The sequence below is a fragment of the Papio anubis genome, chromosome 15 (assembly GCF_008728515.1).
Source record: "Papio anubis isolate 15944 chromosome 15, Panubis1.0, whole genome shotgun sequence".
NCBI classification, from domain to species: domain Eukaryota; kingdom Metazoa; phylum Chordata; class Mammalia; order Primates; family Cercopithecidae; genus Papio; species Papio anubis.
This window is the reverse complement of record NC_044990.1, coordinates 81,133,719-81,197,692: the sequence shown is the minus strand read 5'-3', so window position 1 is coordinate 81,197,692 and position 63,974 is coordinate 81,133,719. Positions and strand designations below refer to the sequence as shown.

The window sequence follows — 63,974 nt, the reverse complement described above, 5'->3', positions numbered from 1 at the left end:
CCGCCAGTTGTGAAGACACTTAACACTAAATGTTGTTTTACACGTGAAGAGACAACCGAAAGGTGGATGCCTTCTTGGTTTTGTACTATTTACTTGTATGCTAGCACGTAGTAACCAAAGAGTAATAAAATTTAAAGCCTGTGAAAATGTTGGGGTCCCAACATTACTGAACAAAAGGAAAAAGTCAAGCTGGGAACTGCTTAGGGCAAAACCTGCCTCCCATTCTAGTCAGACATTCCTCTGCTAACTGAGATAGATGCATATTCTGATTACCTCCTTTGTCTCTCATCTACCTGTGACCTGGAAGCCCTTCGTGCTTCCGAGTTGTCCCCACCTTTCTGGAAGGAACCAGTGTACTTACATATATTGATTGATGTCTCCTGCCTCCCTAAAATGTATAAAACCAAGCTGTGCCCCAACCACCTTGGGCACATGTCATCTGGACTTCCTGAGGCTGTGTCACAGGTGTACTTCCTTAACATTGGCAAAATAAACTTTCTAAATTAATTGAGACCTGTCTCAAATTTTGGGGGTTCACAAGCCTTAATCCTTGACATATAGTTTAGTTTTCTTCGGCATCTAAAATTTATAATGCCACGGCTTGTAGATCAGAAATGACTAGAAATCAATTAACAGAGTAACCCCAGGAAAGGCCACAGCTCTGGAACCCTCAGGCCAAGATTCAAATCCCCCCATCATGCCTCCCTATGGTCTTACTAAAGTCACAATTTTCCAGAATTTGTGTCCCCATCAGCAATCAGGGCATAAAACCAACCTTGCAGACTTCAGGTAAGGATTCAAGGTGTTACATGCAATGCACTTAGCACTAGTAACTACTCAATAAATGACAGTGTTAGCATCCATATTTGTTCAAATTTGAACTAAATTTAAACTTAGTGAAAAGGCTGATTTAAGAGAGCGGGCAATTTTTTTAAAGACTTCTTTATAACAGAAGTATATGGGAAATTGATTATTTATTTATTTATTTATTTTAATTTTTTTGACAGGGTCTCACTCTGTCGCCCAGGATGGAGTGCAGTAGTGCGATCTCAGCTTACTGCAACTTCCACCTCTCCGGCTCAAGTGATGCTCCTGCCTCAGCCTCCCAAGTAGCTGAGATTACAGGCCCCCACCACCACGCCCTGATTTTTTTTTTTTTTTTTTTTGAGACAGGGTCTTGCTTTGTTGCCCAAACTGGTCTCAAACTCCTGGTCTCAAACAATCCTCCTGCCTCAGTCTCCCAAAGTGCTGGAGTTACAGACATGAGCCACCGTGCTCTGTGGAGAAATCCATTTTTAACAAAACTATTTCTATGCCCAACAAGATGGTTCCCAGTGGCCATGTTTGGTTGACCTAGTCACAACTAATTTTCTACAGGAATAATCCTGACAAAGTGTTTTTTGCATTTCCTCCATATGTAAAGTAATCCCCAGAAACCGTTCCCAGTTGTTATTTTACTGAGAGTAATATAATTGCCTATTCAGTATTTGTCTCTTCCCCATGGTAGACTGTAAACTTAGTGAAACGAAGAACGATTTTGTTGACTGTTACATCCCCCACTCCTGGCACTTAGCAGTTCTGTAAATATTGCCTAAATGACCTCTTAAGCCTCTAGTCTAAAGCTCTCCAGTGCACCTTGCAGTCTGTTGGAAGAATCTGCTTGGAGGTTAGGCTGATAATTCATTCAGATCTCATCTGAGACATACGTTGCATTGTGTTATGGTCTGAATTGTGTCCTCCAAAATTCATTTGTTGAAGCCTGAGTACCTCAGAATGTGACTGTCTGAACACATGGCATTTAAAAATGATTAAATTGAAATGAGGCCATTAGGATAGGCCCTAAATCCAATCTGACTGGTGTCGTTGTAGGAAGAGGAAATTGGTCCACATGGAGAGACTCCAGGGATGACAGGCACAGAGGAAAGGCCATGTGAGGACACAGTGAGAAGGCGGCCCTCTCCAGGTGAAGGAGACAGGCCTCAGAAGAAACCAAACCTGCCTGGTCCTGGACTTCTAGTTTCCAGAACCGTGAGAAAATAAATTTCTGTTGTTGAAGCCACCCTGTCTGTGGTGTTTTGTTATGGTAGCCCTGAGAAACTAAGACACTGTGAGCCTAGGCAAGTTTCTTCACCAATGAAAGCCTCAGTTTCTGCCAGCAAAACGGGAATGCCGCCAACATCTTTTTGTTATTGTTGTTGTTGTTGAGCTATTTAAGAATTGACCTGATAATGGTGTCTAATTTAGTTGAGTGAATCGCTGGTACAGGAGGGGTGGGAGTGTTATGGGTAAAGTTGAGATGCAGAATGTGATGGATCCTAGAGGAGCTGCCTGAGCCCCTCCAGTCTGGGAGAAGACAAGTTGGGAAGTATTGTAGCTGCTGCACCAACTTGGCCTAATGATACCACACAATTCTTTAACAATAATGGTAGGAGGGAAAGGAACTGCGCAGAATTTGATCTAAATAAACTTTTATTTTTTTTCTGCCCATGAGCTGGGTAAAAACAAATAGCCAACATAGGTATTTGAGTATTGTAAGTACTTTTAAAACCAAAGCAAAGGCTGGGCACGGTGGCTCATGCTTGTAATCCCAGCACTTTGTGAGGCCGAGGCAGGCGGATTACTTGAGGCCGGGAGCTCCAGACCAGCCTGGTCAACATGGTGAAACCCGGTCTCTACTAAAAATACAAAAATTAACCAGGCATGGTGGTGCATGCCTGTAATCCCAACTATTCAGGTGGCTAAGGCAGGAGAACCACTTGAACCCGGGAGGCAGAGGCTGCAGAGAGCACCACTGCACTCCAGCCTTGGCGACAAAGCGAGACTCCATCTTCTTTTGAAGAAACAGCAACTAAGGGGTACATATTAGATTTTAAAGGAATTAGCTCCTTAAGATGCTGTCTAAAGGGCTCTCTCTAAAGACTCTGAATAGTAAAATTCACATCTTTTGGAATGATAATAGCAAACTCTTAAATAGCACTTCCTGTCTACAAAGCACTGTTCTAAACACTACATGTATTAGCTTATTCTTCAAAATCATTTATAAAGTAGATACTATTACCCCCACTTTACTAATGAGGAAGTAGGCACAGAAAAATAATTAACCTTAACTTGCCTATATCACTACAGGTGATACAGCTTGTTAAGTGCAGAGCCAGTATTTGAATGTTCATTGTATCTATGGGGATTCCTCAGAGCTGACCAACAAATCAAATATGATGGGAATTTTACTAATCTTCTAAGACAAGTATGCAGTAACTCTTGCTTACAGCTTCTGCGGGAAAAATAATCTCACTAAACTCAAACCTCATTGTGCTCCTAATAACTGGAAAGCCAAACTTAGAACACATCAAGACTTTTATAAAAACTGATTATGGTCAATAGTTTGAATAACTCATCCTCTTTTTCTAGGTGTCACCCTATCCTTTAATTTCTTATTTTATTTTGCATTTTTCTCCTTTCCTCTTGGTTCTTCCTACCTACCTCTTCTCTGAAATATTCAGTTGAACTGTATGAAATTGCTGATATTCAACCATTTTTGATCTACAAAGATGACAACTTCATTTGGTTCAAACATAAGAATCAAATTGTCTATTTCCTATTAAATTAGAAATCTAAAATTATAGTCATAATGCATATTGTTTCATTAATAATAAAAGACACAAGATGGTTTCTTATGATGTACCAGTTGAGCAGAATTGACAAATTATCATGTACTTCAAAGACATAATGGTACTTTCTACCTAAAACAAAGGTTTAAAATCATTCATACAATTAAAAGTAGAAAACAAAACTTTATTTGATGAAAACTTTTTAAAAGTTCCAGTATGAAGTAACAAAATCAACAACCTACAAATCTCTTTCAGTTCTTTGCATTTCAAGCAAAATATTCTCTTCAGAAAAATGACCATTTCATAATATATATCCCCTTCTGTAGGCTAGGCATGTATGAGTGAACAAATGGATATAAAATTCAAGAAAAAATGAAAATATTTTAAAAATAAAAATCTGAACCTTTTCCTTGAGGTGTATTGCGATATGGTTACCAACATATTCAGCACCTTGTCATCACCAAGTTACTGATTTGAGTCCTGGAACAAGACCCTAAAATTAAAGAACAAGAGATCCTAGTCATTTGTGAGTCACAGATTGGCAGCAGAAGAAAAACTGACAGCAGCTAGAGGAGCTCAAATACATGAAATTCACACTTCTGAAATATTTAATACTCACTTCAAACAGCTAATTGTCTATACGGTTTTTAAAAAAGGAAACAGCTCAGAGTCTAGAATATGGGTAGTTGTCCTCTGAGTGACTTGGGCATTTCTTACGCATCTTCAGTACTGTTATCAACGTACGACTCCATATTGAGAGAGCAATCAAATATCAGGAGATCTCATGTCACAAATAACCCTGGGCATAGAAACTTAAGGTGCCAATTGTTCTTTTACTTTGTCCCTAAGGCAAACGTCATCTAGACTTACAAAAGTCTTTCAAGACCTAAGGTTCTTGTCAATATTTGATTATTACAAACCATTCAAGAAAGTCAAAAAATCGGAATCAATGCACTAAGTCATCCATTTGCACCAAAAGAAAGGATCAGTTTCTTGAGTCTTTTCTCTTTTGCCTCTTAGTCAGAATCCTAAGAACATAACCAGGAAACAAATGAGGCAAGCAAGATCCTGCTATAAATCAAAGAACTACTAGACTCATGAAATAATTTTAAACGCGTGTTAACCATGAGTGAAAACTAGAAATTGATGGCCCCAATTTCTTTAAGGGCAGATGGTACTTTACATCTTGGTCTTGAGAATAAAACTATCTGTAACAAATATCTAGAGATTCGAGTCATTAAAAAAGTCACTTCATGCTTAAGTATTTCAAATCTTGATGCTATTAAGTGAATTTGTGTTTGACTTATTTAGACAACAGTTGTAATTTTATTGAATTTTGTGAAATTTTCTGTCCAGATTATTTATATACTCTTAACTTGAAAGGACAATAATCTGTGCTTATCTGCTTATATATCTGAAATCACCCATCATAATCATGTACAAGCTTAGTATCTGGAGAACTACAAGGTTATTTTTTATACCACAAGATCTGCTCCTATTTAATGTAGGCTTCCTAAAATCTTCTACTGTCTTTATACAGTCCTCTATATAGCAGTTTCATATATAATGCCAGCTGTTCAGTACCAAGCACAGTCAATCATTCCCATCGTAATCACTGTAACCCTGGTAACCACTGTTCCTTCTCTCATGGATACTAGACATCTTTTTCCATGCCGACTCCTGATGGAAACTAGCACTGAAAGACCGGCCCAGACGCCCATGCTGCTTCTTGGAAATATTGTCTTCACTCTCAGATTTGGAAATTCCCTGGGCATGTGTTGGAGGTTGTGATTCTTGTCTAATAGTTCCAAATGGAAAGTTCCAAAGGCCAAATCTTTGCCAGTTAAGTCTCTGGAATGCTATGATGCAATGCAAATTTCCCCCAACCTGAGAAGAAAAAAAAGTTGGGTGAAGAAAATAAAGGGAAATTACTTGTACTAATTTGTCCCTATGAACTCCCTTGTTTCTTTTTTACTTCACCTGCCTCAAAATGGTACTTTCCTTCCAGGCATCATCAGAGCACCTTATCCTGCACCTTTTCTGACAGCTGCCTTTACAAAATATAACAATGCCCACTGGAGCCAAAACACCTTCCTCCTCGTACCTCTCTACTACTTACTCTCAACACATACTAGAGAACTTCCCCATCTGCCTAATTCAAACACCAAGATCATTCCTCTTCCTCTCTCTCCTATTCTTCATATAGTTTTATGAGTAAGATTGTATCAATGGGATATCATTTCCCGAGAGCCTCCCTCAAAGCCTTGTTTGTACACATGACTCTGCCACAAGGCCACAGTTAATCTGGCCCAAGCTGGGCTAAGACTATGGAACTGAACCCAAGACAGCTCAGTCTCAGTCTAGACTGTTCATCTAAAAAAGATACATAAGTTGAAAGATGATGATCATAAGAAGAAAGTAATCAGACAAAAGGAGAGCTAAGAACAATGTATAGCCCCCAAAAGAGTGAAGCAGACTACCAATTACTTGGCCCTTGCTATCATTCCAATACCTGCTACCACCTACCATTCCTTTATGACTCCAGGTCATACCCCTTGCCCTAGGGTTTTAAAGACAGCCCTGTGTCCTTAAAATAATTTTCACTCCTCTATAAAATGTAAGTTTCTGTTATTTACAACCTAAAGAGTGCTAAGTAAAACACTGCATTTTGGTCAGCTGGGAAATGCCTTCAAACACAATGGTGTTCTTCTTACCTTCTTTGTTTTTCTATACTGCAGTCCCCTCTCTAAGTGCCGGATATCCAGGTATTCTGGATTTTGAGTGTTTAGATCAGTAACAATATCTGCCCATCTATAGTTAAGAAGAAAGGATAAAGCACAATTTTCTTTAGGTCCAAAGTATCATTGCAATGGAATTTTTCATGAGCAAGTTGCTGCAATATTATCACAGCAATAACTGGCAGTAATTCTCTTATCTCAACATTGTTTCATCTACTAAACTGTAATAACTTCTAGTTTTATGACAATTCTGTTTATCCAACCATTGCCAAGGTTCTCAGTATACAATTGGTTACTCTTCCTACAGAATAAATAAATACCAACATATTAGATGACATCCTGCAGGCTAAAGCAGCAACATGCTATATTTCCTTTTCAATTACAGTCAAGTCCACTTTTAAAATAATGTAAAGTTAATATGTCTCTATTAGCAGACAACACAACTGTGCAGAAAATCCAAGGGAATTACAAAACAACTACTAGAACTAATAGGATTTGGTAAAGATGTTAAGATTCAAGGTCTACATAGGTAAATCAATTGTAATTTTGTATTCAACCAGCAAATAATGAGGAAATGAAATTTTTTAAAATCAATTTACAATAGCATCAAAAAGTATAACGCACTGAGGAAAAACTTTTTATTGCAATATCTTTTATTTTACTTCAGTTGTTTTGGCAGTACAGCTGGGTTTTGGTTACACGAATAAGTTTTTTGGTAGTGATTTCTGAGATTTTAGTGCACCCGTCACCCAGGCAGTGTACACTGTATCCAATATGTAGTCTTTTATCCCTCACCCCACTCCCAGACTTCCCTCAGGAGTCCCCAAAGTCCATTATATCATTCTTATGCCTTTGCATCCTCAGAGCTTAGCTCCCACTTAAAGTGAGAACATATGATATTTGGTTTTCCATTCCTGAGTTACTTCACTTAGAATTAATTGCCTCCAGCTCCATCCAAGTTGTTGCAAAAGACATCATTTCATTCCTTTTTATGGCTGAGTAGTAGTCCGTGGTATATTCATATCACATTTTCTTTATCCACTCATTGGTTGATGGGCACTTAGGTTGATTCTCCATCTTTGCAATTGAGAATTGTGTCACTATAAACATGTGTGTGCCTGTGTCTTTTTCATATGACTTATTTTCCTTTGGGCAGATACTCAGTAGTGGGATTGCTGGATCAAATGGTAGAGCTACTTTTAGTTCTTTAAGGAATCTCCATACTGTTTGCCATAGTGATTGTACTACTTTACATTCCCACCAGCAGTGTAAAAGAACACATTGAGAAAAAATGTTTAACAAAAGACATAAAACTCCATACTGAAAAATTTAAAAAAAAAGTTGAAATTAAAGTTCTAATTAAGTAAAGATAGAGTCCATGTTGTTACAATGTCAATTCTCCTAAAACTAAACTATTAATTCTTTCATTATTTATGAGACAGGGTCTCACCTTGTCACTGAGGGAGGAGTACAGTGATGCAATCTCAGCTCACTGCAGCCTCGACCTCCCAGGCTCAGTTCATCCTCCCGCCTCAGCCTCCCGAGTAGCTGAGACTACAGGCACATGCCACCATGCCTGGCTAATTTTTGTAGTTTTAGTAGAGATGGGATTTCACCATATTGCCAGGGCTGGTCTCGAAATCCTGAGCTGAAGTGATCCTCCCACCTAAGTATTGGGATTACAGGCGTGAGCCACCGCACCCAGCCGAAATTATGAATTCTATAGATTCTATCCTCATCAAAATCTTAACAGGCTTTTGAGCAAAAAGACAAATCCTAAAATTTTTATGGAAAAGCCAAGGTCCTAGAAGAGCCAAAACAATCTTTAAGAAAAAGAAAAATTCAGAAAATTCGTGCTAGCTAATTTCAGGATTTAGTATAAACAATTCAGAGTTTGACGTCAGTAAAAGGACAGACAGATTAGTAGGACAGAGTCCAGAAAGAGCCCACACATACAGTTTTCAGCAGAGGCACCAAAGAAATTAAATAAGGAAAGGAAAATCTTTGTAAACAAATGGTGCTAGAATAACTAGATAAACACTGGGGGAAAAATCAGAGTTGAGCTCTACCACATACCACACACAAAAGGTAATTAAGGCTAGGCATGGTGGCTCACATCTGTAATCCCGGCCCTTTGGGAGGCCAAGGAGGCAGGATCACTTGAGCCCAGGAGTTTTAAACCAGCCTAGGCAACACAGCAAGACTCCATCTCTACAAAAAAATTTTTTAAATTAGTAGGGCATGGGGGCACACATCTGTGGTCTCAGCTACTCAGGAGTCTGAGGTGGGAGGATCACTTGAACCCAGGAGGTTAAGGCTTTAGTGAGCCATGATCACACCACTGTACTCTGGCCTGGGTGATAGAGACCCTGTCTCAAAATAATAATAGAAATGGATCAGAAATCTAAACATAAAATCTATAAAGCTTCTAGAAAAAAACAGGAAAGCATCTTTGAGGTCGTGGTAGGCAAAAATTTCTTATTAGGCACAAAACACATAAAAGAACAAAACTGATAAAATAAATTTAATTAAAATTAATTAGAATTAGAACTTCTGTTCATCAGAAGGTTTACAACCACTTTGGAGAATTTTCTCACAGTTTCTTAAGTATACATCTATACTATGAATCAGCAATTCTAGTCCTAGGTATCTTCCAGGAGAACAAAACATATGTCCTCTAAAAGACTTGTACGACAAAAGTGACTTATCCATACAAAGGAAATGATTTGGCCATATAAAGGAATGAAGTTCTAATCCATGCTAAAACATGGATGACACTGAAAACACTGTATTAAGTGAAAGAAGCCCGGTACAAAATGCTACATATTGTATGTCACCATTTATACGAAATGTCAAGAACAGGCAAATCCCAGCCGGGTGCAGTGGCTCACGCCTGTAATCTCAACACTTTGGGAGGCTGAGGCGAGGGGATCACTTGAGGTCAGTAGTTTGAGACCAGCCTGGCCAACATGGCAAAACCCTGTCTCTACAAAAAATACAAAAATTAGCTGGGCATGATAGCGGGCGCCTGTAATCCCAGCTACTCAGGAGGCTAAGGTAGGAGAATCTCTTGAACCTGGGAGGTGAAGGTTTGGTGAGCTGACATCACACCGCTGCACTCCAACCTAAGCAAGAGAAAGAGACTCTGTCTCAAAAAAAACCAACCAAACAAAAAAGAATAGTCAAATCCCTAGAGACAGAAAGTAGATCAGTGGTTGCCAAGGCTCAGGGAATGCGGAGTGACTGCCAAGGGGCATGGGATTTCTTTCTGGAGTGACGAAGATTTTCTGCAATTAGATAGTGGTGACTGGTGCAGAACCCTGTAACTATAATAAAATCTGTGGAATTGTACATGTTTTCCCATTTCTTGAGGCAGTATCTCATTCTGTCACCCAGACGAGACTGCAGTGCAGTGGTATGATCACAGCTTACTGCAGCCTCAATCTCCTAGGCTCAAGCAATCTTCTTGCCTCTTTTTTTTTTTTTTTTTTTTTTTTGGTTGTGACATGGTCTCAGTATGTTGCTCAGGTTGGTCTCGAACTCCTGGGCTCAAGCGATCCTCCCACCTCAGTCTCCCAAAGTGCTGGGATTACAGGCATGAGCCACTGCGCATGGTAGGTGCGGTGAACTTTATGGTATGTGAATTATATTTCACTAAAATTTTTATATAATTTGTTTCAAGGCTTGTACATGAATGTTCCTAACAGCTTCGTTCACAAGAGATGAAACCTCAAAGCAATTCAAATGCCCATCAACAGGAAAATGGAAAACAAATTGCAGCATGCTTATGCAACAGAACACTACTCAGCAATAAAAAAAAATAAACTCCTGATACACGTGACACAATGGAGGAATCTCAAATATGTTACTTAAGATATTGATGCAAAAATAATATTGTATGATTCTGTTTACATGGAATTCAAGACGAGGCAAAGCAAATCTGTGGTGACAGAAATCAGAAGAGGGGCTTTCTATGGAAATTGATACGAGTAGAGAGTGAGGGTATTTTCCACGGCAATGAAAGTGTACCATATCCTATTTGGGTGGTGATTATACAGGTGCATTCATTTATCAAACTAATTATATACAACTAAGATCTGTGCATTTCATTGTCTCTAAATGTTACCCCAATTAAAGAAAATAAAGGGAAGTCAACATACTTTTTACAGTGAATGGCAGGATGTTTTCTACTTGATTCTCCAATTAAGATCCAATATTCAACTTCCTGTGGTGAGAGAGGTCCCCTGCTAAACATAAAATACATTCGCAGTAAGTTTAATAGTTACTCCCTTGAGTATATTGCTTCAACTATATATTAATAAAAGGCATACTAGAGTGTACTGAAACACGGCATTCATTCATCAAGAACAGACATTAGAGCTTAGGTGAGGGTAAATTTCTATAGGCCATTAAAGAGAACTCACAAATTAAATTTCAGCCTTAATCCTCTATTCAAAATCTAGGGCTATAAAATGTTTTAATAGACCACCTCTAAAATTCTAGGAGAAAAAAAAATCCTGGAATGCTACCTGCATTTTTCCACTACTCTTCTCCTTTCACTGTGAATTCAAGACATCTCAAAAGGCATCCTAAAAATAAAAGCCTAAAGCAATGGAGTCTCTAAACACACTGATTTCCTAATACCATCCCTGGACATTCTAATTCGAATAGGTCTGGAGTACAGCTGGGGATTTTTATAGTTTTTTAAAAAAATCTCACATGATTCTTAGGTAAAGACAGAAGTGAGGAACTCTCTTTTAAAGGGTACAAAGTCGGTTTAAAACCATGATTTATATTTGATAAATGTCTGAAATCAGGTGAAGATGCAGGATTAAATAATAAAAGAAACACACAGTATACCTCACTTACAAGAAATTCCACCTCCAGAAAGATGAATAAAGCATTTCAGCATTTGGAGAGAACAAGAGAGTTCCCTCTTGCTCCTCTTTCACAAAACACAACTTCCAGCTTCCTGGTTCTCCCAGGTCATTCCAACCTGTCTCAGCATCCCTCTCTTCCCTAAACCTGAGGAGCCTTTGAGTGGGACTCCAAGGTCACATGGCCTCCAACCCCAAATAACCCATCCTGGCTGGGTGTGGCAGCTCATGCCTATAATCCGAGCACTTTGGGAGACTGAGGTGGTCAGATCACTGGAGCCCAGGAGTTCAAGACCAGCCTGGGCAACATGGTGAAACGCTGAAACCCTGTCTCCAAAAAAAATAGAAAAATTGGCCAGGTGTGGTGGTGTGTACCTGTAGTTCCAGCTACTCAGGAGGCTGAGGTGGGAGGACCACTTAAGCCCAGGAGGTTGAGGCTGCAGTGAGCTATGATCTCACCACTGCACTCCAGTCTGGGCAACAGAGCAAAGCCTTGTCTCAAAAAAAAAAGGAAAAAAAAAAGAACTCATCCTTTTCCCATGACCAAGCCAATCCCTTTGCTCAAAGTATTCATGGCTCGTGTTTTCACCAAGTCTTTTTTTTTTTTTTTTTTTAACAGAAAGGGTCTCACTGTGTTGCCCAGGCTGGAGTACAGTGGCATGATCTCAGCTCAAGTGATCCTCCCACCTCAGCCTCCCAAGTAGCTGGGACTACAGGTGCACACCAACAAACTCGGCTAATTTTTGTATTTTTTGTAGAGACAGGGTCTCACACTATGTTGCCCAGGCTGGTCTTGAACTCCTGGGTGCAAGCAATCTGCCTGCCTCGGCCTCCCAGAATGCTGGGATTACACCAATGTACCTCACCCACCAATTCTTAACAAGACACTTCTCCCTTGGATTTGAACCATCCTGGTATTATCTCAACCCATCATAAGGAAAAGTGACTAAGCAGGAAAAAAACCATTAAAACTCGGTCACCTCTTTCTTAGGGATCATCTCTTCCAAAAAGATGGAAGTTTACCAGTAAAGTTATATAGTTAATAAAACAGAAACTCTGGATTAGGCAAAAAAGAAAGATAACCATGAAGGTCATGTAGTTTCTGACACTGGAAATAAAAATTGGCTCAGAGCTTCCTTGCAATCAGGACAAAGGGGGAACCCAGATAAATTCCATGTTCTTCACTTTAAGAAAAGAAGACGCTTTTTAATTTACTCAGTTGTGACAATCTTCTTGACACTAGATTCTGCAATACATTGTACATGTGGGACATTGGATGAGGCACTAAGACATAGTCTGTAAAATCCTTTGCAACTGTTTTATAATAAATGTAAAAATTGCTTTTCAGGAAGAGTGTGGTGGCTCACACCTGTAATCCCAGCACTTTGGGAGGCCCAGGCAGGAGGACCACTTGAGACCAGGAGTTTGAGACCAGCCTGCACAATACAGCAAGACCTTGTCTCTATAGAAAACACAAATTAATAAATTTAATGAGCTGGGCATGGTGGTGCATGCCTGTAGTCCCAGCTACTCAGGAGGCTGAGGCAGGAGGATCGCTTGAGGCCAGGAGTTTGAGGCTGCAGTGAGCTATGATTATACCACTGCACTGCAGCCTGGATGACAGAGTGAGACCCTGTCTCTAAGACAAAAACAAGTGATTTTTCAAATGACTTTTTCCTATAATGACTGAACAACAGTATCTAAATGGATATTTTCAACAGCACAATTAACTAAATGCAATTCTGCAGAAGAATAAGTCATAATGCTTAAAGAATAGTCTAACTTGATGTCAGGAAAGCAGATCACCAAGCCTTCCAATTTCAGAGACTTCTAATATTTTTTAATTTTTTTTTTTTTTTAAGACGGAGTCTCACTCTGTTGCCCAGGCTGGAGTACAGTGGCACGATCTCGGCTCACTGCAAGCTCTGCCTCCCGGGTTCATGCCATTCTCCTGCCTCAGCCTCTCAAGTAGCTGGGACTACAGGCACGTGCCACCACGCCTGGCTAAATTTTTTTTGTATTTCTAGTAGAGATGGGGTTTCACTCTCTTAGCCAGGATGGTCTCTATCTCCTGACCTCGTGATCCGCCCACCTCGGCCTCCCAAAGTGCTGGGATTACAGGCGACAGCCACAGTGCCCGGCTATTTTTTAATATTTCTTAAAATGTACTTTCTAAAACATGTCAATGCTTACCTGAATGCTTTATTAGCTTTAAGAGGGGTTGCTTCGAAGCCAATTGGACAAAAATAATGATTTTGGCAATGATAGATATAAGCCAGTGATTCATCTTTCAATCCACGGGTTAACTTCGACAGGGCCCCTGAAGCTATTAAAAACAAACAGACAAACAAACTGAAAGCCCATAAAGCAGTGTCCACGCTTTACGCAAAGGACTGGTTAAGGGCTTAAGGACAGAAAAGACATTACTTGGAACACACTGACACTGCTGGGGAAAAACAAGAGGCTATTGATAGGTACAAAAAATGTTAATAAATGTATTCTGTTTTACTCTTTAATAAGCTCATTAGCAAACTAAAGAACTAAAATATGTCCTTGCTTACCAAAACCACCTAATAACACACACAGTTGTCTATGAAATTTAATTTGTCTAAAACCTGATACCTAGTGTATTCAGCAATGGTTTCAACTTTTCTGGTTGTACACAGCTATCACTTAAAATTCTGAACAAGCATGCCCAATATTAGCACATGCATTTGTAAAGTATATACATATACCGCTGTACTAATGTCTTTATAAAAGATATACAAAAAGTTGGAATTTAAAATTAGGTTAAAATATAGAGGTTCTAATATATATGCAGTACGCCCATCCCAACTTAAAAGACTACTGATGTATATGAATAAAAATAAACTCCAGGTAATAAACAAGTTCTAAAAATGCAAACTTCTCCTACTAATGAGACAGCCAAGTAAAAAGGGCTTCCTGGAGAATCTCCAACTGGTCTGCATGCTGGGAGGATGGGGTTGGGCCTTGGGAAGTGCCCGCTGTTTGCAGTGGGGAGGAGCCTGGCCTCTCCTGTCCCTGTGTGGTAACCTGGGATTCAATCTGTGAGATGAGGGCCTGTTAGCAGGAACCCTTCTCGCTTTGCTGAGGTTTTTCCTTTTCACCCAATAAATTCTGTTCCCCCTCACTCTTCAACGTATTTGCAAGCCTAATCTTTCCTTGTTGTGTGATAAGAACCCCGTTTTTTCTACGACACTAACGCATACTTTAATCTTTACACAAAACTTATGGAGGCTAGAGGAGTAGCCTTCAAAAGCCAAGTGACAAAGATAACAGCTCTACAGAGACAGGCTGGTAGTACCACCACACCCTCTTATATCCACTCTTCCTTGGACATTTGCCATAACTATAATAGTGGTCAATTTCAAAAGTATTACCATAAGAAATGACTTTTTACCAGCACTTAGTACTCAAAGCCATTAACTGAGGTTTCATTAACTTGCATCTCCCAGAAGAAGCTAAATTATTTATTCATAAACAGCCCATTAAAACTAGAAATCCTAAAAATAGATGAAGCAGATGAAAGCTTCCAAGTCATAGTTTCAATGATTGACTTTCTGGCCACTGAAATAGCTGAAGACTACTAAGAACAGCAGGTCCACGGCTGTAGCAGAGAGCCAAGGAGTGATGCACAGTCCCTAAAGTCTATTAGTAGGGAAGTTGGAACAAGTAACTTTTATATAAAGTGGAATAAGATAGTGCCACAAAAGGGGTCTAGAATTCAAAAGAGAAACAGCACATCAGGTTTGAGGAGTCAATAAGAAGTAGCATTCAAGATGAAACTTAATGAAGTGTCAGGATTTCAACAATCTAGACAGAGGAAAGAGCATTAGGAGAAAACAAAACCACTGGGGAAGAAGGAATATACTCAGGGAACAGCCCATGATCTAGTTTATAGAATATGGGGTATAATGGTATAGAGAGGCCTACTGTGGGACAACCCAACAATTTCAGGCCAAAATCAGAAAAAGATCACCCTCTGAAATAAAAGATAGTAAATACAGCATTTTTAAAATTTTATTTTTTTATTTTTTTATTTTTATTTTTATTTTTTTTTTTGAGACAGGGTCTTGCTCTGTCGCCGAGGCTAGAGTGCAGTGGCGTGATCTCGGCTCACTGTAAACTCTACCTCCCGGGTTCAAACGATCCTCATGCTTCAGCCTCCCAAGTAATTGGGATTCCAGGCACTCACCACCATGCCCAGCTAATTTCTGTGTTTTTAGTAGAGACAGGGTTTCACTATGTTGACCAGGCTGGTCTGAAATTCCCAACATCAAATGTTCCACCTCTCTCAGCCTCCCAAAGTGTTGGGATTACAGGCGTGAGCCACCGTGCCAAGCCAGTAAATACAGCATTTAATACATTAAGGTAGTTGTCCAAGAAAGTAATTCTGTGTATGAGAAGACACAAATGTATTACTGAGGGAAGCTAAATTCAGAATGAAGTTGAGTCTGTACTTCAGTATATCTTTAAAATCTGAAACTTAAGCAACAAAGCAACCACCACCAATGCAGACCCATGATCTGCACGGCATAAGCAAAAGTTATGAACTGCAATACCCCCTAGAAAAAAACTAAATACATGAACATAAATACAATTTTCAAGCTAGCTGATTTAAAAAAAATGAATCTGGACTTGCCTGGCACAAATGTTGGTGGCTAAGTGAACCCATACTTTGAAGTTATCTGAACAGAGACTTAATGTTGGCAACTCCTAGAATAAATTTTCACTGTGGCTAGTGACATCTCTGAAAAAAATACTCATATTAACAGCTAAGTCTTATCAAAAGCCCCGGACTTCGCTTTTATTCCATTAGTGTGCTTAATTTACAGTTACTGAGAGCCCATTGGAAATAAGCACCGGGAAGTCCCTGAATCACAGCAGTGTGGTCCCCAGGAAAACGTAAAGCCCATTGTGAAAAACAGGGCTAGCGGTCCTTAAAAAACAATTTAAGCACAGAGAGAAGATCCATTTAAAAGTGTTTTTAAACAAACAGCGCTACTGACAACGGTTTTCACCAGTGAACATCCCAGAAAGAAAAGAGAAAGCCTATCTCTGCAACTCTTTCTTCCGCAATGGGAGAGAACAGAAGAGATGTCTGCTTTACACATCAACCACCCTACCCCCTGAATACCATCAGAATACATAGGGTAACATGTGATGTCGTGGGCATCATATCTAGAATGTAAGGGCTACTCAGAACAGTCCCTATGGTCAAGGAGCTGGACACTCACATTAAACAGGTGAAACATAATAAAACATAGCACATAGCAAATGGAAAATGATGGGTGTGAATAATCAGTACTACAAGAATTTAGAGGAATCCAGGGCTAAGGTGGGCAAGGAACATATCAGAGATGAAGCAGGGCTTAATTGGCTCCCCCAATTAGCAAAGGTAAAGACAAAAATATTTCAGGAGGAGTAGGCAGATTAATTATGCTTCCAGAAATGCACACAGAAAAGCAGTAAGAAGTCGAATATTCTGGGAAAAAAAAATGAAAGTAGGAATAAAATTTGAAAAATGTATTAAAACTTACTCAAAGAAATTACAGTAACCACCTCAACCTCCTAACAAAATAAAAGAAAAAAAGTTAAGGAAAATAGGTAGTTTATCCCATTCCTCAATGAAAAAGTGTGAATATATGCTGAAGGAAATTTAAACACATAGATTTAAAAAAAAAAAAAAAGTCACTGGGACCCAATGCTACACATCCTGATTATTAAGGGAACTGGTTAACACATGCACCAAATCATTACATTTAAATAAGTCACAAAGAACTTGGGAGGTACCAGACTATTGGAAAATAAAATACATAAAGTACAGATATTCAAAAGATCTACAAATGAGAATTTCTAGCAAGATCATAGTATAAAATCTTAAAGTTGGACAAGACAGTTGATCAAAAATCTTTTAAAATTCCAGAATAGTGGTTCCTAAGTCAACTCTCTCCATGGCCCTTTTAGTGTTTTACTCCATTCCATTAATTTAAAAATTATATGTTCTTACTTTGGGAATTTGATTAAATTTATATAGCTGATGTATCCTCGATACCCAGAGTTTCTTTGATAGATTTTGTCTCTTATTCTAATTTCTCTTGGTCTTCCTGCTTCCCCTCATTTCCTTTACTTTCACTGACCCATCTCTTCATCTATCTTCTCACTTTATCTAGATACTGCTGATATTAATAGAAAAAGCCACGAACTGCTCTAATGAAGTCTTCTTCTAATCAGCAGACAAAAAGAAAACAAGTAAAAGGAATTATGAGTCTTGTTCTGGTGTCTCCCAGGGCCCTACTCATAATGCAGTCTTGAGACACAAGACTGAGAACTGCATTGTAATAGCTTTCCATTATGTCTGACACATAAGTATGACATTCGCTCCAGTAATCATTTCTATACTCCCAGACATGCATTTTGGTCCACACCCCATTAAAAGAGATATAAAGCCACCCTATGAATCAATTAAGAAGTGATTCTGAGACAGTCTTAATCTTTTACTGTTTATAATGTAAAAGGCAATGTTCAAGGCACTGCTAAGATGTCAAGTTGAAAACATCAGATTCAATGAGTTGGCTCATTTCCGTCCTTAGGAACACTTGAAAAACTGTCAACTGAAAGACTCCAGAAGACAGAAGGAGGGTGCACTGGGTTCTGATGGAAAGAAGGGCCGACCTAGCACACAGGTGCAGGTGAGTGTGTGTCTGGGAGTGTGGGGAGGGGAGAGCAGGTAGGAGCTAGAAGGAAAGATGAGCTACAGAAAGGGAAAAACAAAACATTTTCCTTTCCACATCATAAGAGAGAGCTCTTGCAAAGGAAGAATGCCAGCTTTGGAATGGACAACAAAATTCTCTCCTGGAAGTTTCCTAACTCCAATCTCCTGAATTCCTCCTGCCTCATTTCCTCAATTGAGAATTCATTAAATTAACTCCTATTGAGCACCTAAGTATCAGGCACTGTGATGCAAAAATGAGTAAGAACTTGGCCTGATCGTCAAGGAAGGTAACTCTAGTTTTTCTGCATGAAACCATATAGTGCACCAAGAATTACCTCGCAACGAAATCAAGGTTCTACCAGAGGCACACGTGCTGCTGTGACAACCCAGGAGAGGAAGGGATTGAATCCTGCCTGAAAAGCAGAAGAAAAAGCCACCGCCCCCCCCCCCCGCCAAGTTTTCCCGGGATACCATTATATCCATTTGTTATGTTGAAGTCCAGGATGGACAAATACATAGGAATCCAATCACGAAGATATGAAATCCCACATTCCACATGCTCCACAGCAGGGCATCTCATTGGTGAAGCACATAGGCCTAAGGATGACCTGTACCTTGTAAAGAACACGGAAACAGCGAGGAGCCCAGCATGGCTGAACACCAGGAGAGGTAGGTTGGAGCACGATACTCGAAACCCAGTCCCTCAAACACCATGCTCAGGAATTTAAGCTTCATCCTCTAGGTGAGGGGTTGGCAAAGTCCCACCAACAGGTAAATCCAGTCTGCAGACTGCAGCCTGTGTTGAAATGGGCAGCAAGATAAAATGGTTTTTACGTTGTTAAAAATCAACAGTAAAAAGGGTCAGGCACAGTAGCTCATGCCTGTAATCCCAGCACTTTGGGAGGCCGAGGTAGGAGGATCACTTAAGACCAGGAGTTCAAGACTAGCCTGGGCAACATAGTGAGCCCCCATCTCTAAAAATTTTTTTTAATCGAAAAACATTTAAAAATAAAATTAAAAATTAGCCAGATGCAGTGGCATGAACCTGTAGTCCTAGCTACTTGGGAGGCTAAGGGGAAAGGATCGCTTGAGCCTAGGAGTTCAAGGCCGCAGTGAGCCATGATCACAGCCACTGCCTTCCAGCCTAGTGGATGGAATGAGACCCTCATCTCTAAAACATAAATAATAAATTTTTTTTAATTTCAAAAGAAAAATAATATTTTGTGACATGTGAAAATTATGTGATATTCAAATTTCAGGTCCATCAGTAAGGTTTTTCCAAGGACACCACCATATCCATTTGTTTACATGTTGTCTATGGCTGCCTTTGAGATCCAAGCAGCTGCATCAAGTAGCTGTGACTGTCCCAGAACCATATGTCTCTCAAAGCCAAGAATATTTACTATCAAGCCTTTTATTTAAAAATGTTTGCCAACTACTGCTCCTCTAGGTTAATGATATTCAGTACTGACACATCCAGGTGGTTATACAAGATGACCCCCTTTGGGGGCACAGAAACAAAATATCAGAACATTTATTTATAGTGATCCTCATATTTTAAAAAGAAATTAAGCTTTACTAGTATTTATTCTGTGGATTGAGTGTGGATGCTCTCTACACTATACAACCCTACATCCAAAGGTCCCAGGTCACACATGTGCTATCCCTGAGAGAGGGGAAGGAACTCCACATGGTGGTGCGGGCTCAGGTTGCTAATTACTGTGCCTTGATACCCTCACCCTTTCACTTGCTTTCACTGAACTGCCATGTATTCGGTTTACAGGGTGTAAAATGTCATTGGCAGACATTTTATAAAACTTTTAATGAACACAATTGACAGAATCATTATTATACCTTCTAATAACTAGAGAATGACTGTGAAAATCTTTTGGACCAGAAAAAGGTTTAGCACATCTTGTGGAAGTAAACATTCAAGAACTATACAAGACAATGCCAAATTACGCATTTTCTTTTCATGGCACACGAAGACACCTCAAATAAGATCCAGAAGAAACAAGAGACAGCAAAATCGGATATATACACATTTCTTACATTACACCAAATACAGAGGAAAAAAGTTTCAATAGATTTAAAAAATAAAAGGATTTGAAAATATGAGTAAGGAATGAGATTATTTTTTAAAGCATATTTTTCAAAGAGCTACATATTTTAGAATAAAAATGATTGAAAACCTCTTTTAAAAAACTCAAGTTCAGTTGACAGTATAAAAAGCAAACTAGACACAGCTGAAGAGAAAATTATGAAACAGGATAATATATCCTTTCTTAGTTTTTCATTGCCTGGTCACTTACTGAGAGTAGTGTGGTTACAGTCTCACTAGAAACAGAAATAAATAGCAACACAGCATTTAAAGCTGTGTTTTCCAGAGGGATAGACAGGCCCCATGTGAATGCATAGAATTTAGTCAGTAGGAATAAATGCTAGCACTTATTGAGTCCTTACTCTGTAACACAGCGTGCTGAGTACATTACAAATATGTCTCCTTTTATCCTCACACTGACCCTATACAAATATAGAAAGATAAAAGGTCTACATCACGGCTCAGCAAGTGACTTGTTCAAGGTCACAAAACTAGTATGTGTAGAAACCAACATGTAATCTCCAAGCCTGCCTCCAATAACCAACTCGATATCCCCAATATATGTCAACAGAAAGATATCTGACTTTGTGCTCAGTCTTTTACCTTGGTAAACCATATACCCTCTATTGATAACAATTCTCTCCTTGATTAATACTTGAGTCTTATTCTCAAACGGTCCTGGACCTTTGACTTCTGTGTCCAGTTTTAGCATGAATCCTGCTAAGTCAGTTTAGAGAGAACCCACAACTCTTAATATCTAATCAAGTTCCTCACGGGCCTCCCGTACCAACTCTTGATGTCTCAGACCTTGACCTGCCTTTAGCAAGAAGTCTGTTAGACCAGTTTAGCAAGAATCCCCATACCCTTACCCCTCTTAGTAATTTCCCACCCCCAAACCCCTTGTTGTGTCCATTGGCTATAAAGTCCCAGCTGTCTTTGCTGTATTCAGAGTTGAGCCTGATCTCTCATCCCTACTACAATACGCCTTTCACAAGTCTTAAATAAAGTCTTCCTCACCCTATTAACAAGTGTCAAAATAATTTTTTCTTTAACAATGTATTATAGTTTTCTGATTTATACAGTCAAAAGATTGTAATATTTTAAAAATGGAAATTGCTAAATAGTACCAATTATTTAATTAGCACATAACTAGAATAATCCTTGAGATCAACTCCATTAATATTTCTGTTATAATCAAGACTATTTTATAGCAAAACTTTGTCACTTTCACAGTCTGTTTTCCTGCCATTATATGTTACCACACAGGTCTAACATCAAATATTCTCAAATCCTTACATTCCTTCTCAGGAAGAAAAACTGCTAACTCCATGCTGCTTCCTTAGAGTTTTACTAGCATGTGTGCGCACACACACACACACACACCATGGACCCAAACAATACAATATGTTAGAGTAGTGTTTGTGATATACCTTAAAGTTCTAAAGGTTCTACATAAAAAGGTGAGAAGAGGCAAAATATTAAACTGCGTATTAGAAAGTGCCCTACAGATTACATGCAAGTAACAGACTGTATTGAGGGTTTACATAATGTCCCAGGAAGCTAAACAGCCAGTCTTTGAGATGAACTCTAAACCGTGTGTGTGTGCGCGCGCGTGTGTGTGTAAATCTTCTATATGTTTACCTACCAGTTTCTCCTGCTGTTTTGTTCTTCCCATGAGGCTTATATAGAACATAAGAGCATCCTTTTACATGGAAGTGGTCATTAATTTGTCTAAACCACCTGAAAATAACAAGAAGATTTGCTCATGGCAACAATTCTACAACAAAGATGGCATTATTCCAATTCTAAAGAAATCCAGGCATAGCCCAAAGTTGGTATACCCATGAGAGGTTGAAGCCCAGCAGCTGAATACATGCTTTGCTATCAACACACATCTACATCATTATCATTTTGCAAAACTAGAAACACGGTATTGCCTCTTAGAGGGTCTTCATACCTCATAAGTGTTGTATTTCCTGTGAAAGGACCAAACCTAATATCTTCAAATGGAGGTTGAAAGCCCAGAATATGTAAAGCTTCTTCTTGGGTAATAGGTGGAAGACTACAAAAGAAACATTCATTGCCTTTCATTTTTCAATTTCAGTCATATGCAAATACAACCTATCTCAATGTTAATATGTTTGTCTGATTTGCAAATAATTTTAGTAATATTTTTCATTATTTTATTTTATTTATTTTTTTAGAGACAAGGTCTCACTCTGTGACCCAGGGTGGAGTGCAGTGGCGTGATCATAGCTCACTGCAACCTTAAACTCCTTGGCTCAAGTGATCCTCTTGCCTCAGTCTCCTAAGAGACTAGAACTACAAGTACATGCCATTGTGCCTGGCTACTTGTTTTTACTTTTTTACTTTGTAGAGATGGGATCTTGCTTTGTTGCCCAGGCTGGTCTCAAACTCCTTGGCTTCAAGCAACACTGCCGCCTTGGCCTCCCAAAGTGCTGAGATTACAAGTGTGAACCACTGCATCCAGCTCATTTTTATTTTATTGAAAATAATACATGTGTATATTTTAAGCTAAAAGACTTACACTAAAATACAGCAGGGTTTTTTAATTTACAAAAAATCTGTTCTTAAAAATTTTTCTGTTATAGAAAAAGCAACATCGAATTACTTTGGAGTTTGAGGATACTGATAAATTGACATACTTACTTTCCAGCTCCCATTGTGCTATATAAGAAATTCCAACAAGAAATTAATGAGGAGATGCCACAAGAAGTCTTATACTGTGGTCGGCTTATGCAGTACCTGAGAAAACAAAAACTGTTTTCTTCACTTGAATGAATACAAAATATGCATGCTACAAATAGAAAACTCATGGCAATTAAGGATGTTAATGTAATGAAAACTTTGATCCCCTAAGTCAATGTAAAATCTTCCATATTCACTTATTAATCATGTCATAAATATAAAATAACAATAAATCACCTGCTTTAATAAAAATAGCTAAGTATAACTAACTACCAGTTAAAGTGGATGTTATCTAAACCAAAGGGAAAAAAATTAATGATACATAAATTTAGACATCACCTATTAAAAGTTTGGTATAAACTCCTGGTTGAACTACATACATGATTATTTGCAACTTCAGAAATACAGGAGAAACAAAGCATTGCCCCCACGTGTCAACTTCTCAGAGAAATTCTCCAACCCAAACTAAAAATCATCCATTTATTACCCACTTGTCCATCTAAATTCCCTGGGCAAGAAGCCACGAAGCAGTGCTTCTGTCACACAGAATTTTAAAACTGAAGCACAAAATCCTTCCATGGCATGATTCAGTGGCACTAAGCAATCCAGATAATTTTCCAAACTGTCATGATTCAAGAGAAGAAACTGGGGCGAATGTGAACAGAAGGAGAAAGAGACAGACTATTTATTTATTCTGTTTAAGAAGAAATAGGTTGGCTTTTTTTTTTTTTTTTTTTTTTTTTTTTTTTTTTTTTGAGATGGAGTCTCACTCTGTCGCCCAGGCTGGAGTGCAGTGGCGCAATCTCGACTCACTGCAACCTCCGTCTGCCAGGTTCAAGCAATTCTCCTGCTTCAGCCTCCCAAGTAGCTGGGACTACAGGCATGTGCCACCACAACCGGCTAATTTTTGTATTTTTAGTAAAAACATGGTTTCACTATGTTGGCCAGGATGGTCTCAATCTCTTGACCTTGTGATCCTCCCACCTCAGCCTCCCAAAGTGCTGGGATTACAGATGTGAGCCAATGCACCTGGCCAAATGCGAAGCTAGTCAAGCATGGTTGTAGGGGCAGACAATGTTAAATCAGCTTAACAATAGCCCACAATACTCGTTGACTTTCAAATGATCTTCTCCTAACTGCTTTCTAAAGAAGGTGCTAAGAAGTAGCCACAATGAAACAAAGAAACAAGACCTATCATCACTAAGAGCAACTTTAGTGTCGTCTGAAAATTCATCACAAAATGAAAAATTAGACATATGCATGTGTACATATATACATTTGTATATGTATATATACTATGCATATTGGCAAACATACAAGTTAACCATGATCCTTAAATCTTTTTTTTTTTAAGTTCCAGGGTACACTCGCAGGATGTGCAGCTTTGTTACATAGATAAACGTGTGTAATGGTGGTTTGCTGCATCTATCAACCCATCACCTAGGTATTACACCCCGTGTGCATTAGCTATTTTTCCTGATGCTCTCCCTTCCCAGGTTCCCAGCCCCCGACAGGGTTCAATGTGTGTTGTTCCCTCCCTGTGTCCATGTGTTCACATTGTTCGGCTCCCACTTATAAGTGAGAACATACTCCAGGACCCCTAAATCTGTAGACTCAGCTACACAAAATGACACACAAAGGATAATAACTGTCACTTAACATACTAAGTGCTGTCTTCAACACCTCATTGTCACATCTATTGAGTCCTCCCTCAGTTTTGCTTTGTTCTTTAATTGTGGTAAAAACACACAACATCAAATTTATCATGTACACCATTTTTAAGTGTACAGGTCAGTAGTGTCAACTATATGCAAATTGTTAGGCAACAGAACTTTTCCATCTTGCAAAAACAAAACTCTTTACCTATTGAACAACACAACTCCCTTTTTCCCCTTTCCCCCATCCCTGGAAACATATGAGCAATTTACTAATGTCCTTATTCAAGTAATCTGCCCTAGTTGTTTAAATATGAATGTGAACTCCAACCTAAGAGATCTTTGTGGACAAGTGATTATTAACAGCTCTGTCATCATAAGCTATATGGTCCATGCTGATAAAACACAAGCAACTCATTCATTTACTGATTTTTTTTATCTGCTGTGAATATTTTTGCCAGAGTTCAATTTGGGGGATTATTTTTCAAGTCCAATACTAACAGTGTTTTATATTTTACAAAATTTATCTTTACATACATTTACTAACAAAGTATTACATGCATGTGTATATTTTTTCTCATAACACTACATTTGGCCTGAAAGAATTTTTAAAAGCAGAGGGAAAGGGGGATTTCTCTTAAGATTTTTCATACTTTTTCATCAATCTCAACTTATTTCCTAGTCTTGTTTATAACCAGGTTAAACTGTTTACCAACATTCTACTACCTTCTATGGGACTTTCCATTCTAACCTAATGTTGTAATAGTCTCGGCGGAAAACAGGCTTATATTCCTGGTGATGTTTTCCCTTCAGGGCATTTCTCTCATCTATCCTTCCTAGTCCTAGCCTTCATGGCCTCACATGTTATACTATTAACATGTAGTTACACAGATTTGTTGTTGAAACAAAGCTTAAATCTAAGTGATTAGAAGCACAAACGAGCAAAGCCTTCTTTTCAAAGAAACTAAAATGAATGTTTTTGACTTTAATGTCTCTTCTCCATTATTCCCTACAAACTAACTATTTCAAATTTATCGTTATAAAAGTTCCTTTTGTTAAGAAATCATCCATGACTTATCTTTAACTCAGAAAACAAAATTAATATTGAGCCTGATATCTAAGAAACAGATCATGACATGTGTTATAAGGAAACAGCATGAATGTTGAGTCTGACTCTTCAGCTTCAATACAAGATCTTCTACTTATTAGCCATGTGACATTGGCAGGTTTCTTGGCTTCTCTGAGCCTCCCTTTAGACAAGCTACTCTACTCTTCATTACCCACATTCCAGAGACACTTTGCTATAATCCTTTCAAAGACCCTTCACCCCCTGCAACACTTCGTATTCCCTCCCTTAAGACCCAGGACCTTAGTAAAGCATTTTGGTGATCATTACCTCCTTTCATGGTTAATTAGTGATTCATACCCATCACACGACAAACTGCCTAAGATATTTCACATTTTTCTGTGTAGTCCCCTCTCCTCAACTGGATTGTAAACCTTAGGAAAACAAAGACCATGTTGTGTGCATCTCTGTTTCTCAGCCTACAGCAAAGGGTCCAATATGTATTAAATAAATGATAAAAATATATTTCTAAAAAAACCCCAATCAGAGTCAGTCACACAGAAAAGTTCTCATGAATTAAACTTGTTTTCCTTAGACTAGGAACTGTATTTTAAGATAACCAAATAGCCCCAGTTGATCAATGAAAGCTACAGAAGAAGGCTGGGTAATAAAAGTAAAAAAAAAAAAAAAAAAAATGGAATTTTGATATGTAACCATTTTGCAACAAATATTCAGACAAGGATCATCAATGAGTTTGGGTTGTCAATACATTTGGCTAAACCCATAACGTAAAAAGTTGATGGAACCTGGCTATTACCTAATGCCACTCTGTCACCCTACTGATTACTTGAGGGTAGCAGACGGGAAAGAAAGAACTCATCAATGTAGAATACAACTGTCACCACCTTAACCCAGTAATCACTTAGAATTGCTAAGATTAGGTAATCAGATACCATGTGCCTTCTGATGTGAAACGTTTGAAGTATGAGGGCCCACTTAAGCAGTGTTCTTGCATAAAATGTTGTACTGGAATTTAACCAAGTCTTTATATTCAACTTCCAGTTTACAGGAAATATTGAGGTTAGATGAATAATTTAGGAAACTAAAAGGAAAAAACAAGTCTGGAATGTAGGACATTCTACAAAACATCTGGCCAAGTCTCTTCAATAAGTCAATCTTTACAATTATCATTTGTTGATTAAAATAAATAGAATTTTAAAAAGAAAAGGGGGAACGTGGGGTGGAGACTGTCCTAGATTGAGACAATTATGGGTCATGACACGCACACATGTGGTTCACAACTGGGTCGCACTTTGAACAAACAGATGTGAAGACCTTTTCAGAACAATCTGGGGAATGTGAATTTAGCCTGGGAATTAGACACTAGGGAAATATTATTAATCTTATTAGGTATGACAAAAGTATTGTGGTTAAGTAGAAAAAAGTCATTTTTTAGAGATGCATACTTAGGTAACTTGAGATTAAATATGATAAAAATCAGTCACTTACTTGAAAATTCTTCAGCAATGAAAAGCTAAGTATGTAACTACATCAAAAGGTTAATCATTGTTAAATCTAGATGGCAGTTATGTGGAGTCACACAGATGACTCTAATGACCAGCCGAATTTGGGAAAGACCAGCATAGCACATGATTAATCTACTTCAAATATCTGTGGTAGACTTTAAAGATTCAGAAATCCTGGTAATAATTTTAGAAATAAAAATATTTATGATACATATAATGTATGAATTTGTAAAGTGCTAAGTTATTGCCAACATATATTACATATTTCAAAAATGAAAAAAAATAAAAACTGATAACGTCACCATCGTCTAAGGTCTAATACTTTTCGCTGTTTAATATCTTCAAGAGGAGAATGCTGAGGACATTCCTTCTGATATCTTCCCTTTTTATCTGAAGTTTTTCTCTTGGAAACTTGTTTCTTTGCATTGCCTAGAATACAAGAGTATAAAATAAGCAGAATGCTTAAGATGAAGTAAACTGAAATGACAAAAATTATACACCAAAATTCAGAAGTAACTGCCTTAATAATTCTGCTGAGAAAGTATAAAGAAAAAATAACAATAAATAAATAACTGCCACTGGTTCTAAAAATGATATTTGCAAACACAGTGAAGTAATACATGGATTTTCAATAATAGTCCCCTACCTTAAACAGAAAGAGAGAATAAAAACAAATTTAAACAACCATGAATTCTATTTCGTGTCACGTTCTTATACTCCAACTCCAGAGCTAGTCACTTAGTTGGTGAAATGGTCAATCACTAAATTTTTAGCCACATCTAGAAAATCAAATTATCGACAGTAAAAAATTTAACTAGACCACTTTCCAGAAAATGAAGGCTTTCTATAAAACAATAAAACCAAATTAATGCAACTCTGTTAAGAAAGTAAAAGCACCAGATCCAATAATGTGATTATGTGATGTTTAAAAATATCTCTGGGCTTACAAAGACAACAGAATGAATGAAGAATGATGCACATATGTACACTACAAAAATGCAATTTTAGCACAGAAACTAGAATGAAAAGCAAAGTCTCCTGTGTGCATATATGCATGTATGTATCCATGTACCTACACACACTCATACATGCACACACACACATGCATTCTCCAAAAGACCCTCAAGACAAACAACAGTGGTTACTACTGGGAAGCGAGAATTGGGAGCTAGACAAAAGGGAGCCAAAAGTAAGAGTGAGAATTTGTACTTTTTAATTTTTTTAATTGTTGTGATTACATAGTAGGTGTACATGCTTATGGGGTACATGAGATGTTTTGATACAAGCATGCAATGTGAAATAACCACATCATAGAGAATGGGGTATCCATCCCTATACTTTTTATATGTTTTATTTCTAAATTGTTAGTGAAATATCTAGTAAAAAAAGGTATATAAAGTAAAATATCAATAATAATATCCAAGCCTCATTTAATTAAAATACTATTAAGATTTCAGATAGCTATGCTCAAATACTTTAATCTTTCACAGATATTCTATTTTACAACAGTTCTGTTATAAAAATTAACTGAAGGCTAATATTTCATTTTTATGAGTCATTCATAAATTATAAAACAGATTATATACATATGCGCCTAATAAGCAAACATAGAAAGAGATCGGTTTTATTCCTTCAAGATACTCTACACTGAAACCATTTGGCACCTAGGAACAGCTGGAACTCAGGAACTATTATTACCAGGGAATTTCTGTAAAAATGTAATAATAAGACTATAAAGTCAAGAAACAATGTTTCACCTTCCTTTTAATTATTCTTTTTGTTTGTTTGTTTGTTTTGAGATAAGGTCTTGCACTGTTGCCCAGACAAGAGTGCAGTGATGCAATCTCCAGTCATTGCAACCTCAGTCTCCAGGCCTCAAGCAATCCTCCTACTCGGCCTTGGGAGTACCTGGGACCACAAGTGCATGTGACCATGCCCAGCTAATTTTTGTATTTTTAATAAAGTTGGTGTCTCGCTATGTTGCCCAGGTTGGTCTCAAACTCCTGAGCTCAAGCAATCCACCTGCCTCAGCCTCACAAAATGCTGAGATTACAAGTGTGAGCCACCGTGCTCAACCCTTTTAATTATTTTTTCTAAGTTTTTACAGAGAACACACTTTTCACAGAGCTGAACATCACTGGCAAAGGTGAGCAATTGCGCCAAATCTCATTGTGCCAAATTTCCTTGACTGGTAAAATGACTCTTAGAGAGTCAGATGACAGAAGAATGAGTTTCTCACATTTCTTGAGATGTCTTCACTGCCTAATAATGACTTAATTCCCTAAGTAGTTTTCCCAGCCACTTAAAATTTTAAGGCTAATGAAACATGGAAATGTGTGACCTTGATAGGCTCTGCAAACAGTCTGCACTCACACTTTCCTCTAGGGTTCCATGACCTTGCCCCCATTCTCTTTTTGCTGAATCTACGATTGCCCCTGGGATCAATGAGCATATACGGTCCAAATGAGCATACTTCATAAAATCTCCGCACTGCCACAGAAAGAGCAGGTCCCACAGGCACAAGTTGATTCGATTTGAGGGAAAGAAGCCACATCAAAGTGAAAGCTCAGTTTGAGATCGGAACATAAAAGAGCAACACCTGCACCTTCTGCCTCCCATCACATCAGCTCCAAGAACCTTCGCCCACTGCTCCTTCTCATTACCGAGTTCCTTCTTCCATTCCTCACCCTACCCACAGCCCACACACACAGCCTCAACACCAAACACACACACACACACACAAATATATGTATTCACCACACTGACTTTTAGAAAAAAGTATGAGAAGAGCAAATAAAAGCAGAAAATCCACTGTCTTTTTTTACTGGAAGAACCAAAGGACAGAGTCCTGTGCAATCACCATCACTGAAAGTGAGGTGAGAGGGAACCCACAAAGAAGACAGCCACAGAGAAGAGGGGCCCCAAATTCTGTGTATAAATTTGGCCCAAATCCTGGACTGACCCCTGGATCATGCCTGCAAGGAGCAAACCCAAGCAACACACCTAAAGGAACTGAACTGAGATGGTTGGAGCTGTACCAAGGAGACAGAATTTACAGTTCTGGTTCAATCAAATTAACTGCCTCCCAAAACCAAAAAAAAAAAAAAATCAACACTTTGAAGGAATATACCAGAGTTGCCATAACATAATAGTCCCACTATCTAGGATACAACGAAATATTATAGAACATATAAGGAAACTGAAAAATATGACTTATTCTCAAGAAAAAAGGTAAGGCCTACTCTGAGATTAGCCAGATTTTGAAATTTGCAGATATGACATTAAAGTAGACATTATAACTATGCATTATGACATAGATAAAATGCTCTTGTAATAAATGAAAAATATAGCAAATCTCAGATAAGAAATAGAAGCTATAAAAATGTAAATTCTAGAACTAAAATAAATAGATGGAAAAATATATACCATGCAAACATAATCAAAATAAAGCTGAGGAGCTTTATTAATATCAAACAAAGTAACTTTCAGACAAGAAAAATTTCCAGGAATAATGAAATATATTTCATAATGATAAAAGGGTCAATTCAGGAAGAAGGCATAAATCTCATAAATGTGCGTGAACTTAATAATAGAGCTTCAAATTACATTTTTTTAAAAATTAACAGAATTAAGTGCAGTGTAGGAGGCACCAGGAATCTGTCTCCCCACCTAGACAACTGCACTGGCAGAACCTGTCTGATGTAAATATTTTGGAATTCCAGAGTCTATTCAAAGGATTGCAACTTTCAGAGGAAGTCCTGAACAGTAAATGCAAATTTTGGTCAATTTCAGGACATAGCAAGGTACAAGTACCTATCCCCAAGTCCAGGCAACTGGGCACATGTTCCTGGAGAAGCTCCAGGCAGTTTGTGGGAACCATGGTGGGCAAAAAGGTCCATGTCCTACTAAAATTGGGAACCTGTGTTCTGATTGCTGACTGCTGCTTCTGATGTTGAAAGCACAGATACAGGGGGTCAGCCATTGTTGCAACTCTCCCTCCAGTGTTGCAAGCCCCTCCCACTACAACTGAAGCAACTTCCAGAGGACTTAAGGGGCCAGCACCTTTGGTGTGGTTTTTTTGTTCTATTTTTTTTTCTCTTCATTTTCCCTTTAGGGAGTCAGACATTTCAAAAACAGTATATTCAGAAGCAATCACTTATACAGTGAAATTTAGAAAATCACTGTACACACTCAGAGAAAGGCAGGGGCTTTTCCCCGAGAAGCCCTTAAATGTATACCTCAGGTTGATTACCAGCATAGAAACAGCCTATAGCAATCAAAAAACAAAAACTAAAATCAACAAACTCTGGGAAAGAGGGGTATTGATTTCCAGAGTTACTACATTATTAAATAACATTTGAATGTCTAGTTTCCAACAACAACAAAAAATCACAAGAAACAGAATAAGGCCCATTCAAAGAAACAAAAAAATATATAAACCAACAGAAACCATCTCTGGAAAGACCAAATGGCAGATTTGCTAGACAGGACTTTAAAACCACTATCTTAAAGATGCTAAAAGAACTAAAGAAAGATGTATGTATGAAGAACATGGAAATATCAATGAAGAGATAGAAAACTTAGAAGAAAACCAAAAAGAAATTATTGGGCTGAAAAATATAATAATTGAAATGAAAAACTCACTAGAGTAATTCAAAGGCAGATTTGAGCAGGCAGAAAAATTAGTGACCTTGAAGATGGGAAAACTGAAATAACTGAGTATGAGGAACAGAAAGAAAAAGGTCTGAAGAAAAGTGAACAGACCTTAAGGGACCTGGGGACACCATAAAGTGGACCAACCTACACATTGCAGAAGTTCCAGAAAGAGAAGACCCTGAAAAAGGGGTAGAGAGATTATCCAAACAAATAATGGCTAAAAACTTTCCAAATTTGATTTTAAAAAACATGAATGTAAACATCCAAGAAACTCAACAAATTTCAAGTAGCATGAACTTAGAAAGACCCACACCAATATTCGATATAATAAAATTGCAAGGCCGGGTGTAGTGGCTCACACCTGTAATCCCAGCACTTTGGGAGGCTGAGGCAGGCAGATCACCTGAGGTCAGGAGTTCGAGACCAGCCTGATCAACATGGAGAAACTCCACCTGTACTAAAAATAGAAAATTAGCCAGGCATGGTGGCACATGCCTGTAATCCCAGCTACTTGGGAGGCTGAGGCAGGAGAATTGCTTGAACCCAGAAGGTGGAGGTTGTGGTGAGCCAAGATCGTGCCATTGTACTCTAACCTGGGCAACAAGAGCAAAACTCTGCCTCAAATTAAAAAATTTAAAAATTGCAAAAAGACAAAGACAGACTTAAAAGCACCACAAGAGAAGCAATTCATCACATACAATGGACTGTTAATAAGAATATCAACAGATTTCTCATCAGAAACTGGAAGTCAGAAGGAAATGGGCTGATATATTCAAAGTGTTGAAAGAAAAAAATTTCAAACAAGATTCCTAAATCCAGCAAAACTGTCCTTCAAAAGTGAAGAAGAAATTCAGACATTCCCAGACAAACAAAAACTGAAAGAGTTTATTATCACTAGACTTGCCCTGTAAGGAATGCCAAAAGGATTCCTGTTGGTTGAAATCAAAGGACATTAGCTAGTACCTCAAAGCCACAGGAAGAAATAAATTTACCTGAGTGAAGGTAATACACGAACAATTACAAAAGCCAGTGTTATTTTGTTAATTTGCAACTCCAGTTTTTGTATGCCATATGATTTATGAGACTAATACATTTTTGAAAAATTATTATTAGTTTAAAAGCTAGTAGTAGGCCAGGAGTGGTGGCTCATGCCTGTATTCCCAGCACTTTGGAAGGCCAAGGCAGGAGGATTGCTTGAGCCCAGGAGTTCAAGACCAGCCCTGGTAATATAGTGAGACTCTATCTCTACAAAAAATTTTAAAAATTAGCCAGGTGTGGTGGTGTGCACCTGTAGTCCCAGCTACTCAGGAGGTTGAAGTGGGAGGATTGCTTAAGCCTAGGAGGTCAAGGCTGCAGGAAGCCATAGTCGTGCTACTGCATTCCAGTCTGGGCAAGTGAGCAAGACCCTATTTCAAAATAAAAAATAAAAATAAAAAAGCTATTATTATAATAACTTTGGTGTGTAACTCCACATTTTCTTTTCCACATTATTTAAGAGATTAATACATAAAAATTATTAGTTTATGTTTTCAGACACACAATGTACAAAGATGTAATTTTGTAACATCAGTAACTGAAAGTGGGTGGAGATTAAGCAGTATAGGAACAGAGTTTTTATATATAGATAACAAGTAGCAAAATGACAAAAGTCTCTCCTTATCAGTGATTACTTTAAATGTAAATGGATTAAATTCTCCACTCAAAATGCAGAGATTGTTAGAATGGGTTTAAAAAAATATGTTTTTGTGTATGTGGGTTCACACACAAAAAAAGAAACAGAAAAAAATAGCTAACTATATGCTCTCTCTGAAACACTCACTTTAGATCTGGAGATACAAATAGGCTGAAAGTAAAAGGATGGAAATAGGTATCCAAAGCAAACACCCAGAAGAGAGCAGGGATAGCTATAAATAAACCAGTCATAAAAAGACAAACACTATATGATTTCACTTATATAAGGTACCTGGAATAGTCAAATTCACAGTGACAAAAAGTAAAATGGTGGTTTCGAGGGAGTGTGAAGAGAAGGAATGAGGATTTATTGTAATGGGTACAATTTTGGAGATGAATGGTGATGATGGCTGCACAACAATGTAAATGGACTTAATGCCTCTAAACTGTACATGTAAAAATGGTTAAGATGGTAAATTTTCTGTTATTAAACATGTATTAGTTTTTTAAAAAGAAATTAAATGGAGAAAAGACAACTTCACAATCATAGTTGAAGATTTTTAACACCCTTCTTTCAGCAATTGATAGAAAAGACACAAGTTAAGCAGAGACACAAAAGATGTGAATGACACTTTCAGACACTTTGACATAAATAATATTTATAGATACTCCCAATGACTGCAGAATGCACATTCTTTTCAAGTGCACATGGTACATTCACCAAGATAGACCATATGTTGGGTCATAAAACAAGCCTCAGTAAGTTTAAAAAGACTGAGAGCATATGCCCTCTGTCCACAATGGAACTAAACTAGAAATCAATATTTAGAAAAACTATTAATATCTAGAAATTAAACAGCATACATCTAAGTAATACATGTATCAAAGAATAAATTGCAAAGGAAATTAGAAAATATTTCAAATTAAATAATAATAATAAGCATATCAAATTTGTGGGCTGCAGCTACAGCAGTGCTTAAAGACTAATTCGGGGTATTATATGCTTATGATAGGAAAGTCTAAAATCAATAATCTATGCTTCCATCTTAAGAAGTCAGAAAATGAAGAACAAAGTAAACCCAAAGTGAGTCAGAGGAAGGATATAATAAAGAGCAGAAACCAATGAAATAGAAAACAAACAATTGAGAAAATGAACAAAGCTAAAGCTGGTTATTTGAAAAGATGAACAAAATTGATAAACTCCTAGCTAGACTGATCAGTTTTTTAAAATAGAGAAAATAAATTAATTACCAGTATTAGGATGCAAAAAGAGTTGTCAATAAAGATTCCTTAGATGTTAGAGGGATAACATTAACTTTAAGCCCCCAAATTTGACAACTTAAATGACATGGATAAATTAAAATTTGTCAGAAATTAACAGAAATCAAGACAACTCCGTAATTATACACAGAGATTTTAATATCTCTCTGAAAATCCTCAGAAAACAGGAGGAAAAAACACTTCCCAACTTTTCTTCAAAGATTTGCATAGCCCTAATTCCAGAACTGGACAAAGGCATTAGACAAAAAGAAAACTGCAGGCTCATTACTTACAAATTTAGACAAAAAAGCAAAATGCCCCTCCTACCTTTGAGAATTACAAATCTACATAACATCCTATGAAACAAGTTGACTTTGCAGATGAACAAGCAGAAGCATTAAGGTTTTACAAAATCATCAAAGAAGCCTAGAAGTAAAATACAAATCCTAGTTTGACGTGTTATTAACTCTGCAACTTCGGTCTAGAAATTTATCCCCTCTAAGCCTCGATTTCTTCACCTACAAATGGGGGTAGCAGTACCTGCCTCATAAAATTCCTGTATTACTTTGAATTCAAAAGAAAGAAGTGTCAAGTCTTTCTATCTGCCACAGGACCACCCCATTGCAACTGTGAAAGTTAAGCACAACCTAGGTAAACAGCATCCTCTTAAACTGAGCAGTATACAACCCACTCAGCGGTACATGGAGGCTTTGCTGGGTGCCTCAAAAATTTTAACCAAAAAAAGCTAAAACATTACATAGTAGGAAAAGGAGATGTTTGGTCAGGAAATGTGACTTCATATGCCTATAAAACTATGAAACAGTACGTACTAAGTTATTCTAGCCATATTATTAACCTTTTCTAAGCTATCATCTGTTTATCTATAACATTGTACAACATTCTTAGATTTTCAAAGCTCTCAAAATAATGTAATACAAAGGTTATGCTTGAAGTTTCCAGTGGAAACCCTGTAATGAACTACAAGCCCTATGTCAAGGTTACTTTCCCAAAACTACAGTGACAGACAAGATGATAGCCATGTTCATTATTTAGTATTATAAAAGGAAACTATGTGTAATGGCAAGATTAAACAAGACACAGTGTTTGTTTTACTGTGTAATGGCAAGATTAAACAACACTTAGTGTTTGTTTTCTCGTTATTTTCACATATGAACCTCATGGCTCCCTCCTTACCTGTTTTGTATTTTGAATTTGTGGTCACCCCATCAAATTCAGATTTATCAATTTCCCATGCAAGAGGTAGCTTGCCTAGGCTGTTGGATAAGTTTTCCAAGCTATTTTCTTCATTGTAGATTATTTCCGATGTACTAGTCGGGATACCAATGTATCTTGATGAATTATTTCCAGCAGATAAAGAGGTACTATCAGGGAGACAAGAAGAGCGGGATGGATTTGGAGTTTTATAGACTGAGGTTGCCTGGTTGAGAAAGGCATAGTCCGAACAGATGGCATAAATTTTTTCCCGAGTATGAGTCACTGGACAACTCCATGGATAATGACCATCTCCTTTGGGACCCAAGGGTGCTCCTGAGGCACTTGTGCAGAAAGATTTTACAGCACCTTGTAGATTCTCTTCAGGTGACTGTCTCTCAGATTTGTGCTCACCATTTCCAGAATCATTTGACCTTTCTGTTTCTGCAACGTTAGGCATTGAATGCAGTGTAAAATTTCTATTACTAGAAAGAACTTGCAACTTTTTCTGTTTCTTGATAAACAACTTTGACAATTGTTTACAGCATGCTATAAAAGCTTGAGAGTCACAAAATGAGCTCCTAAGAGGAAGGAAAAAGAATGATCACAATCCACCAGATACACAAACAGCACTAAAAAGCATAGCAAGTTTTATGCATACATATGCCTTCATTCTATATTAATTTTACAACTACTATATGACTGGAGTCATGATCACTATCTTATTTTTTAAATTAGTCTAAAATAATGCACTAAATTATTTTTAAATAATTAAAAAATAATTAAAAAGCAAATAGCCCTTTTTTTTTTTTTTTTTTTTTTTTTTGAGTTGGAGTTTCACTCTTGTTGCCCAGGCTGGAGTGCAATGGCGCGATCTTGGCTCACCGCAACCTCTGCCTCCCGGGTTCAAGTGTTTCTCCTGCCTCAGCCTCCCAAGTAGCTGGGATTACAGGCATGCACCACCACACCCGGCTAATTTTGCATTTTTAGTAGAGATGGGGTTTCTCCATCTTGGTCAGACTGTTCTCAAACTCCCGACCTCAAGTGATCCGCCCACCTCTGCCTCACGCCTGTAATCCAGCACTTTGGGAGGCCAAGAATGGCGGATCATTTGGGGTCAGGAGTTTGAGAACAGCCTGGCCAACATGGTGAAACCCCGTCTCTTCTAAAAATACAAAAATTAGCCAGGCATGGTGGCACGTGCCTGTAGTCCCAGCTACGAGGGAAGCTGAGAGATGAGAATCGCTTGAACCTGGGAGGTAGAGTTTGCAGTGAGCCGAGATCGCGCCACTACACTCCAGCCTGGGCAACAAAGTGACACTGTCTCAAAAATAAAAATAAAATAAAATAAAAATAAAATAAAATAAAAGGCCAATAAGCACATAAAAAGATGCTCAGTATCAGCACATGAAAAGATGCTCGGTATTATTGGCCATCATGGAAATACAAATCAAAACCACAATGAGATAACACCTCACACCCACTAGAATGGCTATAATCAAAAAGGTAAGAAAAAGTGTTGGTGAGGATGTGGAGAAATCATAACCCTCATACACTGCTAGTGGAAATGTAAAATGGTCCAACTGTTTGGAAAACAGTTCTTCCAACAATTAAACAGAGTTACCATGTGGTCCAGCAATTTCATGCCTAGGTATATATCCATGACAGACAAGAAAAATACATCTTCACACAAATGTTAATAGCAGCATTATTCATAATGACCAAAAAAATGGAAACAACCCAAATGTCTATCAATTGATGAACATATAAATAAAATGTGGTATATCAATACAATGGACTATTGTTTGGCAATGAAAAGAAATGAAGTACTGACCCATGCTACAACATGGATGAACCCTGAAAACATTATAGTGAGTAAAAGAAGATGGTCACAAAGGATCAGATAGTGTATTATTCTATTTATATAACATGTCCAGAACAAGCAAATCTATGGGGACAGAAGGTAAATTCATGGTTGCCTAGGGCTTGAGGTTTGGGGGTGATGGAGTTTCTTTTTGTAATAATAATATTCTATAAATGATTGTGGCAATGAACACACAACTTTGTAAATACACTAAAAGCCAATGAATTGCATAACTTAATGGGTAAATTATACAGTGTGTGAATTTTACCTCCATAAAGTTGTCTAAAAAATAATGCATTAGCAAGATTTTTTAAGTACATAGGCATATAGGGTACATAATGAATAATGACCACAGATTTAAATCAACAAAGAATACAGAAAGGAAATTTTTCAAAGATTCATCACCTGACAGAAAAATGGATCCAATCAAGGTGTCACTAACTTCTGATCAGTTTCAGGAAAAACTGAATTTCAAGTCTAAACTGATTCCTTTAGGGAAGAAAACAGAAAGCTTAAATAGCAACTGAGGGCATGCAAGGAAGCTGAAGATTTATACCAGAGGAAGTCCTTGGTGATTTGAACCATCCCAGGTCACGCAGCAGACAACCCCAGGCAGGTGCCCAGGCGGGGTATGTGGGTTTCTCAGGGCTCCAGCAACAGAGCATCAGTCGAGAGATTCAATCCACCCTGGGTGATCAGTTGAACTTTTACCAGTTAATATCTCTGCCCATTTGCTTACTTAAAAAATTAGAAATAAAAATAACTGTCAAGGGTTACAAAAAAATAGTATCAAAACCATCACACAAATATTGAACAACAAAAGCCTCTGAGTTAGGCTGCAAGAAATAGAAGATGATTCACGCAAGAGCCCCCTCGGTTATCCTGATCTGTGAGGAGAAACTAGCAAAGGTATTGCATGGATTTCATGGAATTTAAGGAAACAGAGCTGCATATTAGGACTCCACATGTGCTAGGCAAAATTCCATTTTCTTTACTTAAAAAATGCTTTTAAAGCATGCTTTTTCTCTATTCATCCTTTCAGTTTTTAGGCCTGGTGTGGTGGCTCACGACTGTAATCCCAGCACTTTGGGAGGCTGAGGCGGGTGCCTCATTTGAGGTCAGGAGTTCGAGACTAGCCTGGCCAACATGGTAAAACCCCATCTCGACTGAAAATTTAAAAATTAGCCAGGCGGTAGTGATGTGTGCCTGTAATCCCGGCTACTCTGGAGGCTGAGGCAGGAGAATTGCTTGAGCCTGGAAGGTGGAGGTTGCGGTGAGCCAGGATCGCACCACTGCACTCCAGCCTGGGCGACCTGCACTCCATCCTGTCTCAAACAAAAACAAAAAGAAAAACCCTTCAGTTTTAAAAGAATTTCTGCAGAGTTTATAGTTGTTTGCAGGAGGGTCAGTTGGATAGGAACATTACCACAAAAGGTGGAACCTCCCGTGGTTTCACTTTGAAAACTTTCACTTTCTTTTGGTAAAAAAAATCTTGGAGTAGGTGTAGTGGGTCCTCAGGTGGAAGTGCTGATGCTGTCTCCTTATTCATCTGGTGGTGCAATGATAATGGCAGAGGGAAGCTCAGTACCTGGCGTTGTTCAGACCAAACTCTTATCTTTTTGGAAGACAGAGTTGCTCTGATTCTTAGCAGGTGTCCTAACAGCATTTTCTACTTCTCATCTGTGATCTTCATGCCTTTCTCTACGTCAGTGTGGTGGACAGAGAGGTAGGTATTTGTGGTATTGGGGTCCTGGGGGTGGGCTGTGGGAGGTGAGGAATGAAAGAGCATGTGGTCTGGGTGAGAAGCAATAGGCAAAGGTTATTGGAGTGAGTTTGGTGGGGAGACAGAAATGTTCCAGGCACCGCCCCTTTTATATCCTCATCTCAGACTTGGCTTCCACTTTCCCAGGGCTTCCTGCCTCACACTGAATGGAATTTTGCCTGTGGGACCAGCTCTCTGTGTGACAGTGTAAGGATCTGATTTGATTTGATTTGATTTTTTTGAGATGGAATCTCGCCCTGTTGCCCAGGCTGTAGTGTAATAGCGGGATCTCAGCTCACTGCAACCTCTGCCTCCTAGGTTTAAGAGATTCTCCTGCCTCAGCCTCTGGAGTAGCTGGAATTACAGGCAGGTGCCACCATGCCTCGCTAATTTTTGTATTTTTAGTAGAGATGGGATTTCACCATGTTGGCCAGGCTGGTCTGGAACTCCTGACCTCAGGTGATCTGCCGGCCTTGGCCTCCCAGAGTGCTGGGATTACAGGCATGAGCCACTGCGCCCAGCAGGGATTGTAAAAGTATGCTCATTTGGAACATATATAGAATAATCTTTTTTTTTTTTTTTTAAAGAAACTGGGTCATGCCATGTTGCCTAGGCTGGTCTTGACCTCTTGGCCTCAAGCAATCCTCCCACCTCAGCCTCCCAAATTGCTGCCATTACAGGCACAAGCCACCATGCCCAGCCATGGAGAATATTCTTTTTTTTTTTTTTTTTTTTGAGACGGAGTCTCGCTCTGTCGCCCAGGCTGGAGTGCAGTGGCCGGATCTCAGCTCACTGCAAGCTCCGCCTCCCGGGTTCACGCCATTCTCCGGCCTCAGCCTCCCGAGTAGCTGGGACTACAGGCGCCCGCCACCTCGCCCGGCTAGTTTTTTGTATTTCTTAATAGAGACGGGGTTTCACCGTGTTAGCCAGGATGGTCTCGATCTCCTGACCTCGTGATCCGCCCGTCTCGGCCTCCCAAAGTGCTGGGATTACAGGCTTGAGCCACCGCGCCCGGCCCATGGAGAATTCTTATCAAAAACACAGGCAAAGGGAAATGGCTGCATTTAAGCACAAAAGTTGGGGGTGAGCTTCCTGGAAGCTAAAGATAGAACACAGCACTCAATTAATATAAATTGTAACAGTGTGGGCCAGGCACAGTGGCTCATACCTGTAATATCTGTGCTTTGGGAGGCTGAGGCGAAACAATCGCTTGAGGCCAGGAGTTTCAGGCTGCACAGTGAGCTATGATCACACCACTGCACTCCAGCCTGGGCAACTAAGCAAGACTCTGTCTCAAAAAAAAAAAAAAAAAAAAGGGAAGAAAGAGAAAAAAGTAACAGTCTGGTTTTATTTGTGTTTTTGGTTTGTTTGCTTTTAAATAATAGTCACTGAACAAGATGATCTCTTTTTAAATAATAGTCACTGAACAAGATGATCTCTTTGGTCGAAGTTTTAGCCAAAAAAAATGAAGATCATCAACATAAGGATGCATTTTATATTGACTGTCACTAAAATCCAAGGGCATGAAACATTCTCACTGGAAACTATATTTATGTAAATTTCTCTTTGAAAATGTAATATTCATAGATTTTATAAGCAAAACATTACAAAAAAATGCAAAGTACCAAAATATATTACAGGAAAATGGAAATTACCCAAATCCCACGACCCAAACACTGCTAGTGTTTACTTTCTTTCCACACTGTCTCACGTCTATTTTCTCACTACAGTGAGAGCCCGAAGAGGCGAAGGGGGCTTCTATTATTGCATCCTCAGTACTTTGCTCAGATTCTAGCTTTCTTAAAGTACACTAAGCACAATTTATTACTGATAATACTAATAACAGAATCATTATAGACAATACTGAGATATAGAGAGGCAGTTTGTCCCTCCACTTAATAAACTGAGCTGTCACTGTTTTGACTCATCTTGTAACTCCTTTTGTTTCTCTATTTATAAACCATTCCCAGTGAGTTGACACTTCTAACCTGACCTGTGCAGAGATATTAGAAAATAAAGTTTGCTACATATATATGATCACAGAACTCCTCTGCCTGAAAGCCTCTGCTCTTAGAACAAAAGGCCAACTCCTGATGGTCCCTAGATTTATCTGGTTAGCTCCATCTCATTTCCTTCCCCCACCCCCCAAGCTCCACATTACTTTTTGGTTCTCCCAATACTATCTCCCTTACTTAGTTAATTCCCATTCATCTTTCCAATGTCAGCTGAAATGTCACTTTCTAGGGGAAACTTTCTTGGCTTCTCAAACTAGGCCAGGTCACCGGGTAGAGACTCCAGTACCTTCCTCGCACAGGTCTTACCAGGTGGCAATTTTACACTTAATTCTGTGCGTATCTGTTTATATGATCAACGTCTGCATCCTGCAAGTCTGGTTTTCCAGATTATTGTATCCCCAGGGCCTAGCATTTGTAGACGTCTCATTCAACAGATAACTTTTAAGTGTTTGCATCATGTCAGGCATTCCTGTAGGCCCTCATTTTGATTGATTGAGGTTCCCTCTTCCAGGCAAGTGAGGTGTTGCTATATTAAGATTTACTACTAAGCCGGCACGGTAGCTCATGCCTGTAATCCCAGCACTTTGGGAGGCTGAGGCGGGTGGATCATCTGAGTTCAGGAGTTTGAGGCCAGCCTGGCCAACATGGTGAGACCCGTTTCTACTGGAAAAAAAAAAAAATACAAAATTAGCCGCCCGTGGTGGCGCATGCCTGTAGGCCCAGCTACTCAGGAGGCAAGGCTAGAGAATCGCTTGAACGCGAGAGGCGGAGGTTGCAGTGGGCTGAGATTGTGCCATTGCATTCCAGCCTGGGAGATAAGAGCAAAACTCCGTCTCAAAAAACAAAAAAAAAGATTTACTACTAAGAATTACTGCAGGACCTCAGGCTCAACTAATAGCTTACACATAAAATCACGTCATAAGCAACAGAAATATGTTTTGCTTGTATCCAAAGCAAAAATTTATAAAATGGCAAGCGTTAAAAGCACCGCCAGAGTCACGATTGTTCAAAGTCACTGAAAGAAGTGTTCTGTAAAATAAACGTCCATTTGTAAAGCCAATCTTCATCGCCTAGGTTATAGACTTTTCTGGTTATATTCTGTCTATATTCTCAAGTATCAAGTTTATGAGAGAACCAAACATCTCTAAAACCCTCTTCAGTAAAGCCTTTTCATATGACAAAATACCCTGATCCATATTCTGTATAGAAGACAACTGAGGAGCAGGGGCACTCCGGTGACCTCGTAAAGGTCGAATATGTGCCGGAAGGCGAGACCAGAGGCGCACAGCCCCCAGCCGAGCTGATGCCACCCTTCCCACCCAGTGTCCTCCCGCGCCCTCCAGGCCCCTTCCTCCCCTTCAGACCTGCGGGTGCCCAGAGCCGAGGCGCCCGCCTGTGAAAAGATACCGGGAGTCCTCCGCGCCTGGCGCCAGCCTCCAGCTCGCGCTCCTGGGGAGGCCGGGAGCGTTCCCACCACCGTCCTCTGACAAGCTTGTGGTTCGGCCAGCTCGGAGTCCGCCAGGACTGAGGAGACAGTCGCGCAGGCCAAGCCCCGGCCGCGCAGAACCAGTGCGCGCCGAGGAGACGCGGGCGGAGAGGAAGGAGCGCTGCTGCGCCCCCTGCCCGCTGCCACCCCAGCCCGCGCCTCAGCGCGAGTCGCGGGGACCGCGAGTCCCCGGTCCGCACCGCCCAAGGGCCGCCGAGGCCTCCTCGCCCCTACTCCCGCCTCCACCTTCCCTCACCGGCCGGAAGACGAGGCACTCCACCAGGGGGAGCGCGCCGAGGCCCGGGGGTGACCGCCTCGAACATGCTTGCCCCGGGCCCAGGGACGCTGTCGGTGTTAAAGGGGGCCCGCGGGCAATTGCTGCATCTGGGCTAAGAGCTGGAGTTCCGATTCGAGTGTTTGAGTAAACGAGTCGATATCGTTAATAATGACAATTGCACAAAAGAAAATACGAAAGAAACCCCCCGCCCTGGCGCCCGACCAGGCCCGCCTTGGCGCGGAGCCACCGGCCCTTCTGGGTTTTCGGGGCAGCTGGCAAGAGGGAGGTAGGCAGAGGAGGCGGCTCCGGGTCCGACTCCCGAGCTGACCAGGGCGGTGCGCCCGTGACTCCTGGCGGCGGCCCGGGCCCGGGTGCGGGCATGCAGGGGAAGGCGACAGCCGCCGCGCGCTGGTTCCCGGACCCTGCCCAGCGTGGCGTGGAGACCGACGGCAGCACAGGGGTCACCGGTATCCAGATGGACACCTCCCAATCGAGCTTTGTTCACCAGAGGGCTAGGCCTTTCTCTCCCTGGTCCTTCTCTTCCCCCTGCGACCCAGCTTTTCCCCCTACTCCTTCCCGGGAGAGCGGGCACCCATGCAGTGGCCTCCATCTGGACGCCACGGGGCTCTGGAGAGGCGATGACCCCTGTCAGCCCAGGCTGGTATAGAATTAAATAAAAATTTTGAATGCCCAGATGGCTGCGCGTAGAGTGGCAGCAGGCCGGGCCGGCGGCGCCAAGGTGCCCAGCGGAGGGCCAGGCGCTCAGGGCGCAAAGCTGGCCGCCACCTCGGCCCCTGCCCCCCGCCCCGGGGTACCTCTGGCCTGTCCGGTGGGGTCGGGTCGCTGCGGCCGCGGCGGAACCCGGCTCCGGACCTGGATCACAGCATCCAGCGCGCGGCCCGCGAGGCGCCTCCGGTTACCCTGGGGCCGGCGTCCCTCGTCCCATCGGAGCGCGCGAGGACAGCGCTCTGGACTGCGGTGCCCGGCGACAGGTCGTCGGATAGCATTGACAGCACCTTCCTTTCAAGGTGCTTTATGCCTGCCCTCTGCACGTGCGGAGGGCAGGGTGACCAACGCAAAAACCTGAGCTGCGCCTCCAGACCCGTGCGCCCCTTTGATGGGCATCTGTGGTGTTTATCTGTCCCCCGAAAGCGGTGACCGAAAAGTAAATAAATGGGCGAGAGGTGGTAAAAACCTGGCAGTATTTCCGCTCGTCCTGTCGCGAACTACATATCCCAGGGAGCCCGGGGCGCCGGGACGCGTGTCCACCCCGCCATCCACTTGGAGAAGGCCTTACTGAGTCTGGCTCGACGCACGGGCCAATCCCCTCGCCCTACACCGTGGCTGGAACCTGAGACGGATTCGCTCCCAAAAGATGCTCCAGTGGCAGGAGCAACTCAAGTTCATCATTGTCCTGAAAGAGAGGAACAGCGCGGTTCTCGGCCGGAACAGCAAAACGGCAGGGGACCCTCACCTGGGCGCAGCGGGGCACGGGCTTTGATTGTCCTGGGGCCGCGGAGACCCGCGCGCCTGCCCTGCACGCCGGGCGGCACCCTTTGCAGTCGCGTTGGCTGCTGCGATCGGCCGGCGTGCCCCTGCCGAAGCCTCGGCTGCTTCTGTCCACCTCTTACACTTCTTCATTTATCCGTGGATCATTTCGAGAGTCCGTCTTGTAAATGTTTAGCATTTTGCTACTTTATTGCTTCTTTCTGGCGACGGTTCCAGCACTCGCCGAGACCGGCGGAGAAAGGCAGCTGAGCCCGGAGAAGAGCGAAATATGGGGACCCGGGCTAAAAGCAGACGTCGTCCTTCCCGCCCGCTATTTCTATATTCAGGCAGTGGATACATCAGGGAATAAGTAAGTCGAGAAACGGCTCCTTACCTATTTTGGATGGCGGTTAAATCTGTTTCTCCCTTTAAGTTTTTTCTTTCCAAGAACTCGTTTCTCCACAACAGTTTAAATTCCAGGATATTTGGGTACCAATTTTTCTCTGTAGCTGTAGAAATTGTTCCGAATTATAATATATGCAATATAATGTGTTGTATATAACATATAAAATAATCTCCTAGCAATTTTGATCTTTCCAAGAACTCGTTTCTCCACAGCAGTTTAAATTCCAGGATATTCGGGTACCAATTTTTCTCTGTAGCTGTAGAAATTGTTCCGAATTATAATATATGCAATATAATGTATTGTATATAACATATAAAATAATCTTCTAGCAATTTTGATTCGGATTCCCACATTATCAGGGCAAGACAAAGTCCCTCCACTTTGCTGGAAATACTGTTTCTAACTACTTTTCGCATAAGCCGTTATAAGGGATTTAAACCTAGCTGTTAGAGACTTGATGGGCTTCATCTTTCTCTGGTGCGGCTCTCAATTTTCAAGGAGACATCTGCAGGTAAGCATGTTTTGAAACTGAAAAAGAAAAATGAAGTACTATTTGAAACTTTAGAGTTCAGAAGGAAAGTATCGAAGTATTAATCTCCTATATGATTGTAACAAATATTTTGTTCCAATGAATTTAATACTTTAACATCATACTTAAAAGTTATTTTTATGATTCATACACTTCTGAAATGATTGTCTTTATTATTGGTGGATGCTGACCATGTGTATTTCGTACAGAAAAAAATACTGGAATAGAAGGTTGTCAAGTGAAAGACAGGTTGTAAATTTTGTTATTTGGCAAAAGATGATACACTACCTACTACTTTGCTTTTGCCCACGGCTGAGCGTGATTTTTGTTTTTTTAACACAGGGTTTCACTTCCTAGCCCAGTCTGGAGTGCAGTGGTGCAATCACAGCTATCCTCAACCTCCCAGGCTGAAGCTACCCTCCCACCTCAGCCTCCCTAGTAGCTGGGACTACAGGCGCATGCCACCTCGCCTGGCTATTTATTTTATTATTATTATCATTATTATTATTATTTGTAGAGACAGGATCTCACCTTGTTGCCCAGGCTAATCTCGAACTTCTGGCCTCAAGCAGTCTTCCTGCCTTGGACTCCCAAAGTGCTGGGATAGTAGGCATGGGCCACAGTGCCAGGCCTGAGCGTGATTTATAATACTGATATTGTAAAGATTCATTGGCAGAGATTTTTCAAAATAAGATCATTATCTTTGGGACCACCGTTTGATCACAAATATCCAGATGTGATGGCATGAAATAAATAAGTTGGTAAGAATATTTTTCTATATGGAATACATGAGTATGTTCTATGCTTATATAGACTAGTAGTCTTAACATATTCCATTGTGATTGTTTAATGAAACTGTTCCATGTTATCTTGGCCATTGTCATCCTCATTTTTTTAAAATCTTTGATACATCATATTCATTCTGGTACTAAAAGCATAAGAGAAAAAGAAGCAGTTATATGTTAGAGGAAGAATGTGGAGGAGAATAATCAACTTTCCAGACTGAAGAGCATAATCTTTGTGTGTTTGTTCATTAAAATAATCTGTTTATTTTCCCCATCGCCTTTTCATCACAGATTCACATCTTCTCCAGGCGAAAAGGTCTTCCAGGTGAAAGTCTCAGCACCAGAGGAGCAATTCACTAGAGTAGGAGTCCAGGTTTTAGACCGAAAAGATGGGTCCTTCATAGTAAGATACAGAATGTATGCAAGCTACAAAAATCTGAAGGTAGAAGTTAAATTCCAAGGTCAGCATGTGGCCAAATCCCCGTATATTTTAAAAGGTAATTTGGAATATAATTTTATACCAGCAGTATTCGAATAAAATAATATATGTTATTGCATCAACAAAAACAACTTGGCATTATATATATATATATATATATATATATATATACTTTTTTTTTTTACTGAAAGAAAAAAAAATAAAGGCTTTCTACTTGAAAGCTAAGTTATGAGTCCTGGTAAAAGACAAGATTTGAATGGAAATTCTGATTTGCTTAAGAGCAAGGAACATATTAGTAGAGAATTTACTCCGTGAAGACATACATTAGCAAGAATAATCAAGCTGTGTGCATCATCATATATGATACTTTCTTAATTGGAAATATATGACTTAAGTAACTGATAAATGTTATTGAAATTTGGTAGATCACTTCAGAAAGGGGAGATAGCTTGAAAGAGAAGGGGGGCACTGGTGGTTGTTTTTTGTATTGTTCCAATGCCATTTTCCCAGAGAAATTCTCTGACTTTTTTTTTTTGTGTTTTTTGAGACGGAGTCTTGCTCTGTCGCCAGACTGTAGTGCAATGGCGCAATCTTGGCTCACTGCAAGCTCCGCCTTCTTTGTTCAAGTGATTATCCTGCCTCAGCCTCTCAAGTAGCTGGGACTACAGGCACGCACCACCATGCCCAGCTAATTTTTGTATTTTTAGTAGAGACAGGATTTCACCATGTTGGCCAGAATGGTCTCATCTCTTGACCTCATGATCTGCCTGCCTCGGCCTCCCAAAGTGCTGGGATTACAGGCATGAGCCACTGTGCCTGGCTATTCTGATGTTTCTTATATAGGATGAGAATACAGTTTTGTTACCTAGAGCCATCTCCTTCCCTCTTACAGGCGACAGTACCACAAAACAGTAGGAAAGCAGTGTATATACAAGGGCAGAAATCTTGCCCCCCTTAACAACTGCAAGAAAAGTAAACTTTTTTTTTTTAATTTTTGTAAACTCTGCAGAGAAGTAAGAAAAGGTAAACACTTTTTAAGAGTGTCTAGGCTCGTTTCCTACATTCCGCCAGTACCGCCTGGTATAGTATCACCCACTAAACCTTAAAAAGATATTCCATTGTCAGCCACTGCCTGGGTTAGGTGGGATCTGACAATTATAAAAAGGAATAACAGTAAAACCTCAATGCAGATTGTAATTAACTTGTTATAAAATTAGTGAAATGGACTGTTTTGAGAATTACTTTTGCTTCTTTTTGTTGCTGTTGCTGTTGAGACAGGGACTCGCTCTGCTGCCCAGGCTGGAGTGCAGTGGTGCAATCACTGCTTACTGCAGCCTGAACCTCCTGGATTCAAGCAATCCTCCCACCTCAGCCACATGAGTAGCTGGGACTAGAGGCACTCACCACCATGCCCCACTAATTTTTGTGTTTTTTGTAGAAACAAGGTTTCACCATGTTGCTCAAGCCGGTCCCGAACCCTAGAGCTCAAGTGATCTGCCCACCTCGGTCTCCCAAAGTGCTAGGATTACAGGCGTGAGCCACTGTACCCAGCTACTTTTGCTTCTTTTTTTTTTTTTTTTTTTTTTTTTTTTGAGACAGTGTCTCGCTCTGTCGCCAGCCTGGAGTGCGGTGGCGCAATCTTGGCTCACTGCAAGCTCCGCCTCCTGGGTTCAAGCGATTCTCCTGCCTCAGCCTCCCAAATAGCTGGGACCACAGGCACGCGCCATACCACCTGGCTAATTTTTATATTTTTATTAGAGGCGGGGTTTCACTATGTTGGCCAGTATGGTCTCAATCTCCTGACCTCATGATCCGCCCGCCTCGGCCTCCCAACGTGCTGGGATTACAAGCGTGAGCCAGGGCACCCAGCCTACTTTTGCTTCTTAATAATTCCTTAAAAACAACAACAACAACAACAAAAGCAGAATAGCAGTTCCTTGTTTATTTTCGTTGTTATTGATGATTTACTTATTGAGAAAAGTACCTTAGACACTTTAAGAACCTGTTTGTATAACAGACCATCAAAATATTAAATCATATCACTTCTGTCTTTCATTAAAATAGGTATGCCCCTCTGATACCCTTTTACCAGTATTTGGTTATTCTTCAGTCTACAAAACATAAGGAATAATGAGCTGTAATATATACCATAGACATAAACTAAGTATCTGTTGGCTTTCTTTTGTTTTTTGAAACAGAGTCTCGCTCTGTTACCCAGGCTGCAGTGCAGTGGCGCAGTCTCCACTCACTGCAACATTCACCTCCCAGGTTCAAGCTGTTGTCATGCCTTAACCTCCCGAGTAGCTGAGATTTCAGGCACACACCACCATACCCAGCTAAACTTTTTTGTATTTTTAGTAGAGATGGGGTTTCAACATGTTGGCCAGGCTGGTCTCAAACTCCTGACCTCAAGTCATCCACACACCTCGGCCTCCCAAAGTGCTGGTATTACAGACGTGAGCCACTGCACCCGGCCTCTATTTGCTTTCTTTTGAACTCATGCAAAGTAGACCTTATTATGAATATATCACAAAACTTCACTGTGAAGAGCTGTCGGAGGAGAAGACTGACTGACTTGCAATGCCCCAATATAGTAAAAATGTATTACTTTTTTCTTTTCTTTGAAACAGGGTCTCACTGTCTTGCCCAGGGTGGAGTGGTAAAACATGGCTCACTGCAGCTTCAACCTCCTGGGCTCAAGTGATCCTCCCACCTCAACCTCCCAAGTAGCTGAAACCACAGGTGCATGCCACCACACCCAGCTAATTTTTTATTTTTTGTAGAGACAGGGTCTCCCTGTGTTGCCCAGGCTGGTCCCGAACTCCTGGGCTCAGGCTGTCCTCCTGCCTTAGCCTCCCAAAGTGCTGGGATTACAGACATGAGCCCACCTCGCTGGCCTGTAATTCTCTTAAAATGTGTTTTCAATGAAAATGCTCTTCCTATGTAACTAGGCAAAACTCATGAAGCCACATTATAGATACTTATTACAAGTTTCAAATGCTGAGTGAAATTATCACTGTTGTGCTTTGTTATTCTTATGTAAATAGGGCCGGTTTACCATGAGAATTGTGACTGTCCGTTGCAAGATAGTGCAGCCTGGCTACAGGAGATGAACTGCCCTGAAACCATTGCTCAGATTCAGAGAGATTTGGCACATTTCCCTACTGTGGATCCAGAAAAGATTGCAGTAGAAATCCCAAAAAGATTTGGACAGAGGCAGAGCCTGTGTCACTACACCTTAAAGGATAACAAGGTACAACACGCGATTCAGGTTTGCTTGTTTGTTTTAGTGATTTTTTTTTTTGCTTGTTTTGAACATTTGGCTACAATTAGCTAAATCATGTTATAAACATCATTCGAATGAGCATTGTGACAAGCTTTTCCTCAGTGAAATCTGCCAGTGTTTTTAGACTAACATAATAAATGGTAAATTCTCTTTTAGGTTTATATCAAGACTCACGGTGAACATGTAGGTTTTAGAATTTTCATGGATGCCATACTACTTTCTTTGACTAGAAAGGTAAGTACATGTTTTCTCTTAGCTATAATAGGTCATTTAAGCCCAGATTTTACAGGATAATTTTTCAAAATACAAATTCTAACACTATCAGCGTATTCTCTTCTGGAGCCTCATGATAATACTGTTGTGAAGCTTTCTGTTATTTCAGTATCTGCGTTTGTTTCCTAGGACTGCCGTAACAAAGTGCTACAAACTGAAAGGCTTAAAATAAAAGAAATATATTCTCTCGCAGTTATGGAGGCTAGATGTCCAAAATCAAAGTGTCAGCCAGGTGCCATGGCTCACTCCTGTAATCCTAGCACTTTAGGAGGCCGAAGCGGGTGAATCGCTTGAGCCCAGGAGCTCGAGACCGGGCTGGGCAACATGGGAAACCCTGTCTCTACAAAAAAATACAAAAATTAGCCTGTAGTAGTTTCAGCTAATGGGGAGCTGAGGCAGGAGGATTGCTTGAACCTAGGAGGTCGAGGCTGCATGAGCTGAGATCACACCACTGCACTCCCAAGGCCTGGGTGACAGAGTGAGATCCTGTCTCAAAAAAAAAAAACTAAAGTGTCAGGAGGGCCAGTTCCCTCTGAGATGATCCTTTCCTTTCCTGCCCCTTCCTGGCTCCTGGCAGTGACCCTCCATCTTTGGTGTTCCCTGGATTGCAGCTGCATCCTCCCATCTCTGCCTCTGTCATCACGTGGGCTTCTCCCCTCATGTCTCTGGGTCTCTTCTTCTTATAAGGACACAGCATAGTGGATTAATGGCCCAGCCTACTCCAGTATGACCTCATCCTAACTAATATCTGCAACAACCCTATTTCCAAATAAGGTCAGTCTGAGACACTGGGGTTTAAGACTTCAGCATATCTTTTGCAGGGACACAATAGTTTATAGAGGAAAGAAAAATGCCTTATCATAAAATTATTTTGGTACTAAACTAACTTTGAGTCCAAAGATGACTTGCCTTGTACTGAATCCCATTCCTTGGAATAATGGGCTTTTGTCGGGTTCTAGTGGAATGGTTTGAAAGTAATGTCAAAATAGTGGATGTGAAAGACTCTACCGACGTTTTTACCAAATGTGTATTTATTTATAATCCATTATAATATTTATTTATTGAATAATTTGCATGTATTTCTTGATTAAACTACTCATGGAAAATCATAATGCCTTTCTTTTCGAGATTTCAAAGCACTTACAGTCTGTTAATTCTGAATGTAGGTAGTTATATAGCATCAATATTAAACCTCCTTTAAACTAAGACATCGGAGTACTGTCATACTTCTCTTGCTCCTCTGTGTCAATCTATGGGAAAATGAGAATGTTCTTCAGGACTTCAGTTTCTCAAGATGCTTCTCAGACTGATCAGTGCTGGTCTGGCCTTAAAAATATACATCTGTTGTTTTGTAAATACGCTAAACATTTTCTGTGACTAGATAAAACAGATCCTCTTTACATATTTATGCCATTTGCCAGTAAAGGAAGGAAGCATAGCTTGAAACTTACTATGTTGCTGTTGGTGTTGGGCTTCCTGAGTTCAAATCCTGGTCCCACCACCTACCTGGTGTATGTTTTTTAAAATGGAACCATTGGCTCACTAGCAAGAAACTAGGGTTAGAGTCCCAAGTGCTAATTTTTAAATTATTTTCCAATAATTCTCCTTCTCTTTGATCATCTTAGAGGCTGTTCGCAGTATTAGAACAGAGATTACTTTTGCCATTTCATCCCTTTCGTAGGGAGCGTAGAATGCTTATACATGTGACCATATTCTGAAAAATTGCCCACTATTCAAACCAAGGTAATTATCATTACCTAAAACATGTAACATTGGCCTTTCATTAATGCAATTTCAAATTTAAATTGATAAATACAATGTATTATCCAATGCAGGAAATGTGAATAAGCTTCTTGTTTTGTTTTTTCTAGGTGAAGATGCCAGATATGGAGTTCTTTGTTAATTTGGGAGACTGGCCTTTGGAAAAAAAGAAATCCAATGCAAACATCCATCCGATCTTTTCCTGGTGTGGCTCCACAGATTCCAAGGATATCGTGATGCCTACCTACGACTTGACTGATTCTGTTCTGGAAACCATGGGCCGGTGAGAGAGAAGTCAGGGTTGGCCCAAAGCCTTGGTTTTCTTTCTTTGGTGAGTTCTTTTCAACAACCTTTGTGACATGATGATTTGGGAGGAAAATCTGTTGCACTTTGTTTTCTAGGGTAAGTCTGGATATGATGTCCGTGCAAGCTAACACGGGTCCTCCCTGGGAAAGCAAAAATTCCACTGCCGTCTGGAGAGGGCGAGACAGCCGCAAAGAGAGACTTGAGCTGGTTAAACTCAGTAGAAAACACCCGGAACTCATAGATGCTGCTTTCACCAACTTTTTCTTCTTTAAACACGATGAAAGCCTGTATGGTCCCATTGTGAAACACATTTCATTTTTTGATTTCTTCAAGGTATGACTTAATCAGTGGCTAATCTTTTTTGTTTTTCTAATGTATTTGTACATAGTGCTTTGGGAAGGGAAATTGAGGCCTACAAATTACAAGAGGTGGGAGAAGTTCGCACAAAATTGAGTGAATATCGAGGCATGGCGGTGCTGGGGACTGTTTTGGCAACCAGGATCTGCCCTCACTGGCTAGTCTTGACATTAAATGTGCATCAAGGGAGTTTGGAGCCTGGATAGAGCTGTAATTTTTTTCCAGCTAACCCTTGAGATAAGCACATGTCACCTCCAAATATGTTTTTAATAATACTTACATGTAAGTCATTTTACAAATACTTTCCCCAGAGCCATGTTATCACCACAGAATAAGGAAGATAGAAACTATTTGTTTCTTATCAGGCCTTGTGGTGGAGAATGACTTGAAACCCATCCAAATGTTCTGCCTGGGAATTAGGGTTTGCTTTCTGTGTCTAGAATGTGGATTCCCCGTGTTTCCTGGGGAGTAGTCCTTTTTCTAACAACTCCCTTTTTAAGGCAGTGGGCAGCACTCTGCTCTTTAGACCGCGGAGCTGTTTCTGAAGTCCCCCGTGGTAGGGAGAGAGGTGGGGAAAAGGTCGTCATCTGTCTTCTGTATGTGGGAAGACAAGTGATTAAGGAGTTCTGTCTGCCCTGTAGATGACCAGGATTTCTTTTGACAGGTTGTGTTGAGGCAGGTTGACCTAAAGAATGTTAGAAGTTGGATTGTCCGTATTTTTCTATATGCATATCCCAAAGATGTTTGAAAGAAATGATTATAACCAAAGTGCAAGGACACTAGTCATCCTTCCTCAGTGGAGGGATGCTGCATCCTGCTTTGGCTTTATTCCTACCTGTTGAATTTTCTGCAACTAAAGATGAAAGATTACTACAGTTCTATGAATATTTTTATTCATAGGTGTTCTTGCTCCACAGCTTGCTAATTTCTTTAAGACATATGTCTGGGTGTTTAAAAAACATGGTTAGCCAGGCGTGATGGCTCACGCCTGTAATCCCAGCACTTTGGGAGGCTGAGGCGGGCGGATCACCTGAGGTCCAGGGTTCGAGACCAGCCTGGCCAACATGGTGAAACCCCATCTCTACTAAAAATACAAAAATTAGCTGGGTGTGGTGGTGCATGCCTATAATCCCAGCGACTTGGGATGCTGAGGCACAAGAATCACTTGAACCCGGGAGGTGGAAGTTGCAATGAGCTGAGATCACGCCACTACACTCCAGCCTGAGTGACAGAGCGAGACTCTGTCTCAAAATAAATACATAAATAATATGGTTAACATGGCTCAGAATGTGCCATCATGAGGGGCACGTTTGCAATCAATAAAGTAGTAGGAGAATTACAAAAACTCACAAATGAATCTATCCTTCCTTATGTTGCAGCCTTAGGACAACAGTATGATTTTATTGGCTGCTTCAACACTAGATTTGTATCCTCCTTTGTAAAATTTAGGAGCACATCAAGCATTTAGCTCTAGATCAACCTGTTGTATAATGACGCTTACAAAATGGCAAAGGCAGAGCATGGAAGCTGGCCAAATTGTGTATGAGGATTGCAAAGGTTTATGTGTGGGTTGGGAAGGAAAATAGAGTGGAGAAAAGGAAATTTAATGGAGGTTCTTAGACTTACCATTGTTTTGCAGCATAAGTATCAAATAAATATCGATGGCACTGTGGCAGCTTACCGCCTGCCATATTTGCTAGTTGGTGACAGTGTTGTCCTGAAGCAGGACTCCATCTACTATGAACATTTTTATAATGAGCTGCAGCCCTGGAAACACTACATTCCAGTTAAGAGCAACCTGAGCGATCTGCTAGAAAAACTTAAATGGGCAAAAGATCACGATGAAGAGGTAAGGTTAGTCTCCTTGAAGGCTTATTTCCACTTGTTTCCCAATATCATGGGTCCCTTTGAAATGTATTGTACCTGGAGAGCATCCAGGATGTTCACGTAATAGACTTTGGCCTGTAAATGGGAAGCTGGCTGCTCATGGATGGCACGGCAGTTCCTCTGGGCTGAACACAGCGAGCACTGCATCTTACATTAACTCTCCACCCTGCATGTGAAACAAAAAACTAACTGGGTTGCGGTGGCTCATGCCTGTAATCCCAGCACTTTGGAAGGCTGAGGCAGGCAGATCACCTGAGGTCAGGAGTTCGAGACCAGCCTGGCTAACATGGTAAAACCCTGTCTCTACTAAAAATACAAAAATAAGCCAGGCGTAGTGATGGGTGTCTGTAGTCCCAGCTACTGGGGAGGCTGAGGCAGGAGAATTACTTGAACCTGGGTGGGAGGCGGAGGTTGCAGTGAGCTGAGACCACACCATTGCACTCCAGCCTGGGCAACAAGAGTAAAACTCTGTCTCAAAAAACAACAACAACAACAACAAAAAGTTGAACTGTGGCCTTGATTACACTTTCTCTTTCAGTAGGGTTGCTCTGAGCCACAAGCATTACCTCCAGTAGCAATGTGAAAATTATAAGATGGCCAGTCTGGCAGGAGTCACTAACTGGCTACAGGTTAAAATGAGGGATTGATTCAGAAGTAGATGCAGCCATAAATAGATAAATAAAGAGGGATGGAATGCAATAAACTTTAAGCTAATTGTTTGCTGAAATTTGTGAAGGCAGTGTGCTAAGCTTCATCTTGCGTTTACAAAGTCGTCATTAGTTTGCTTGGTGTACACCTTGTCTCTCCAAGAGAGGCTTAATTCTAGAATGTCCAATATGACTTCTCAAACTTTCAAGTCTTAGAAACCTCCCTCCGATTTAAACAAACATACTCTGTTAAATGTTCTGTTTTACGACATGAGACTACCCCCAAAGATATTATTTCCCACAATTGCCTCAATGTATACGTACTCTGAAGAGCAGTTTGCAGATGCCTGCATGGGAAAAATGGATTCTATTACAGGACTTTATCATTGTTCTTCCTGTAGGCCAAAAAGATAGCAAAAGCAGGACAAGAATTTGCAAGAAATAATCTCATGGGCGATGACATATTCTGTTATTATTTCAAACTTTTCCAGGTCAGTATTTTCCAAGAAAATTATCACATATAAGTAGACATGTTAAAAACAAATAATATTTTACTTAACAATTTCTAAACATATGTTACTATAGGGAGATACATATATATATGTATCAGAAGTATATATATATACTTCTGTGGATGAAAATCAGAGACAAATATTAAGTAATCATAAAAATAGTTGAAAACCAAAGATTAGCTAATGGAAAATGTTACAATATTAAGTGAAAAGTATTAATATTAGAACTATGTGATGTTTGACTAAGAAATTGGCCTCTGATCATACACAGTTATGGTGCATAGATTTGTATGTTCTCTTTGTGTTACATTGCTGCTGCCTCACCATATCTTTGTCTAAACAGTGCCAAGTGTGTTTGGTCCTCTTGTGCTGACTCCATATGAGCCATGACTTCCCTTGGAAATTATATCCATGGACCTGAGCATTTACAGATTGTAATCAAGCATATCTGACCATTTAAAGGACTCTTTTTAAAATGTGGTAGTAGGCCGGGTGCAGTGGCTCACACCTGTAATCCCAGCACTTTGGGAGGCCGAGGCGGGCGGATCACCTGAGGTCAGGAGTTTGAAACCAGCCTGACCAACATGGAGAAGCTCCGTCTCTACTAAAAATACAAAAATTAGCCAAGCATGGTGGTGCACACCTGTAATCCCAGCTACTCGGGAGGCTAAGGCAGGAGAATCACTTGAACCAAGAGGTGAAAGTTGCAGTGAGCCAAGATCACACTACTGCACTCCAGCCTGAGTGACAAGAGTGAGATTCTGTCTCAAAAAAAAAAAAAAAAAAAAAAAGTAATAAACAAGTTCTTGGCTAATAATAGTACTAGATCTAGAGTAAGATTTTTATCTCACAGTTGCAGATACTGAGCCCCATATCTGAGGTTCTGCTACAGATCAAAGTTGGTGTATTTCTGGCCTGTACTGGCTCCTCCCCATTTTGTAACCTTCCCTTGGTGGAGGGAACTGGAGGATAAACTGTGTAAAATGAATAAACTCAGGGGATTTACCATGTGAATTTCTAAGCATCCATGGGGCAATGTTCATTCATTTAGCATAGGTACTTAGCACAGTGCCTTACTCAGAGTAAGCACCTGATAAATGAAGATGATGATGGAGGCTTGTGCAAGCCATGATAAGGAAAGCAGAATAGTCTCTGTCTTCACATTCTCAGTCTAGGGAAGATTGTGTGCAAAATTATTTTTACCGTAAGGCAGAAGATGGTTAAAAAAAAAAAAGTCGGCCGGGCGCGGTGGCTCAAGCCTGTAATCCCAGCACTTTGGGAGGCCGAGACGGGTGGATCACGAGGTCAGGAGATCGAGACCATCCTGGCTAACACGGTGAAACCCCGTCTCTACTAAAAAAATACAAAAAACTAGCCGGGCGAGGTGGCGGGCGCCTGTAGTCCCAGCTACTCGGGAGGCTGAGGCAGGAGAATGGCGTGAACCCGGGAGGCGGAGCTTGCAGTGAGCTGAGATCTGGCCACTGCACTCCAGCCTGGGCGACAGAGCGAGACTCTGTCTCAAAAAAAAAAAAAAAAAAAAAAAAAAAAGTCATGGAAATGTAGCATAGAATAAAGAGATATCTGTTAGGAATAGGCAGCCAGTGTTCATCCTCTCAGATGCTCTACTGTTGGTGTTCAGAACTAGTATATGTGACGGACTATGCAGATCACAGTTTGACGCACATAAGTTAAATGAATCATAGTCTTCATGTATTCTAGCCTGTCTCATTGGGTGGATATAAAGTGTTGTATAAGGAATGCTTTTATGTTGTTGCTTAAACAGGAATATGCCAATTTACAAGTGAGTGAGCCCCAAATCCGAGAGGGCATGAAAAGGGTACAACCACAGACTGAGGATGACCTCTTCCCTTGTACTTGCCACAGGAAAAAGGTAACCAGAACTGAGCTTATGACCAGTGTCAGGATAAAAACTAACATTGATCCAAACTTGCATTTATTCCTATAGTCATTCAATCAGGCAGCAAATATTTGAGTTCCTCTCGAGGTCTCCAAGCAATTCAGTCTGCCAGAGAGATAGGTATAGAAGACAGCAGTGCTCAAGAAAGGATGCTACAATGCAGATAATTGAGAAGACATGGTAGCTCCCTGGCAAAGTGGAGGGAAGCCTTTTATAATGTGAGGATCCAGCTCACACCCTAGTTGAATGGATGCTTACAGTCTGAAAAACATTTTCATGTGTATCATCTGATGCCCTCATCTCCTCGTGAGATAAGTTTGGCAAAGTTCATCATCCCAGTTTAGAGAAGGAAAAATATGTAACCACGATTATTGATGTTTTCCAATTCTTCATTTGAAAGTCATCTCTGTTGATACCACTACTTAAGGATCTCATTGATAAAAATGAAAGTCAGGTTCACATCTGGACTTTTAAGGTTAATTGGACCTTAGAAGTCATCGAGTAAATGCCTTCATTTTATGGTTAACAAAACTGAGCCCAAAAAGGAATTGTGGTCAAAATCATCTAGCTGGATTATGGCAAAGCAAAAACCAATCTCTCATCATCAGATTGTGATTGTGTGTGTTTGTATATAAAGACATAGTGTGGCAGGGGACTGTTGCTTTGATTATAATTTCTGTTTGAAGGAATGTAAATTGCATAAAATAGAGTGTATATGTGTGTTTGTGTGTATGTGTATGTGTATGTGTAACATATGCTGACTTGACATTTTAAGCAACATAATTATGTTTCTGAATGGACAAGTTCAAAATTGTGGTATTATAACCAAAGACAAGAAGGCAGATTTGGCAATTATTATGTCTACCTCTCAAGGGGGTGTAAAAGGAATTAAGGTGAGGCCGGCCCCAGTGATGTGACAGAACCAGCGTATATGAGCTCACCCTCACCCGTTGATAAATATTCGGGAATTTTGCATATTGGTTAAATTTTTGGTAGTTTGGAATCAGCCTGATAAGAATATTTACACCATGACAATCAGCACATGCTACAAATCAGAATTTTGGTTGTTTTATTTTTGTCTTTGTTTTTTGTAGAACTCATTTACCACTAACCAACTGGCCCTCAAAGGTAGTTCATCATCATTGTTAACTCTATCAGTGTTCCAGGTCCGTAAAAATCAGTCAAAACCAATGACAAAACAAGAATTGCCAAATGGAAAGGTTCCCCCTCACCAATCTGTGATTAGGTACCAGAACACTTCTCACTTTGGCTCTAAGTGAGACTAGGCACCTTCCTTGCTCCACTTCTGCTCAATTGTTTATCTTCATCTACGTGATTGAGAGGAGGTACCCAGCCAGTGTCTTCCACTGATTAGTAGAAGTTAGGGGCCAGAATGGTAGCTTTGTTTATTTTTCGCTCATTGTCTATCCTAACCTTTCACCACTACTGTTCATAACACAAGGCCTTTACAGTAGTACAGCCCGTGGATGTCTGGGTTCCTTATCAGTAGGCTATGGAACACAATGTGATTTTACCCTTAGCTGACTCTGGGCCTCTGGAAATAGTCCCAAGCCCTAAAAGCCTCTAGCGGCAGCTTGGCTCCCTCTCATCTTTACAGGAAAATAATTAACAAATGAATGTAAGTCGTCTTCACTTGTGTAAGACTTCTTGATAGCTCTAAATATTTTGCTTCTTAATTGCAGACCAAAGATGAACTCTGATATGCAAAATAACTTCTATTAAAATAATGGTGCTCTGAAGACTCTTCTTAACTAAAAAGAAGAATTTTTTAAAGTATTAATTCCATGGACAATATAATATCTGTGTGATTGTTTGCAGTATGAAGACACATTTCTACTTATTATGCAGTATTCCCATGACTGTACTTTAAAGTACATTTTTAGAATTTTATAATAAAACCTCCTTTATTTTAAAGGCCTATGTTGTGCTAATTATTAGCTGTGTTTGGAACAGGGAGCAGTAAAAACAGAGGGAATCTGGGTCCTTGATGCACAGCAGCCCAGACCACCTGCCCAGACTGGTTTTAGATGACAAAGCAATGAACCCCTGTCTCCTTTTAAGCCCATATTATTGTGGGTATTCAGCCAAACTTAATTCTAGCTAATAGTTCATACAAGGCCAATCATCATATGGCCTCTACCTGCGTCTTTAGTCAAATCTCTCAGCACTTTCTAATGTCAATCCAGTCCTCTGGAAGAACGAGTCCTCTCCCAGTTCTGTCGATGCCTGTGTCCTTACCTTCCTGGCCCATGCCTTTCCTTTGTCCTGGAATGTCTTGGCCCTCTCTTCTTCATCCAGCTTAGACATCCTTCAGTACATATTTTACCCTTACTAGATTTTAAGTGCCATGATTTCAGAGACCAGGCCTTTCTTCTGGGTAGTCCTAACGTCTAATAGAGTGACAGCAACTAGAAAGACTGAATAAATATCTAATGGGTGATATAGTTTTGATGTTTGTCCCTTCCAAATCTCATGTTGAAATGTAATTCTCAGTGGTGGAGGTGGGGCCTGGTGGGAGGTGTTAGTATCTTAGGGGTGGATCCCTCATGAATGGCCCGACACCATCCTTGCAGTAACAAGTGAGTTCTCATTGTGAATTCACATAATCTGGTGGTTTTAAAAGGTGTGGCACCTCCCCCTCTCTCTGTGTTACTCCCTCTCTTGCCACATGATACCCTGGCTTCCCTTTGCCTTCCACCATGATTGGAAGTTTCCTGAAGCCCTCTCCAGAAGTAGATGCTGGCACTACACTTCCTATACAGCCTGCAGAATCATGAACCAAAATAAATATCTTTTCTTTATAAATTACCCAGCCTCAGATATTTCTCTGTAGCAACACAAAAATGGCCTTAACACAATGAGTAAATGAATGAATGAAAATCACTTTGAAATGCAGTTAAAAGAACTTAAAAAGAACTAAAAATCTGAACACTGAACCATATATCATGTTCTACAGATTCCTTTACCTAATATTCTCTCTTCCATTCATCTTCCAGTCAAATAATTTTTTCTAAAATATTTTGAATCTTGAAATAGACATACAGAAGAATATAAAATGTATATCTGCAATTTAAACATATATCTGCAATTTAATTATAAGAAAACATCCATGTAATCACTGACAAAGATTCTTTGCTTGACCACCTGTATTAATCCGTTCTCTCGCTGCTAATAAAGATATACCTGAGACTGGGTAATTCATAAAGAAAAGAGGTTTAATTGACTCACAGTTCCACAGGGCTGACGAGACCTGAGGAAACTTGCAATCATGGTGGGAGGGGAAGCACACAAGTCTTTCCTCACATGGTGGCAAGGAGAAGCGCCAAGCCAAGGGGGAAAAGCCCCTTATAAAACCATCGGATCTTGTGAGAACTCACTCACTATCACAAGAACAGCATGAAGGTAACTGTCCCCATAAATCAATTACCTCCAACCAGGTCTCTCCCACAACATGTGGGGATTATGGGAACTACAATTCAAGATGAGATTTGGGTGGGAACATAGCCAAACCATATCATTCCACCTCTGGCCCCTCCCAAATCTCACATCTCAGATTTCAAAACACAATCATGCCTTCCCAACAGTTCCCCAAAGTCTTAACTCATTTCAGCATTAACCCAAAAGTCCAAGCCCACAGTTTCATCTGAGACAAGGCAAGTCCCTTCCGCCTGTGAGCCTGTAAAATCAAACGCAAGTTAGTTACTTCCTAGATACAATGGAGGTACAGGCATTGGGTACACATACCCGTTCCAAATGGGAGAGATTGGCCAAAACAAGGGGCAATAGGCCTTATGCAAGCTCTAAATCCAACAAGGCAGTAATTAAATCTTAAAGCTCCAAAATAATCTTTGACTCCATCTCTCACATCCAGGTCACGCCGATGCAAGAGGTGGGCTCCCACGGCCTTGGGCAGCTCCACCCCTGTGGCTTTGCAGGCCACAGACCCTCACCCCAGCTGCTTCCACAGCTGGTATTGAGTGTCTGCTGCTTTTCCAGGTGCAAGCTGCAAGTTGTCAGTGGATCTCTCATTCTGGGTCTGGAGGATAGTGCCCCTCTTCAGCTCCACTTGGCAATACCCCAGTGGGGACTCTGTGTGGGGCCCAACCCCACATTTCCCTTCCACACTGCCCTAGCAGTGAGGGCTCCACCCCCACAGCAAACCAACCTGGACATCCAGGTGTTTCCATACATCCTCTAAAATGTAAGCAGAGGTTCCCAAACTTCAATTATTGACTTCTGTATACCCGTAGGCTCAATACCATATGGAAGCTGCCAAGGCTTGGGGCTTGCACCCTCTGAAGCCATGGCCCAAGCTGTACCTTAGTCCCTTTTAGCCACAGCTAGAGTGGCTGGGACACAAGCGACCAAGTCCCTAGGCTGCACACGGCAGGGGTGTCCTGGGCCTGGCCCCAAAACCATTTTTCCCTCCTAAGCCTCTGGGCCTGTGATGGGAGGGGCCGCCTTGAAGGTCTCTGACATGCCCTGGAGACATTTCCCCATTGTCTTCATGATTAACATTGGACTCCTTGTTATTTATGCAAATTTCTGTAGCAAACTTGGATTTCTCCCCAGAAAATGGGTTTTTCTTTTCTATTACATCATCAAACTGAAAATTTTCCAAACTTTTATGCTCCACTTCCTCTTGAACGCTTTGCCATGTAGAAATTTCTTCTGCCAGATACCTTAAATCATCTCTCTCAAGTTCAAAGTTCCACAGATCTCTAAGGCAGGAGCAAAATGCTGCCAGCCTCTTTGCTAAAGCACACCAAGCATCATCTTTATTCCAGTTCCCAACAAGTTTCTCATCTCCATCTGAGACCACCTCAGCCTGGACTTCATTGTCCATATCATGATCAGCATTTTGGTCAAAGCCATTCCACAAGTCTCTAGGAAGTTCCAGACTTTCCCACATCTTTCTGTCTTCTAAGCCCTCCAAGTCTCTAGGAAGTTCCAAACTTTTCCATGTTTTCCTGTCTTCTTCTGAACCCTCCAAACTGTTCCAGCCTCTGCCCATTACCCAATTCCAAAGTCACTTCCACGTTCTTGGGTATCTTTACAGCAGCACCTCACTCTCTGAAGTACCAATTTACTGTATTAGTCCATTCTCACGCTGCTAATAAAGACATACCCATGACTGGGGAATTTATAAGGGAAAAAGGTTTAATTGACTCACAGTTCCACAGGGCTGGGGAGGCCTCAGGAAACTTACAATCATGGTAGAAGGGGAAGTGAATACATCCTTCTTCACATGCCTGCTGGAAGGAGAAGTGCTGAACAAAGGGAGAAAAGCCCCTTATAAAACCATCATATCTTGTGAGAATTCACTCACTATCATGAGAACAGCGGCATGGGGGTAATTGCCCCCGTGACTCAATTACCTACCACTGGGACCATCCCATGACACATGGGGATTATGGGAACTACAATTCAAGATTGTTCTCTGACCGAACTGAGAGTCAGGCTACTATTTCTTGTGACCCAATAACAAGATGCAGATGAACTGGGGAGGAAGAGAGTTTTTATTTCTGTAACCAGCTACAGGGAGAAGGCCTGGAAATTATCACCAGACCAACTCAAAATTACAAAGTTTTCCAGAGCCTATGTACCTTCCAAGCTGTATATCTATGTTTAAGTGTGCATTCATCTAAAGACATAAGTGATTAACTTCTTTTAATCTATAACTAAGTTCTGAGTCTTGAAGACCTTCCTGTGGAGCCTCAGTAAATGTACTTAATCTAAATGAGTCCAGGTGCTGGGGTGATTACCCTTATCTTGCCTCCTACTAAATCACGGAGGTTTAGGGAGTTCCTTCAGACTCCCAATAAACTTGTTTGTGGAGGCCTTGGGAGTTTCTCAGGCCCTCAGTAAAACTTGGTTAATCATGCTTTAAGGTTCAGGAAAGGCCTAGGCAAAATTCTTGGTGGGCTGTTGTTACATTCCAGCCTTTGTATAAAGACACTAGCTCTTAACATTTAATTTACCACTCAGTCAGTACTGAAACAGTTGTATGGAGGCCTGTGTTAGTGAGACCTGGCCTGCCACAAGATGAGATTTGGGTAGGGACACAGCCAAACCATATCACTATCCTTTCATTAGTCTCCTGAACCTTGTCATAGGCCTATCTGCGCACTGCCTTATAA

At 40.3% G+C, this 63,974-nt stretch overlaps 2 protein-coding genes across 13 annotated transcripts; one reads left to right on the top strand and one right to left on the bottom strand.

The window, feature by feature from the left end:
* Positions 1–3,771: 3,771 nt before the first annotated feature.
* Positions 3,772–44,427, bottom strand: BIVM (basic, immunoglobulin-like variable motif containing). 9 transcript variants are annotated; one of them, XM_009192196.4, is made up of 11 exons: positions 44,035–44,427; positions 38,085–38,168; positions 35,798–36,396; positions 27,319–27,445; positions 22,731–22,826; positions 22,018–22,122; positions 21,706–21,800; positions 13,417–13,549; positions 10,507–10,593; positions 6,323–6,419; positions 3,772–5,495 (listed from the first exon to the last, which is right to left on the bottom strand). In XM_009192196.4, exons 3-11 carry the CDS (start codon positions 36,273–36,275, stop codon positions 5,202–5,204), a joined length of 1,512 nt encoding a protein of 503 aa, XP_009190460.1. In that variant the 5' UTR covers positions 36,276–36,396; positions 38,085–38,168; positions 44,035–44,427; the 3' UTR covers positions 3,772–5,201. The 9 variants fall into 9 exon arrangements, with proteins under 9 accessions (XP_009190460.1, XP_009190455.1, XP_009190454.1 ...); XM_009192191.4 differs by lacking the exon at positions 38,085–38,168 and adding an exon at positions 38,236–38,417 and having other exon boundaries at positions 44,035–44,141; XM_009192190.4 differs by lacking the exons at positions 38,085–38,168; positions 44,035–44,427 and adding exons at positions 38,236–38,417; positions 42,821–43,960.
* Positions 44,428–44,481: 54 nt separating this feature from the next.
* On the top strand, positions 44,482–59,752 carry POGLUT2 (protein O-glucosyltransferase 2). Of its 4 annotated transcripts, XM_003919567.5 has the most exons (10): positions 44,482–45,077; positions 46,719–46,924; positions 49,914–50,119; positions 50,309–50,386; positions 52,297–52,469; positions 52,588–52,825; positions 54,489–54,698; positions 55,785–55,874; positions 57,679–57,786; positions 59,517–59,752. In XM_003919567.5, the coding sequence occupies exons 1-10, from the start codon at positions 44,896–44,898 to the stop codon at positions 59,532–59,534; spliced, it is 1,509 nt and encodes a 502-aa protein (XP_003919616.3). In that variant the 5' UTR covers positions 44,482–44,895; the 3' UTR covers positions 59,535–59,752. The 4 variants fall into 4 exon arrangements, with proteins under 4 accessions (XP_003919616.3, XP_021785441.2, XP_021785442.2 ...); XM_021929749.2 differs by lacking the exon at positions 55,785–55,874; XM_021929750.2 differs by lacking the exons at positions 57,679–57,786; positions 59,517–59,752 and adding an exon at positions 56,239–56,434.
* Positions 59,753–63,974: the final 4,222 nt, after the last annotated feature.

Excerpts from the sequence above, each read along its gene's own strand:
- BIVM (XM_009192191.4), bottom strand. The coding sequence starts at position 38,264 with ATGGTTCAAATCACCAAGGACTTCCTCTG. Across the intron at positions 21,801-22,017 it reads GGAAATACAACACTTATGAG|GTGGTTTAGACAAATTAATG; the intron begins GTATGAAGACCC and ends TGTTATTTTCAG. Across the intron at positions 10,594-13,416 it reads AAAGCTAATAAAGCATTCAG|CAGGGGACCTCTCTCACCAC; the intron begins GTAAGCATTGAC and ends TTTTATGTTTAG.
- POGLUT2 (XM_003919567.5), top strand. The coding sequence starts at position 44,896 with ATGTTTAGCATTTTGCTACTTTATTGCTTCTTTCTGGCGACGGTTCCA. Across the intron at positions 50,120-50,308 it reads ACACCTTAAAGGATAACAAG|GTTTATATCAAGACTCACGG; the intron begins GTACAACACGCG and ends ATTCTCTTTTAG. Across the intron at positions 52,826-54,488 it reads CATTTTTTGATTTCTTCAAG|CATAAGTATCAAATAAATAT; the intron begins GTATGACTTAAT and ends ATTGTTTTGCAG.